The 64,317-nt window shown below is 43.8% G+C and overlaps 1 long non-coding RNA gene across 1 annotated transcript; it reads right to left on the bottom strand.

The window, feature by feature from the left end:
* Nucleotides 1-37,074: 37,074 nt before the first annotated feature.
* Nucleotides 37,075-48,352, bottom strand: LOC102415377. The gene is made up of 3 exons (XR_327974.3): nt 47,793-48,352; nt 39,645-39,835; nt 37,075-39,208 (listed from the first exon to the last, which is right to left on the bottom strand). It is a non-coding gene; the product is annotated as an uncharacterized LOC102415377 (long non-coding RNA).
* Between the last annotated feature and the right edge of the window lie 15,965 nt (nt 48,353-64,317).

The raw sequence follows: 64,317 nt of genomic DNA, 5'->3' as shown, positions 1-64,317 counted from the left end.
CCAGGCTCCTCTGTCCATGGGATTCTCCAGGCAAGAATACTGGAGTGGGTTGCCATTTCCTTCTCCAGGGGATCTTCCCAACCCAGGGATTGAACCAGGGTCTCCTGCTTTGCAGGCAGACGCTTTATCCTCTGAGCCACCAGGGAAGCAGGACTTTATAAACATAGACTCAAAAAAGGACTTAATGAGAAGAATGACTAGAGAATGAGGATTGTGTAGTTTACAGTTCAAGCATGCATAATTTCTTGCCACAAATTTTGCATACCATAGTTTAATGGGCTTGAATTTGTTCTTCTAAATGAGCTTTGAATATCTCTTTATTTAGAATTGTGGAGAGCTTTAGCCAGCTGGGTCAGTCTGTTGCAGGATTTCCTGGTCCTGTTCTGTGGGTCCAGTGGACCTGCTTCCTGGTTTTATTCCACACTTGCTGACCCTCCAGGGGTGACTTAAGCTGTTCTCAGGCGTTTGCACCTCCAGTCACTCCAGGTTTCAATTTCTATGAATAAATTCCTTTAACCTCTAAGAATGTCTTGCAGGGGGGTGCAAAATACCTGATTCAGGTTTTACATAATCCAGAAAGTCTTTTACTAATTATGTGTATCTGCTCCCCCGAATCTTAATAATCATAATTATTGTGGACACACAGAGCATAGCACATTCTGTGCAGCTTACAGTTTACTGTCTCATTTGCCATCTCATTTCTCATCCAAATGTCCACTTCTCAGGGCTGGGTTCCCTCAAGGCCTGTGCTCGTCACTTTCTACCCTATGACCCTGATTTACTCTCACTGTAGCTCTCATCCCCATGGGAAATTGAGCCATTTATGCATTTATGAAACTCACCCTTCTAGAAGGTGCGTGCATGCGTGCTAAGTCACTTAGTCATGGCCGACTCTTTTCAACCCTATTGACCACAGTCCACTGGGCTCCTCTCTTGGTGGGATTTTCCAGGCCTTAATACTGGGATAGGGATGTCTTGCCAGGGGGTCTTGGCAGGGGGGTTCTTTACCACTAGCACCTCGGGGAAATGGCTATGGAAGGTGAGCTCTGTGCACACGGGCACTTGTTTGGCCTTCTATCTTTCTGTGTCTGGAAGCCGGGCAGTGCCTGCAGCAGGCTGGCTCAGTGAGGGCGGCTGGTGTTCACCACCATCCACTCTCCTGCCTCCTGGTGCAAAACAAGTTATGTTTTCCAGCAGCACAAGCTGAAGCTTGGCAGGCTCCATCCCTGGGGATTCTGATTTAGAAGCTCTCAATGGGCCTCGTGGGTTTGCATGTCTAACAAGCTCACAGCATCATTCAGTGGAAACAGTGTTCCACGGCTGACCACATGCCTTTCTCTGTGCCAGTACATCTGTGGCTGCAAGAACTGAGAGATCCTGTTGTTTTGTTTTATTGTTTAACTACTTAACACTTTTCTGTAATTTCCTCCAAAGGAATGTAGCCCACAGCATCTCTTCTCCCGAAACACAGGAAACAACTGTACCAGGACTCGGTCAGAGGCTGTTTAAGCAATCAGTTCACCTCGAGCATCTCAAATCCACCTTCCCCTTTATCCCAGAATGGAGCCCCTGCACTTCACCTTCCTCCTGTCTGAGAACGAGGACTTGCCCACCTGGGGCCCATGGCAAGCTATTTGAGAGGGCCTGTGCCTGTCTTCTTGAGACGGCACTTGTACTGTCTTGGGGTCTTAATCCAAGTTCTAAGCAAGCCTGGTTTAAACGGAGCTTGGAGACCTGGCTTAGCACCCAGCCTGTGCCGGGACTGACACACGGCAGGCCTGCGCCCTCTGCTTCAGCCAGAGGGGCTTAAGGTGATGGTGTGAGAAAAACGGGCCACTAGAAAGTAAAATGTGTCTCAGGAAGAATGGTGATGAACCCAGAGTTTTGCATCTTCCCATCAGAGAAAAGAACTAAAATCATTAACTTAAGATACCTTTGTGACTGCCAGTAACCTTTTACTGCGATGTAGACTTGCCTGCATGTAATCCCCAGACGAAAGGATGAATAAACTTACCTCCCACTCCCACTCCCACTCTTTGGAACAACTTCTCAGAGCTCCTGAGAGGTTGCCTTCCAGGCTACATTTCTCAATGTGTGTGTGTGTGTGTGTGTGTGTGTGTGTGAGTTGCTCGATTGTGTCTGACTCTTTGTGACCTCATCAACTGTAGGCCACCAGGCTCCTCTGTCCATGGGATTCTCCAGGCAAGAACACTGGAATGGGTTGTCATTCCCTTCTCCAGGGGATCTTCCCAACCCAGGGGTCAGACCCAGGTCTCCTGCACTGCAGGCAGATTCTTTACCATCTGAACCACCAAGGAAGCCCACAGTTCTCAATAAGACCTTGAATAAAACATCTCACAGCTCTTATGTTGAGCATTTTTCTTTCAGTTGACACATGTGAGTTAATTCTGCAATCAAGGTTCATCAAAAGCCCTTTAGGATCTCATTCTGTACGGATCCCTGGGTGTCTACTCTGGTTCGAGAAAACACCTCTATAAATAGGAGTTGACTCTGGGACCCTAATTAAGTTGGGAAGAAATAAGTAGAGAAGAAGTATTTCACATTTTGCAGACAGAATTAGATGAATAAGATGAAATAATGTCTTTTTCACAGAACTTTCAATTTAACACTGAACCGCGGGTCTTGTAAGCCTTGCTAAGACACCATGATATTAAATCCATAAAACTTTCACTATTCTCTGGGCTTTGCAGAGAACTCAAAATAGTAAACTATAAAACACACATCAAGGACTGTCAGATCCTAAAAGCGGTGCTAGAACGTTTCCCCAAGGACTGACCAGATGCTGTGAAGTGAGTTCTCCCAACACTAACAAGTCACCCACCCCAGGCAGCGTGAAGGATGCCTGGGGTGGAATTCTGGGTGGGATTGAAGAGGCAAGAGGGAGAATTTGGGGGAAGAGCTGGTGTTTGCTGGGACTACTTCCCTCCCTTGCAGAAGGCCAAAGGAGGGGCTCTGAACAACACAGGGAGCTGTGCTCCTCTGGGACTCGGAGGGCTCACAGGACTGCTAGATTAGTCAGTTCAGCAAATGTACGCAGGCGTCACAGTGGCTGATGTGAGTGTTGGCTCTGCTTCCTGCAGCAACTTGAGCTTGGGTGTGGTCCTCAGTGTCTCCACGCCTTTGCTTCCTTATCTGTAGAGTGGGGTCACAGAGGCTCCATGTCCCAAAACAGTCATAAGGATTTAATGATGCTTGTGAAGAAACAGCGCCTGACACATGGTGGTGCTGTATGTGTTAGCAATTCACTAATTCATCCTTGAGTGCCAGGATTGTGTCTGTCGTTGGGGAAGCAGCAGGTAACTGAAGGACACAGCTCTTTGTGATTCTGATAGTTGTCAACTGTGATCTGAGCATCTCTGATGTCAAGATGCTTCATTTTTAAACATCTTTCCAACTCTAACATTCTATTGAAAAGGGAAATATTACTACATTGACAAAGCATGTGTCAATTCAATGTTATTTTCCCACAGTGTGATGGTTAATTGTAAATGTCAAGTGCCTGGATCATTGTTCCTACATATTTGGCCACCAGTCTAGATGTTGCTGTGAAGGTATTTTTAAGATGGGATGAACATTTAAGTCAGTAGGCTTTGAGGAAAGCAGAGTACCCTCCACAAGGTAGGTTGGCATTATCCAATCAGCTGAAGGCCTTAAGAGAAAAATACAACTCAGATAACTCTGATGCAGGTGGTTTGAGGATCAGAGTTTTGAGAAATAGGGTCTAGTCCCTTATTAAATTTCAAACTCAGAACTTTTAAAATATATCACAGTTTAATTGAATAAAGTACCTGAAGTTTTTCATTCTTTGCCATTTTAGATGAGATGAGAAAAAAGGACTTGGGAACAGTGATGCTAGGTTTTTATAAAACGCTCCTGTTCTTTGAATAGGAGCAGATTCCTTTATTTAGCATTTCTCACCTACTCCTTAATTTCATATTAGAGTCCTGAATTCTTCATCTGTTTTGTAATTGACTGAGAAGCTTCAAACAACTGAGGTGCATGCATTCCAATCATCAGTCATTTGGATCTATACAATGAGTACAATTTTGTACATTGGGATTTTGTTCATTGCTTTGCAATCAGCATGAAAGACAGTCCAACAATGTTTTAACTTGTATCAAAAATAAGAAAAAAAATTCATGATGGATCATGCTTTTAAGATAAATGTTTTTAGCCATAAGTTATATAATAGTACATGAAAGAGTGTTTTGCACTTTTTTTGAATCGATAAATGTGGGTGTGTTTGTGGGTAAATTTACCTGAGGTACAACCTCTAACTTTGTCCTTATGTAATTATTAGAAAATAGCTCATATGAAACACTTTTAAAAAGTACCATAAATAAATGTCACATCTCACAGAAATCATGACTTTCCCAAAGATGAAAATGACAGGAAATAGGACTGTTGAATTCTAGGAAGTAGTTGTCTATACCAAGGACAATGGCCTTTTAAATTTCAACATTCCTTCTAAGTCGTGCCTTTTCAGATAAGCCCGTGGGCCAGTAGGTGGTTACACACAAGGACTTCGGGTTCTGTTGATGGATTGTGAAAGCTCTGGCCTTTTCGAAATGCTCAAAGTCACCATGTGTCATAGCCCAGCACCCTCTTTGAAAACAAGAAGGAATGTACTAATGAAAAAGTCAATATTTCTTTCCTTGAAAAATTTTTTCCTAAAGTAAAGAAATGCCTTTTAGTGAAAAAGAAAAAATCATCTTTCTGTCTTCCACTATATCATAACAGAGCCTTTACAGTTTCTTTTGTTCTAGTACGGTGAGACCATCCTTCCCTTGTTAGAAGGATTAATTCAGGAAAAGAACAGATGGTAAGAAGTGTGTGTGAAAGGCAGGGGCTCACAGCAACCGCAGCATCACACTGTGTGGGAGAGAGAAGTTGTGACCCCTCCCTTCTTTAACACAGTCTGAGAGACTTCCCTGGCAGCTGAGTGATTAAGACTCTGAGCTTCCAATGCGAGGCGAGCTGGTTCGATCCCTGGTCAGCAAACTAAGATCCCACTTGTGGAGTGGCAATAAAGAAAAAAAGAAAGAAAGGTCATCATAGATCATTCATATTAAAATGTATAAGAATTAGATAAAAAATAAAATAATCTGAGGAGAGAGAGAAGATGCACAGAGGCGGTAGCTAGTGGGGGTAACAGAGGTGCTGTTAAATGAAACAGCAGGAGGGCCCAGACGCTGTGAGCGCCTGCAGGCTGTGGGTGATTTTACTCAGGAGTTCTGGCCTCTAAGTTCTGTGGTCACACGTGTTGCCTAATTAGTTCTGCCTTCTTAAGTCGCTTTTAATTAAGTTTTAAAAAGACGGGAAAAAGAATGATTTACACTAAGAGAAATGAATGCTGATAACCCACGAATTAGAACAGCCTCCTTGCTAGGAATACATTTGTGAAACATTTTATCTTCTCATACATGGATCAAAATATGAAGTTACCTTTAAAATGTACTGATTGCCTTCTGCTTTTTCTTTCTGTAAATTTTAGCAGCATGTCATTACTTGGGGGAATGAGGAAATAGATAAGAACAGAAAAAGCTTGACCTCCAGTTCTGTACTGAATATTTATTCCAGTTCCTGGATTATGCAAATATTTAACCAGGTAGAAACTATCCTAGAAATACAGATTTATTGGTGTAGTTTATTTTACTTGCAATGAGATTAATAGCTTCTATTGGATATACTTTGTGATTCCAAAGTATATCCAATAGACTATTGGATATACTCCAAGAATTCCAAAAGGAAAACTTATAAAAATATATATTTTTAAATTTCAAACCTCTATTGTGTGTGTGTGTGTGTGTGTGAGAGAGAGATGTGATAGAAGGAGTTAGATGAAGGAGCCATGAAATTCATTTTTTCCCCATTATCTAACATTCTTTATTTTTTAATTTATTTTATCCAAGTATAGTTGACTTACAATGCTGTTAATTTCTTCTATATAGCCAAGTGAGTCAATTACACACACATACATATATATATATATATATTTCATACTCTTTTTCCTCATGGTTTGTCATAAGATATTGAATATAGTTCCCTGTGCTATAGAGTAGGACCTTGTTGTTTATCCATTCTGTATATAAAAGCTTCTGTCTGCTCATCCTGAATGCCCGGTGCGTCCCTGCCCCACACCCCTTCCCCCTTGGCAACCACAAGTCTTTTCTCTGTGTCTATGAATCTGTTTCTGTTTCATAGAAACGTTCATTTGTGTCATATTTTAGGTTCCACATATAAGTGATATCATCATGATATTTGTGTTTCCCTGTCTGACTTCATTTAGTATGATTGGAGAAGGCAATGGCAACTCTTGCCTGGAAAATCCATGGACAGAGGAGCCTGGTAGGCTGCAGTCCATGGGGTTGCTAAGAGTCGGACACGACTGAACAACTTCACTTTCACTTTTTACTTTCATGCATTGGAGAAGGAAGTGGCAACCCAGTCCAGTGTTCTTGCCTGGAGAATCCCAGGAACGAGGGAGCCTGGTGGACTGCCATCTATGGGGTCGCACAGAGTCGGACACGACTGAAGCAACTTAGCAGCTGCAGCAGCAGGGACTGACCCAAACCACTGTGGCTGCCATGGACTGGAGCTCCTAAAGGAGGCTTCAGTCTCAGAGATCCAGCTTAGGCCTCCACAGCACTGTTTCTGTGAAGGAAATGAAAGGTTTTGAAAACCTAAGATGCAGGTTGCTTCCTGAAAGACAGCTTAATTGCCACATTGTTTAAAAGTCTGGAAATGAAATCCTTTTTAATAAATTAAATACAACAAATCCACTGGAGATTTTAAAAAGAAGAAATGAGACTAAATTGCAATGGGAGACATTTGATTTAAATAGAAGAAAAATTTTTTTAACAGAAAAAGTGTCTGGACACAGCAAACAGGTTCCTGAATAGGGCCTAAGAAATCTTTCTCCCACAGCATCTGTAATAATGTGGCAGAAAGCCATGTTTTGAAATGGCTAAAATATTTTAAAAGTTAAAGAAAGGAATTCTTTTCCAGGAAATGGACACTCTTCTGTTCAAATAATTGTGAGTGTCAAAAGTTTTTAGAACTCATTGTTATCTTCCATATTGCATGTGTGTGTGTGTGCTCAGTCGCTTCAGTCGTGTCAGACTTTTTGTGACCCCACGGGCTGTAGCCTGCCAGGCTCCTCTGTCCTTGGGATACTCCAGGCAAGAATACTGGAGTGGGTAGCCATGCCCTCCTCCAGGGGATCTTGGTGACCCAGGGATCAAACGGTGTCTCCTGAATTGCAGGCAGATTCTTTACCCACTGAGTCACCTGGGAAGCCCCTTTCATATTGCATAAGACCTCATTTTCATTCTTTTCTGGTCACTATTTGTTATTATAATATTCAAAAGAGAATTGTATTAGGTTTTTTCTTTTTACTTTGTATGATTTTTTTTAATTGTGGTAAAATACATAAACATAAAATTTACCGTTGTACCATGTTTAAATGTACAGTTCAGTAGCACTAAGTATATTTTACACTGTTTGGCAACTATTCCCGCCATCATCTCCAGAACGTTCTCATCTTCCCACACTGAACCTCTGTCCCCGTGAAATGCTAACTCCACCTCCCCAGTCCCTGGTCCCAACCATTTATTTTCTGTCTCTATGAATTTGACTACTCTTTGTATCTTACACAAGTGAGACACAGTATTTGTCTTTTTGTGACAGACGCTTCACTCAGCATGATACTCTCAAGGTTCAGCTATGTCGTTGCCTGTCTCAGAACCCCCTTCCTTTCTACGGCTGATGTTCCACTGCAAGTACATGCTGCCTTTCATGTGCCCATTTATCCACTGATGATCGTTAGGCTGCCTTCCATCTCTTGGCCACTGTGATTAATTCTATTGTGAACTCGGGTGTACTAACTAATGTCTGAGTTCCCGCTTTCAATTCTTTTAGGGTATTTTCTCAGAGGTGGAATTGCTGGATCATATAGTAATTCTATGTTTAATTTTGTCTAATGGGGGCTTCCCTGGTGGTACAGTGGGAATCTGCCTGCCAATGCAGGGGACACGGGCTCAATCCCCAATCAGGAGAGATCCCACATGCCATGGGGCAACTAGTGTCTGTACGCCACAGCGATTGAAGCCTGAGAGTCCTAGAGCCTGTGCTCCACAACAAGAGAAGCCACCTCAACGAGAAGCCCATGCTCCACAACATGGAGAGCAGCCCTCTGCTCACCGCAACCAGAGAAAGCCCTCTTGCGGCAACAAAGACTCAGCACAACCAAAATAAATTAACTAATAAAAAATTTTGTTGGAGGAATTGGCATACAGGTTTCTGCTTTTCTTCATCTTTTTGTAGTCCCACCACTGAGGCATAACCATTCCAGTTTCTCCACATTTTGGCCCACACTTGGAGCTTTCTGCTTTATTTTTTCATGAGAGCTGTCCTAATGAGAAGTGATTTCTCCTTGTGGCTTTGATTTTTGTTTACTTAGTAGATAGTGTTGTTGAGCATCTTTTTTTGTGCTTATTGGCCACCTGTGTGTCTTCTTGGGAGAAATGTCTACTCAAGAATTTTGCCCTTTAAAAATTAGGTTGATGGGTTTTTGTTGTTGCTGTCGTTGTTGAGTTTTAGTTCTTTATATTTTCTAGATATTAATCCCTCATCAGATATATGATTTGCAATTATCGGGTGTGGGACACGGTTGAAGTAAAAGTTTAAAAAATTCCAGTGAAAATATTCTAATGGGAGGCAGATCACAAACCCTCAGCTGGTGTCCCAGGAATCGGCCCCTGCTTCATCCTGTGTCGCTTGTTTGCTTTGGCTCCTCACTGAGAGTGAGGTTCCCCAGCTGTGTCTCCAAGTGGAATGATTTAATTCATCGCAGCCAGGCTGGCACCACCAAAGGTTCCCAGCACCTGCCTGAAGACTTGTTTTCAAGACCCTTGCATGAACTTGATCTAGTCATTCACACTCTTGGGGCCTTGTTTTTCCATCTCCAAACTCTCCTTCCATTCTCACCTCTTCAGTGAAGTTATGCAACCAGCACTCCTGGTTCTTGTTCTTGATATTGAAGAGGCTATTTCTAGAACTCACTAGGGCAGAAAATCCAGTTCATCATAGAGAATGTCCTCACAACGTGCAGTGGCTTGTAGACTGAGTTACATTCAGAATCGTTAACTGTATACTTTCTCCTTCTCTCTCCAACCTCACATTTTATTTTTTATGATCTTAAAATATTATGTAGCACCATTAATATATTTTGAAACCAAAATTTTTACATTCTTTCACGTACGGTCACTCAGGATACTAATTTTATTAGCAAATCAATTGCATTCAATGTTAATATTATACAAGTTACTAACATTTTATTGCCAATAATTTCCAAAGACCATTTAAATTAATAAGCACTTGGTATCCAACATTACAACACCCACATTTGGATGGTGATTTCTCCTTGCATAAATCACGTTTCAGTGCCCGCTAGGCCTGTCTGAAAGCACAAGAAGCTTCACGTTATGGTGCAGCTTCAGACACAGCACGTTCAGATGGGAGTCCATGGAGGTCACTGCACTAGGAGTGTGTGGACCAGTCTTAGCGATGATTATGGGGAGTGCATCACCACTGATATTCCTGTCTCGCTGCCTGGTAGCAACACTGGGGTTCATACATCCTTACCACACACAGCTTTGGGCTCTCCTGTTGCTAGCTCTCTTCCACTAAGGTCTCTGACAAGCTTTCCATCAATTTTTCTTGCTATTTAAAGCTAAAGGGCTTCCCAGGAGTTTCAGTGGTAAAGAATCCATCTGCCAGTGCAGGAGACCTGGGTTCGATTTCTGAGTTGGGAAAGATCCCCTGGAAAAGGAACTGGAAACCCACTCCCATATTCTTGCCTCGATAATCCCATGGACAGAGAAGCCTGGTGGGCTACAGCCCATGGGGTCACCATAGTTGGACATGACTGACCAACTGAGCACCCATTTAGAGCAAAGTGGATGTTGAAACACTCTGATGCCTCTTAAAGGGCTTCTTTAAGAAGCAAGAGGCAAGAGGGCTTTGGCCCAGGAGACTTGTTTGGTTAAAGGGCTAAAATGCTCCAAAGGCCCCGCAGCTGTTAGCACCTGCCTGCAAGTCACCCTGGATCTTTGGTCCCTCCTCCGGGTGAATGTTATACTGGTGGGAAAAACCACACTCCACATGGCTTCTGGCCCTTCAATGCTGCTGAAACAGCCCAAGTAGCAGCCTAACATTTCCTTTCATGTTCTACTTGAGTGGGCTGGCTAAGAGACAACTTCAAGGCTTCCTTCCAGACTTTGTGTCCAAGGTTACTTGTTTATGTACTGGTTTATTAGTTTCTTTCCTTAGTGTGTATCGACTGCAGGATGTATCAGAGATAAGACTTTAAAGTATTTCCATAGGGGGACAGTATTTTTGTACACTATATGGGTAATGTAAATTATATTCTTCCTGTTTTCACTTTCCCATTTCAATTAACTCATTGAAAAAGCCAAATCCCCTTTAAAGAACCCTAAAGCTAAATATTTACACTCTCAGCACATTGGGACACTGATGGCCTTGGGTCTGCCCGCCTCCAGAGGTAGGTTCCAGCTGAGACAGAAGAGATAGTTACCAGGTTTTGCCTCCTGGTGGGTCAGAAGACAGCCCTGCCCCACCCCTCATTTCCATGCAGACCTCAAGCAAAACGTTGACCTCCTGAGACACCAGCATCGTGGATCAGACGGCACACCCAGCCCTACCTCAATGTGAGTTTTGGCCAAGGCTCACATATGTTTGCACTAGGACAACCCAGAGGGATGGTACTGGGAGGGAGGAGGGAGGAGGGGTCAGGATGGGGAACACGTGCATACCCGTGGCGGATTCATGTTGATATACGGCAAAACCAATACAATATTGTAAAGTTAAAAAAAAAAAAAGAAAATAATTTTTAAAAAAAAGAAAAAAAAAGTGGACATTTAATTTCCAAATAAATGGGGTTTTTAAAGCAAAAAAATAAATAAATAAAGATCTTCCTTTATGTCAACTGTCAGATACATAAAGCCCACTTTTTAACCAGGGTAGGGTAAAGCCAGACTAGGTAAGAGGAGGTGACTGTTTAATAAAACAGGAAATTGACAGAGATAAGGTTAAACGGGGTGAATGGGACTTCAAGCAGGTCTGGGTTTCAGACCCCCTCTTTTCATTGTGATGTGTGCTCTGAGATCAGTTCTGGTTACCTTCCATCTTCTCCGCTCCTCTTCTCCCTCCTGCCCCCTCCTCCTCCCCCAATATGACACCAGGGTCTCAGAATCAAGCATTCTACCTTTCACAGGGTGGGAGGAGCAGTCACTAAAACCCTGCAGAATGTGTTCTTTGAGAAATTAACTTTTGTCCTCGTTTTGTGGGCCACTTCAAAACTTAAAGTGGTGGCTTCCCTGGTGGCTCAGACCGTAAAGAATCTGCCTGCAATGTGGGAGACCTGAGTTCGATCCCTGGATTGGGAAGATCCCCTGGAGGAGAGACTGGCAAGCCACTCCAGTATTCTTGCCTGGAGAATCCCCTGGATAGAGGAGCCTGGCGGGCTATAGTCCATAGGGTCGCAGAGTCAGACACAACTCCCCTTTTTGCCCTAAATGAGACTGGGAATGTCATTCTTACTAATAAACACATCTTTGAGTGGGAGGCTGAGTGGCAGGCCGCAGGGGGAGGCGGGGACCTGAGTTGTGCTGGAACACCCTGCACTTGGGCCAAAGGTCTGGCATGGGAGCCAAAGCCCTTCAGACACTGTGTGCTGGAGCCTCGGCCAGGAGGCACCAGAAGTTCATTCCTGCCCGGCTAGGCCAGCAGCCTGGACAGGGTCCCCCCGCCTCCCACCCTTGGGGTCTGAGTGCACAGTCCAGCCCCGGGGAGTGTGCTGTATGCTCAGTGGGGACTTTCTGAGTCTGCCATCCCTAAGAGCATTGTGACAGCGCATGCCTCCATATGGCCAGGTCTCCTGCGACAAATTCCCAACACGTTCTGCCCAGAAACCGAGCTCACACTGCTCTTGTTAACAGAGGCTTCCCCAGGCTTCCACCTTGAGTGACTTAATACCTGCACCCATCAGGGACTACATCAGTGAACACTGTGACATGCAGAATGCAGAACTTTTCAAATAAGAACTGCAGAATAGGAATAGTATCCTAACATTAATTTTCTGTTTCCATGGTTTGGCAGTTAGTTTTCACACAGTTCAGTTCAGTCGCTCAGTCGTGTCTGACTCTTTGTGACCCCATGGACTGCAGCACGCCTGGCCTCCCTGTCCATCGCCAACTCCTGGAGTTTACTCAAACTCATGTCCATTGAGTCGGTGATGTCATCCAACCATTTCACCCTCTTTCGTCCCTTTCTCCTCCTACCTTCAATCTTTCCCAGCATCAGGGTCTTTTCAAATGAGTCAGTTCTTTGCATCAGTTTTCACACAGTCCTTGAGCAATTAGAGTTTTCTGGAAACAGAATAGAAACTTTGTAAATGAATTCAATATAGTAACACTTGATAACTCTGCTAGAAGACAAGAAACACTTCTAAATGCTGAAAAGTAAGCTGGGAAGTACACCTGTGAATTCTGCATATCAGGTTCCATACTTGATGCTGTGGGGGAAGATTTTAGGGTTGAAGTTTGTGTATGTGTGTGTGTATATATGTGTGTATGTATATATGTGTGTATGTGTTTGTATTTGTATATAGGTGTGTGTTTGTGTGTGATGTGGGTATATGTGTTTATGTGTGTATATGTGTGTGTGTGTGTGTGTGTGTGTGTTATGTGGGTATATGTGTTTGTGTGTGTCTGTGTGTATGTGTATGCTACTTGGAGAAAGACCACATTAAGCTCGAAACCAAGAGGACTTTGTTCATCCCTTGCTTGCACTCCAGGGTGGAAATGGCAGGATGTGAGCCGAGGTGACCTCAGGGAACCTTGTGTAACCCAGGAGGCTTCCCAGGACAGTTGTGGAAACAGGGCCTTGGTGTCTCCACTTGGGGACTGAGGGCCAGTGGGCAGGATAGGTGACTGTCCAGCGCCTGGCTCAGTCCGAGCTCAGGCTCATGTCCAGTTCACCTCACAATGGCCATGGACACTCAGCCCTGCTGGCAGGTGTACGTAAGCATCATGCTCCTTCTCTGTGCCCTGGGGACTGCCCTCTGACCCCACAGGGCTGTGGGAGGGACACGTGACCAGTGTCTGGACTCGGAAAGAACAGCACGGGCGGCAGCAAGGCCACCTTGGCCATCAGGAGTCAGGTTTCAGCTCAAGGCAAGATGTCTAATGAAAAGAGGAGCTAATTCTGGAAGTGCTAAACTTCGGCCTGGACAAGCGCCTCATGAGGAGGCAGTATAGAAGGTCCAGGATGTTCTATTCAGGCACCCTGACTGCGCCTTCCTCCCGGTCAGCTGGGGTCCCTCCCAGGCTGAGTCCCCTCCACTCACAGACTCAGATAGAGCTCTGGGAGACATGGGAGCCACTTCGTGTGGCCAGACGTCTGAATGGGGAGTTAGGGCCTGGGATCGAGCCTTGAACAGGGAGGAACGAGACTGTGGGGGGAGCTGGACAAACACCACTCCTCATCCTGCCCACCCCCACCCCCTTGTGGCCGCTCCAGAGTCCCGCGTGGACTGGTGGGTGTGAAGCGCTGTCACACACACTGGCCTGTCCTCTCCCCTGCGTCTTACCTCACCCTTCTGGGCCTGCACCTTTTTAAGCAAGCTTAGCAACTTAATCCTTGCTCCAGTTTCTGGATGATCTGGGTAAGACAGGTGTTTCTTTTATGTCTGAGATTTGCTGTTATTGCAAAGCTAGGCTTTGCCTTTCACTTGATGAGAGAGGATGTCATACAAAGAACAACGTCCATGGATTTGTCCAGAATTTGTCTACCTATTCCCAACGAGGAATCACATTGTCTTGATACTAGGTATTCACATAATTATTTGGGGGCCCAGACACCGAAGTTGTCTTGTTTTTCATACAAATTGTGATGTTCCAGTGGTGGGGGGTGGGGGGTGGCTAATCTCTTACAGTCCAGGGCACGGATTATTCTTGAAGAAGGAGTTCTCAGAGGCTTTTTTCAGAGAAGGGGAAAGATTAATCCTGAAGATGCCAACAGAGAGGATTAAGGAGGATCCACGGAGGTGGGAGGGAAACTGGCAGAGGGTGGGGTCCTGGGAGCTCCGGGAAGAGTTGCTGGGAGAGGAGAGCCCGGCTGTGCCGATGCTACCGAGAGAGTGTAAGACAAGACTCCAGTTCCCACCGCAAAGAGTTACTGAGACACCCGTGACCTTGACAAGATGGGTGTTGGGTGAGGCCCAGCCTAGAGCGAGGGTAGATTTGATGCAGCAAAGATGAATAAAGAGGTGGTGTGTGTAGACTCGAAATCTGGACAGGCGGCTGCACACAGAAGCAGAGCTGGTGTCTACATGCATGGAGAGTAATCAGAAAGGGGAAAGAGATGAGAGTGATTCAAGAGGCAGTAGATGCCATAGAGAAAAGAAAGACAGGACGATAGCAGGTGGGGGGCCGGAGCCAGCAGATCCCGCTAGAGAGATGCCAGGCATTGAACCTGCACCTCCTGCATTGGAAGCACAGAATCTTGACCACTGGACCGCCAGGAAAGTCCCAGAAGAGGAGGTTTTTAATAGGAAATTTCAAGAAATTTTTATGTCAGGAAAAACATTTGCTTCCTGATTTGAAAAGCTTACTAAATACCCAGTGAAAGAAATGAAATGTAGATATTTTCCTCCTAGAACTTTGTCTTCCCTCAAATCCATTTTTAAAGAAGCACTTGGCACATCCAGAAAGTGAAAGTGAAAGTCACTTGTGTCCGACTCTTTGCAACACCATGGAATTCTCCACGCCAAAATACTGAAGTGGGTAGCTATTCCCTTCCCCAGGAGATCTTCTCAACCCAGGGATCGAACCCAGTCTGCCACATTGCAGGCAGATTCTTTACCAGCTGAGCCACCAGGGAAGCCCAAGAATACTGAAGTGGGTGATTGTGCTGTGTGCTCAGTCGTATCAGTTGTGTCTGATTCTTTGCAACCCCATGGACTGTAGCCCACCAGGCTCCTCTGTCCATGGGATTCTCCAGGCAAGAATACTGGAGTAGGTAGCTGTTCCCTTCTCCAGGGGATCTTCCCAACTCAGGGATTGAACCCCATCTCCTGTATTGCAGGCGAATTCTTTACCAGCTGAGCTACCAGAGAAGGCACATCCAGAGGATATCCCCATTTTAAAAACAGGCCCTGGAGTGCTGTCTAGCAGAGTCTACCTAGACCTGCAGGTGGGTGGAGGGGTGTGCCTAACAGGGGGCCTGGAGGAATCTGATCTAAGGGGTTCCCAGACGGGATCCTGGGACAGTGGAGATCCCTAGGGAAACAAGTGCATGGTGTTCCTGAAGGTTGGCTTTACTAAACACCTTGTCATCAAATTAGTTCAGAATTATTGGAGCTCTCAAACTTCCAGACTCAGAGAGTGAACACGTCAGGAAGATGTAGGAAGCCAAGGACTCCATTAACCCCCAAGGAGAGGAGAACGCAAAAAAAAAAAAAAAAAAATTGGCTTGGAGAGATGAAAAACCTGTGACTTTCTTTTTAAAAATATTTACTTACTTTTTTTTTTTAATTTGGCTGTGGCATCTAGTTCCCTGACCAGGGATGGAACCCGGGTTCCCTGCACTGGGGGCAGGGAGTCCTATAGCCACTGGACCACCAGGGAAGTCCCCAAAAACCTGTGACTTTCTTATTCCTTATCTGGGGAGGAAAATGCCCTAATGGAAAATTTAATCCATTTCATGTAACAGAAATGAGAAATAATCGCAGCTTCACCAGAACTTTTGACCTCGAATTTGAAATACGAAACAGCAAGAGTCTACAGAGTATTAACTGGTCTAGACACTGTTGGGGCTGTAATCAAATACAGGTATTGTCTCCACGGGGCTAAAACTTACACACCTGAGAAAACATCAAGAGACTCGATGTCTTCAGCAACATTCGTTCCTCACTCTGCTGCTGCTGCTGCTGCTAAGTCGCTTCAGTCGTGTCTGACTCTGTGTGACCCCATAGACGGCAGCCCACCAGGCTCCCCCATCCCTGGAATTCTCCAGGCAAGAACACTGGAGTGGGTTGCCATTTCTTTTTCCAATGCATGAAAGTGAAAAGTGAAAGTGAAGCCGCTCAGTCATGTCCGACTCTTAGCGACCCCATGGACTGCAGCCCACCAGGCTCCTCCATCCATGGGATTTTCCAGGCAAGAGTACTGGAGTGGGGTGCCATTGCCTTCTCCACCTCACTCTTCTGGAGGCTGGCAAGTACAAGCTGATCAAGACTCGGGCAGATCTGGTGTCTAATGAGACCTCTTCCTTTGTTCATGGAGTAAGGGGGCTCCCTGGGGTTTCTTCTCAAAAACACTCCTTTCATTCCTGTGGACTCTGCTCTCATGACTGTCTGGGGACCTGAGCAGTTTGCCTTCAAATGTGTACAATGGCATATTGGTTATCTGAGAATTAAAGTTAGTCAAGAAACAGCCAACGCAAGAGGGACATTTGCTTCCCTGAAGCAGAAAACAAATCTCCCCTGTGAAAGGGGCCCCCATGCAAGTGGAAGTGGAGGGAAACATTTATCACTAGGGATGGGGAATCCGGCCAACAAGCCTGGGAGAAGAAGCCTTGTGACTTCTTTAATCGACTACCCTAAGTCCAAAGTCTGTTTACATTCTTCACTACTTGGGCACCAGACCCAAGTTTCTTTGTCCGGTCAATTCCTCACCAGCGTTCTGTTTCTTTGTCCAGAAAGTATAAAAGATGCCTGCCGTGGCCACTTCTGAGGTTTCCTTTCTATGGAACCTGCATGCACACAGTTTCTTTTTCTCCTGCTCAGCTGTCCTGTGTCAACTTTATTATTTGTCCAGGCTCCAGAACTCAAGGGCCTGGAGGGCGAATATTACCCCCCAACCCTGCCCCCGACAGGACTTGATCACTTCCCAAAGGCCCCACCTCCAAACCCCATCACAGTGGGTGTTAGGTTTTGACATGACCTGGGGGAGCTCGGGGAGACACAAAGAGTCAGCCTATAGGAGTCACATTGTCACCTGCTGGGCTCAGGGCTGCAACATATGAATTGTGGAGGTAGATTAACCCAGGCCATAACAAGGAAACACACTTTTTCTCCTGTCGTAGAAAGGGAAGGACAAAGAGACCCCAGCAGGTGTATGGACTTGGTAGCAGAAATAAGGGGGAGGCTGCCTAGTTTTTGGCGTCTGGAGTCTCAGGGAAACAAGTGTGTATACATTAGAAAAGAGGAAACTGTCTGAACCAGTTGCCTGTGGAAGACCCAGAGCAGGAGTCCTGGACTGCACTGAGGCTGGGTTCAGGCCTGTGGTTGTGAATCTAAAGTGAAACCAGGTTGCTGGGTTTGTAATTTCCTCTAGCAGCTACTCCGGAAGGCAGAAGAAAGCAGATGGGCCTTTACCAGCAAGTGTCACTTGCCACCAGCAATGAAAATTACATGCAAGCAGGAGAGGGGGTTAAAACAACATGAACATTTAAACAGAATCCATCATGCTTCTCATCGAATGTTAGCTGCTACCCCTCACACCTCTGTCTCTTTCTGGGGCTCTCTGAGTTTCTGTAAATGAACTTGCATCCAATATTGTCTTAGAACCAAGACTTTCCACTGACCGTGTCACACCTCTGGGCTTCAGAACAGTGAACCAGGCCAGTGAGATCCTCTAGAGGAGAATCAGGGGTGTCTGCCTGGAGACAGAAGACAAGCCAAACCCCAGGTCTGGAGAAGGCTTAGAATCCACAGACTTTGCTGTTCACCTCTAAATAGGAAGCCTGGAGAGGTTACGACACGCATGCACAGCCGACAGTCAGCTTATGTTTATTTGCTCAGCAGACACGTCCTGAGAGGTCTCTACATGCAGGCTCTGTTCTCAGGCTGCAGGAGGCAAACACATCTCTGAAGTTGAATAGAGAGAAGGAAAAGGACGTGTGTATAAGCAAAATGTTCATATGATCTGACACGGGGATAACACGATGGAGAAAATAAAGCCTGCTAAGGAGTGGCGCTCAGTGTGGGGAGGATCTAGAAGGGATCCAGTGAACTTGGAGGATTGCATTTGGGGAGCATGTGAAGGAAGGGAAGGATAGGCACCCCACAACCCCCAGAACTCTTCATGCTCAGTGTTTACTGAACTACAGATGGAAGATGGTAAAGCTGTCTCCTCTGATTTGGACTGCTTGACACACAGAATTTGGTTACAAAGTTGATTAAACATTGCTTTATTGGAAACACTGCACCAAGGTACAAAAAGAAAAAAAGTCTATTATCAAATTATTATTTGATATTATTTCCACTGCATCAGTTGCTTCCTTTATTATTTGAAATTTTAGGGACTTTTCAGTACTCATAAACAAAGTTAACAGAGACGTTGAAGGCACACAGATTGTCAGTTTCAGTGGATGGAGAGATACTAAAATAGTACCCCACCCCCCAATACAGCTGCTAAATGGGCTCTCGGACCAACAGACTCTTCTGATGACATAGAGGCTATTTCCATATCACAGGATTGTCACATGAGCTTTTTCCAAATATAAATTCACCTCTCTGCCAAGGCACCGTGACATGATAGCTGAACAAGTCTGGTATTAAAAGCAGTGGAGACCTTTAGAGAGGGAGGTAAGATCACAGTTTAGAAGGAAGCTTCCCATCTGTACAGAGTCTACATAGACGTGTGTGTCCACCCCTCAAAGTGCAACCTTTCTGTCTGTTTCAGGGAATCTAGAAATCCACAAACAATTAGTTTACATTAAGGTAAGCCAATTCCAAGTAGGCTACTTCATTTTTGTTGTTCATTCACCAAGTCCTGTCCAACTCTTTGTGACTCTATGGACTGCAGCATGCCAGGTTCCTCTGTCTCCTGGAGTTTGCTCAAATTCATGTCCATTGAGTCAGTGATGTTAACTAGCCATCTCATCTTCTGTCGCCCCCTTCTCCTTTTGACTTCGATCTTTCCCAGCATCAGGGTCTTTTCCAATGAGTCAGCTCTTCACATCAATGGCCAAAGTATTGAAGCTTCAGCTTCAGCATCGATCCTTCCAATGAATATCTAGGGTTGATTTCTTTAGGACTGACTGATTTGATCTCCTTGCTATTCAAAGGACTCTCAAGAGTCTTCTCCAGAACCACAGTTTGAAAACGTCAGTTCTTTGGCACTCAGCCTTCTTTATGGCCCAACTCTCACATGCATATATGACTACTGGAAAAATAACAGTTTTGACTATATGGACTTTTGTTGGCCAAGTGATGACTCTGCTTTTTAATATACTGTCTAGGTTTGTCATAACTTTCCTTTCAAGGAACAAATGTCTTTTAATTTCATGGCTGCAGTCACTGTCCACAATGATTTTGGAGCCCAAGAAAATAAAATCTGTCACTGATTCTGCTTTTTTCCCTCTGTTTGCCATGAAATGATAGGACTGGATGCCATGATCTTGGGTTTTTTGAAAGTCGAGTTTCAAATTAGCTTTTTCACTCCCCTCTTTTACCTTCATCAAGAGGCTCTTTAGTTCTCTGCTTTCTGCCATTAGACTGGTATCATCTGCATATCTGAATCAAGATTGCCAGGAGAAATGTCAACAACCTCCAGATATGCAGAAGATACAATTCTAACTGCAGAAAGTGAAGAGGGACTGCCACAGACTGGGTGGCTAAAACAACAGAAATGTATTTGCTCAAGTCTGGTAGGAGAAGTCCAAGGCCAAAGTTCGGGCCAATCTGCTTTCCAGTGAGGATTCCCTTCGTGGTGTGCAGAATGTTCCTTCTTGCTGTGTTCTCACATGGCCTTTCCTTGTGCAGGCATATGAGGTAGTGGTGGGGAATATGTGTGTGTGTTGGGGAGAACGCTCTCATGTCTCTTCTAATAGGGACACTAATCTTTCAAGTCAACACCCCCACCCCTCATGGCACCCCTCTCCAGTAGTTTTGCCTAGAAAATCCCATGGATGGAGGAGCCTGGTAGGCTGCAGTCCATGGGGTCACTAGAGTCGGACACGACTGAGTGACTTCACTTTCACTTTTCACTTTCCTGCACTGGAGAAGGAAATGACAACCCACTCCAGTGTTCTTGCCTAGAGAGTCCCAGGGATGGGGTAGCCTGGTGGGCTGCCGTCTATGGGGTCACGAAGAGTTGGACACGACTGAAGCGACTTAGCAGCAGCAGCAGCAACTCCCTTTGAAGCTCTGTTTACAAAAACAGCCACACTGGACATTAGGGCTTCAATATTTGAATTGGGAGCAGGGGAAGCACAATTTTATAACAGGCACCTATTGAACCCTGAAAAGAGATTTAAAAAATAAGGTGTCTAGTGAAAGAGGAGTTAGCGTGGACTTTCTTCCTGAAAGTTCTATGAAAGACATCTGGGGGTGTGTAACCTTCTTGAAATTATATGCAAGGTTGTCTTGGCATCTGTTCTCGGGGTGGAAATACTGCAGAACTTCCATCAGATGTTCAAGGCATATGTGACTTTGGGAAAGTTAGGAACCACTCAGAGAAAATTCAAGAATAAGAGCACAGCATATGCAACTGTAAATGTAAGAAGAAATAGTAATATTTCAATGGAGGAAACATGACTCTGAGCATTTCTCATACAGAGCAGAGACAACTTTGCAAGGACGTCAAAGGCATGGTTTTGGACCTAGTGGGTCTAGGTTCAAGTCTGTTCATCACTGAGCAGAAGCGGGACTTAAGTGAAGTTTATCAGCTTCCTGGGGTCTATCACAGCATCTGCAAGGCTGGCATGTCGGCTCAAGTTGGTTGAGTGCTGCCACCACCGTGCTAAGCAGTTCACAATGTGCATATACACCTCGTCCATCCGATGACCTCTGGGGGCAGGACACAGGAGCTGCAACCTGCCCAGCAGGGTAATGCGGAAGCTCCCAAGTAGCACGTAGTACATGGTCTGCAGTGGGGAGACAGCCTGGGGTGGCTGGCCTCCATCCCACTGAAATGGGACAATTACGTCATCACCACCACACGATCCTTCCTGTTCTGCTCCCCTCTCTGATGTCCTGGACATCAACAGACACATAAGAGGCTTTTTTTTTTTGGTCTATAATCCTGGGCTCTCTCTCCGTTTTTTTCCAAACTTTTTATTTGGTATTGGAGTATGGCCGATCAACAATGTTGTGATAGTTTTAGGTGAACAGTGAAGGGGCTCAGCCATACATACACATGTATCTGTTCTCCCCCAAATCCCGCTTCCATCCAGGCTGCCACATTATATTGAGCAGAATTCACTGTCCTGTACAGTAGGTCCTTGTTGGCTATCCATTTTAAACGTAGCAGTGTGTATCCCTTCTATGTGGAATCTAAAAAGAAATGATTCAGATGAATTTACAAACAGAAACTGACTCATGAACTTAGAGGAGGAAGTTATGGTTGCTGAGGGAAAGGATAGGGGAGAAGGATAATTAGGGAGTTTGGGATGGACACAAGTGAGTGTTTTACTGCAGCCCAAGTGACATCCTGGAGGGAATGACTGAACCAGACCTAGCAGGGCTCGGAGGTACAGGCCTGGCTGAAGGACCACGGGTGGGGCTGGTCCTTGCAGGAGTTTGACTGCAAGACAGAAAGCCAGTGCAAAAAACATAATGATTTGGTGCTGAAAATGATGAAGAGATGATTGCTGGGAAGAGACCAGAGGATACCCACTCTGAGAAACCTGCCCTCTCTTGCACTCTAGTGACTGTGTTCTCAGGGGCTGGCCACGGCTGCCAGTAGATGCACATCGATCCTCCTGGGCCGGTGCCCCTACGATGCCTTCGTGTGCCTTCACATATGTTGTCTTTAGCTGCTTTCACAGACTTAGATACTGGAGAGACACACAGAATCTGTACGTAATTTTCCGTTGAAGTCTGGATCTCAAGAAAGGATGAGATTAAATCACTCAAAGCAGGAGACACTGCCCCCCTGTGGCAAGACTGTGAATTTTAGGGATTGTACTTGACAGAAGAAGACCGTTTGAGTGTTAATTTATAAACCAGGATAGATGCCATATTATGAAATCAAGGTGAGTCAAAAGACTGTCTATTTTGTGGGGGAGGGGATGAATGACACTAAAAAATTAAATGAAAAGGAACTCGTACCTATCGTAAAATTCCAGTGCGTCCTAAGTCGCTTCAGTCGTGTCTGACTCTGCGACTCTATCAACTGTAGCCCACCAAGCTCCTCTGTCCGTGGGATTTTCCAGACAAGAATACTGAGATGGGTTGCCATGCCCTTCTCCGGGGGATCTTCCTGACCCAGGGATCAAAACTGCATCTTTTAGGTTTCCTGCATTGGCAGGCGGGTTCTTTAGCGCCATCTGGGAAGCCCATACAATTCCAGCACACAGTATTTTTGTAGTGGGTTTCAAAGTACACCCCAAGGAGCAGTCCTGAAACAAGTCAACAAACTGAAGCAAACTTAAAGCATGTGACAAGGCTCCCCACCCTGAAAATCCCAGAGGCCTTTGCTGTGAGAGGCCCCCTCCCCTGCAAGAAGCCCCTCCCGTCATCCAAGCAGAAGAGATGCTCCCTGCCTGTGCTTCCAGGACATCAAGTATTCTGAATAGCAACTATTGGTGAAGTGAAATTCGAGGCAAAAACAGCGATTTAAAATTGTTTCCGGTCATTTGTCATCTTCCAAACCAGCGATGGAAGGCATAGGATGAAGAGCTGGAGGCCAGAAGTGAAAACAAGTTTATGCCTGGGGAGACCAAGGGCATGTGAGAAATTTCAGGAAGGTCTTGTTTTTACTTAGAATGTTTGTGAACCTCCTGAAGTCCAGGGATCCCAGCCCTGTGACTCTGTCCAGCCGGTGCCCCTAGCCTGCCCCCTGCTCCAGCTCTGCACCTGGGAGCCCACAGGACTCAACTCCAAGAGCCTGGGGGAGATGCTCCGTTACAACACACCCGTTACTGGCTTCACTCCCTCCATGAGTGCTGGGCACATTTCCTGGGATCAACTCCCTTGTTTCAGGTCCTGGGCAAACCTAAGCTGATTTTGAACTCACTCTGGACTATGTCCTGGCTTTCATCACTCCCTCCAGGACAGGCCATGGAATCCTCCACGTGACTGTCTGCGAGGCCTTGTCTCACTTATCCAGCAGATCTTTGTGAAGCAGTAAACGCACCATTGAATGAAATCTACCCCACCCAGGAGCCGCACGGTAAAGTGGGAGATTCCTAAAATGCTGGGAGTAAGGGTCCCCATGGCTTTTCTGCTTAAGCAAACACACCCACTCTCCATGAACTGAGCCATATTAGGTAGTGAGTGAAGCTCAAAATATCTGAATCACGTTCATACTCTCCAAATGAGTCATTTTTTCCAAACCTATGTAGCGTTTTATTGGCTTTAAAGATGTTTTCACTAGTTAAAATGACAATAATACTGTTTCCAGTGGAAGAACTTTTTATTAAAGAGTTTAATGATCCCAGACACTCATTACTTTTCTTTCTTGAAACACAGAACCAAAACATTTCCATCTCGTCCTAAAACATTTTTATGAAGCTAGCTCTCTTTGAATGCCATCATTGACTCAGTGAAGATGAATCTGAGCAAACTCCGGGAAATAGTGAAGGACAGGAAAGCCTGGTGTGCTGCAGTCCATGGGGTCACAAAGAGACAGACACGACTGAGCGACTGAACAACAGCATCAATGTTCTCCACCACTGAATTTAGACAGAAACCTCGTAATTCAGAATCAGATATAACATACTTTGTGTTGACTTAAATATGTAAGGATATATTTAAAGTAGCTTATTTTCTGTACCACAGAGCTATACAACATTCAAGTTGACATTTTAAAGAATCAAAATACAGAAGCTAAAAGGTAAGAGGGTTAATTATTGTTAGTTGGTCAGGAATCAAGTTCAAGACGCACACACAAATATATTCAGCCAAAGATGGCTGATACTCTTCACATCTCAGGCACCATTGGAAAGCATTCTGATTTGACAGCATGCAAAGCGAACTTTCCTTGTCACTGGGTGTTGATGAGAAGTTGGGGATATACTATTTCATCTTAGTTTTTGACTCGTGTGCATGTGGTGCTGGCGTTCTGCTGTGGACTGAAAGCCTGTGTTCCCCAAGTCCATATGTTAATGCCCCAACCCCCAGTGCAACTTGGGGCCTTCAGAGGGAATTAGCTCTGAAGGAATTAACTCACAGGAGGGCGGGGCCCCTGTGAGTGGGGTTCGTGCCTTTAAAAGAAGAGACATCAGGAAGTAACCTCGGTCTGCTTCTGCCACGTGAGCACACAGCGGGGAGACGGAGGTCTGCAAGCCTCAAGGACAGCACCTTGACCTTGGGTTCCCAGCCTTCTTAAACATCTCTTCTGTGAGCCTCCCAGCCTGTGGCATTCTTGTTACAGCAGCTCGAGCTGAATGAGACAACAGAGAGCTAGGGGAGCCTCAGAGGAGACGCTCAGGAGAGGGTAGAGGACAGCTGCCCCTGGCTGCCCAGCACAGGTTGGACGCTACCGTCTTGTCACTGTATGAGCCGGAAAGTCTGCCACGGCCCCAGAGAAGGTGCAGGACAGCTGGGCCCTCCCCGAAGTGCTGGAGGGTAGCAGCTCTGCGAGTGCCCTGTGGTCAGCACAGGCTCGTATGGGTGGAGGGGCCTGTTTATTCCCATTTGTTCTGCCCTTTCCCCGCATAGAGGGAGATTAAGCAAGAAGAAGAGGACAGGAATACACATTTATGACATAGACAGGATCTGGAGCCACGGACACACTTCCGCATGAATCTGCTCCTCACCCCAGCAGCCCACGAGGTCTCAGTTTCTCCTTCCTCTGATAAAAGCTGGGGTGCTTTCTACAGTCCTTTCAGGCACTGTGAGGAAGGGTATCTGTAACATTTATGGACAACTGTCAGTGGGAATGTACTATGTATACTGCTATTCCTCTGGAAAAAAATGTGTCCTCAAAGTAATGTTTATTCGGAAGGAGAAACCCACTCAGGAATGCAGCTGGGAGGCCACCCAGCCCGAGCCTCCTTCACTGTCACCACCGGGCTTGTCTGTCCGGAGGAGCCTGGGCCATCAGGCCCACACACGGAGTCTGGGAGGTGACAAAGTTTCCCTCTATGACCAGACTCAAGTCCTCTGAGCCCCCTCTGGCCCCCACGGAGAAACCTGAGCAAACCCAGTCCGAGGCCAACACCCAGGTGGCAGCTCCAGCACTAAGTGAGTGCTTGCTGGGAAACCAGAGCTGGCCAGAGCGCCTCCTGTCTGTTCCAGAGCCCGGGGTCTGGGCTTCGCAGGAGGAGCCAGACTTTGGTAAGAAAAATACCCATTAGCAAAGCCCCACAGCCTGGCCTCAGGGACCGGCTGCCTCCCTCCTCTGTGAGGCTCTCCTCCCCTGCCTCCTGAGCCCCCCCTCGCCCCTCCCTGCCTCCCTTCCCTTCAGATACCTGGTCACCTCTGAGCAAATCCACGTGGAGTTCAGGTCACGCTGGACTCTCTCTTTTGTCTGTTTCTATGAATTTTGACTAAAGGTAGCCATCACCACTCCAGTGTTCTTGCCTGGAGAATCCCAGGGACGGAGGAGCCTGATGGGCTGCCGTCTATGGGGTCGCACAGAGTCGGACACGACTGAAGTGACGCAGCAGCAGCAGCAGCAGCCATCATCACAGTTAAATTGTGGAACAAACGCAGCATTTTAAATCACCTATACTCCAATAAGAGGCCCATGTGGCTCTGATGGTAAAGAATCTGCCTGTAATACAGGATACCAGGGATTCAATCCCTGAGTGGGGAAGATCCCCTGGAAAAGGGAATGGCAACCCACTCCAGTATTATTGCCTGGAGAATCCCATGGACAGAGGTATAGTCCATGGGGTCGCAAAAAGCTGGACGCGACTGAGCAACTAACACTTTCACTTTCACACTCTGAAAAAAAAAAAAGAAAAGAAACCACAGTGGGACAAAAAAAGAAAATCCTGACTTCTTCACTGATGAGCTCTGTGACTTGGACAAAGTTTGGTTTTATGGATTAAACCTTTCATTTTATTTACTTAGTGAGAAAAAAAATTGCTTGTATAAACCTGCCAGAATCCTCTGTCCATGGAATTTTCCAGGCAAGAATACTGGAGTGGGTTGCCATGCCCTCCTCCAGGGGATCTTCCCGACCCAGGAATCAAACCCATATCTTTTGCATCGCCTGCATTGGCAGGTGGATTCTTTACCACTAGAACCACCTGGAGGGTCCCAGAAAAGATTATATTTTATCTTTTTTTTTTTTTTTTTTGGTATTAACTTGGTAGTTGTTATTTTAAAGGAGAGGTCACAGAAATGAGACAGTGCAATTCCTATAACATACAGGTTAGTTTGAGGATGCCTCCCAGCTCTTTAGGGCTGAAGACTGACGATGCTCATATTCAGACAGGCCAGAAATGAAGCCTTGACGGCCACAGTTGCCACTGGGACCCACCCTAGTCTAAGAAAACAATCCTGAGATCTCTTTTGCTGAAAAGAAAGAGTTCTTTGTGTTTCAACCATTCAAGGCGGCTCAACCCGCCCATATTACGACAGCATTGCTATAGTCATAGATTCCAGGAGAAGTTTCCAGGGAAGAACAAAGCTGGAAGCTGAGATTAGAGAACTCCAAAGAGCCTGAAGAAGACGCTTCATATTAAATATGCCTGACAGTGTTAACTTAAATAAAAATGAGGACGTAGCTGGTGAAAATATTTTAAGTTTCCTTTCAGAAGCATGTGCTGGAAGAAGATGAGAGAGATATTTTTGTGTTTCTTTCTTTCTCCTCTGATTCAGGATCAGAAATCCAGCAAGGTATTTTCAAACCATGGTCAAAACAAAGATAGTTCAGATGTGGTTAACATGTATGGTTACCATGCTTTTTAAAAATGTATGTTTTGATGGCTATATTTTGGAGATATTTTTAATAATTTTAACATCTAATCATTATCTGCATTAAGATATTTTAAAAGTGTAATCATATCCAAGCTGGTGTGGAGCACCTTTATGTACTGCAGTCTTTTAAAAATTAATTTGTAAACTAATTTATCAGTCATGAAAACAGTGTTAAGCTGATCATTCATTAGCATGCAGCTTCATCTTTGTGTCATAAACAAGTGAAAAGGATGCTTATGCATATATATTTTTTCCTTTTAGCAGATCAAATTCTGTACAGTAATACTGCTAACCCCTGATTTGTACACCTTTAGGTGACTCAGTGGTAAAGAATCTGCCTGCTAGGCAGGAGACGTGGGTTCGATCCCTGGGTCAGGAAGATCTTATGGAGAAGAAAGTGGCAACCCACTTGCCTGGGAAATCCCATGAACAGAGGAGCCTGGTGGGCTAGTCCATGAAGTCACAAAGAGTCAGACACGACTAAGCAGACATGCACAAAAATTATATTTGGAAAGATAAACTATGTTCCTTAAAAATGTCTCTCTGATATTTTCTTTCAATTAACAGATATAAAGGGGAAAAAAAAGAAATGTGACAGCTGAGAAATATAAAAGAGTCTATTTATTAACAACTAGTTTATAGATCAAGTTGAAATAATGAGCTGAAGAAACTCCTGGCAGACGCATAGGACTTGTTTACGTTCTGATTGCAGTTTAATAATTTGCTGATTGCATTATAACCACAGCAATATTGCATTTTAATCACAGGCATACATTTAGTTAACAAAATTAATGCCTTTAAATCACAATTTGATTTTTGCTAATACATAACCAGTTCTTTCTCTGTCCCTGCTCCAATAAGGGTCGTAATCAGTAAGCATGGTTTGGAATCAATTCTTTTTGGTGAACTCCCTAGCCATCGCCTGACTGTAACCGACTAAAGGCATTATCTTTCACACAGATGTGGAAAAATGAATAACGCTTCATAGAATAATGTATAATAAATTGGGAGCATGCCTCATCTAGCACAAACCTGCAATGTTCCTTGTGTGACTAAAAGCCACAATTACTCTGGCTGGGCATTGTCGTCTCTTCAGACTCTGGACACCGTCTACCTGGTGCTGAAGCTGTGAAGCCTCCGAGGACCAGCGGCTGGACGAGCTGTTGCAGGAGGGGACCCAGGCCACTTCACCAGCCCCACTCAGCTCTGCAAGCACCGTGAGGAGTTTACCACATTCCCCTCCCCATGAGGCAAGCATTGACTCATTTTTGTTTCTTTTTTTCTTTTGTCTGTGCCATTCAGCTTGTGGGATCTTAGTTGCCTGACCAGGGATCGAACCCATGTCCCCTACAGTAGAAGCAAGAAGTCTTAACCACTGGACCTCCAGGAAAGTCCTGAGGTTTTACTCAGTTTTGGTGGAAAAGATACGAAAGCAAAAATGACTCATCATCCACTGCCCAGAAAATCTCTGTGCCATTTTATTTATTTCTGCAAACTTTAAACTTTTTATTTAGTATTGGAATATAGCCGATTAACAATGTTGTGGTAGTTTCAGGTGGACATCAAAGGGACTCAGCCATATATATACATGTATCCATTTTCTCCCAAACTCCCCTCCCATCCAGACTGCCACATAACACTGATCAGAGTTCCATATGAGATATAGTAGGTCCTTGTAAGTTACACATTTTAAATACAGCAGTGTGTACATGTCCATCCCAAACTCCCTAACTATCCCTTCCCCTACCACCTGCCGGCAACCATAAGTTCATTTTCTAAGGCTGTGAGTCTGTTTCTGTTTACTAAATAAGTTCATTTGTATCATTTCTTCTTAGATTCTGCATGTAAGGGGCGTCATATGATGTTTCTTCTCTGTCTGACTTATTTCACTCAGTATGACAAGATAAAATGAAAGTGATACACCTGTGGTAGAAAACTCAAACAATGCAGAGGGGTTTGTAGTGAAAAATCATTACTTTCTATTCATTTCCACCTCATTCTCTTCCTAGAAAGACCCTTCCAGCAGAGTTTTCTAAAAATAGAAAAATATTATGTTACTTCTTTAGACCTGAGATGTGTTTTTTATAATAGGCCTGTTCTACTTGAACTATATCACTAAACCATAACAGCGTCAGGCAGTATCATCTCATTTTTACAGATGAAGAAATGGATTGGATGGCTGAACTCACCCAAAGTTATATGGCTGGGAAGCGGTGACCAGGCTTTGTGCCCAAACCCCACAAGTCCAGTTATTTTGCACTGGATGGGTTAGGGGGCCATCAGAAACAGGAAACCACACCAGTTATTTTAATGGAAAGAATTTATGTAACAACATTCACTAGTATTTAAAACCAGAAACCTCAAAAAGGTAGACACTTCTTCCTGTCACCTGGACTATGAACGTGATGGTTGGAGCCCTGGGCACTATATTGGACCTTGAGGTAATCTTAAAGATAGAACCATGGGACCCAGAACTTTTTCACTTGAGAGTGAAAAAGCAGAAAATCTCAAGTGACTGTGGAGTTTATGTGTGATAGAAACAGATGTTTATCTTGTTTAAGTCACTGTCATTTGGAGTTTCCTTTATACGTAATTCAGCATAATCCTAACTATTTATGGATACAGGATTCCATGAATATTTAATACATTGCCTCAGATCATTCAGTTTGTTGGAGCATAGCTAGGACTCAAATCTAAGATGCACTCTTCTTCTGTAGCTCATAAAATGTGAATAATAACACATAATATATTTATATCATTCATGTCAGTTCATTAACTCAAGCTTTCTTTCAACAACTCCATTGGCATAATTTACGGTACTTAAATGAAGTAGCAGAAAAAGACTAAATATTAGGATCAAAGCAGGATAAGACAGTGTTTTCCTTTAAAGTTTAAACCATCTATTATCTAGATCACTGATTTCTTTCTTTCTTTTTTTTTTTTTACATTTTAAAACTAGGATGTGGTTTCATCTCCGCAGTCAACTTCATCCTTACCAAGCTTCCAGTGACTGAGTTTATGAAAGAACACAGCCAGGTGGCGCTAGTGGTAAAGAACTTGCCTGTCAAAGCAAGAGAAGTAAGAGACGCAGGTTCAATCCCTGGATCAGGAAGATCCCCTGGAGAGGACAATGGCAACCCACTCCAGTATTCCTGCCTGGAGAATCCCATGGACATAAGAGCATGGCAGGCTACAGTCCATGGGGTCACAAAGAGTTGGACACGACTAACTTAGCATGTAAGCACATGGAAAGGTGCAGTAATTCTGAGCATTATAGCTACTGTTGCAAGTCCTGTCTGGAGCTGCTGGGGGCGCTCTGTGACTTCTAGGTCAGGCACTGGTCTCCTGCAAGACAGGCTACTGCATGTGTGGTAATGAGGCTTCAGAGCTCAGAGAAGAAAACCCACTGAGAGGCAGAAAGCTCGTTCAGTCCTTTTCTCGGAACTCACCTGATTTCCATGTTCTTTAGAGTGCTAGGCAGGATAGATTTTTGCTGATTAGCCTTTATTAAGATGATGGCACCCCACTCCAGTACTCTTGCCTGGAAAATCCCATGGGCGGAGGAGCCTGGTAGGCTGCAGTCCATGGGGTCGCTGAGGGTCGGACACAACTGAGCAACTTCACTTTCACTTTTCACTTTCCTGCATTGGAGAAGGAAATGGCAACCCACTCCAATGTTCTTGCCTGGAGAATCCCAGGGACGGGGGAGCCTGGTGGGCTGCCGGCTATGGGGTTGCACAGAGTCGGACACAACTGAAGCGACTTAGCAGCAGCAGCAGCCTTTATTTTATATTTTAAGTTGAAGAGTCTAAATCAATCATCTGAAAAGACCACATGTTAGAAAATGTAAATCTAAGCCAAAATGACCAAAAAAAAAAAAAATTGATTTCAATCTTCCTAGGTACATTCTTACCTTTTTCATTTATATACTCACTTTTAAGCCATCTTAGGTATTTGAGGATGTCAATAAATTGATATAGTAAATTAGTATAATTAACATAATTATAACATAATATAAATTAAACTGTATTTTGTTTGACATTTAAACATATACTGGTGAGTTAGGCAATGATTAAAAATTATACCACTAGGGCTTTGATTTAATTAGTGTTCTTGAACTTGAAAGGTACAGTTGCTAGGTAATAAAAATGTTGAACTGAAATCATTTAGTCACTTCAAAGACAAGGACCCTTTCTTTAGTCCCATATGATATTTAAAAGTCTCTAAAAGGAGAGCTGTTCAGAAAGGGCAAATGGGGTGGGAAATCTGATTTTCTTTATGGCCATGCCACAATGCACGTGAGGTCTTAGTTCCCACACTAGGGACTGAACCCCTGACCCCTGCATTGGAAACTCAGACTCTTAACTACTGGACTGCCAGGGAAGTCCCTGGGTGGGAAATTTTAAATGCTAATGATTCAGTTCTTAGTTTCAAGCTACTTTAACCTGGTGAGAAGGTGCAGAAACACTGGGGCTGGCTATGGAGGTATCCGAAGATGATGCAAAAGGAGATGAGTGGAGAGGAGCATCATGGGAAGGCACGGGAGGATGGATGTGGCTGGAAGGATGTGCGAGTACCAGTCCAACAGCCCTGGGACTTACGTCAGCATCAAAGAACCTAACAGCCCGGGAGAGGGGTAGCAGCTTCCTTTGGGCTTGGTGACCAAAAAGGTAGACCATCCAGCCTGGGGCACTTCCGAAAATAAGGGGAGTCTCTAAGTTTAAAAAAATTGAACTCCCAATGGCTCTATTATGGTGGCAGACTTGTAAAATAATTGCATTAAAAATTATGTTAAAATGTACATTTTCTAAAAAATAAAAATAGCATATATTTGCATATATTAAAGAAAAAACTTAAGCTACTTTATACTGATTATCTGATCATTAAAATGACAAGAGCAGGATCATTATTCTTGGTATATATTCAAACACTTCAATTTTTTAGATGTATCTTTTTTTCTAAATACCATGGCACTGGTACTTCTCTGAAGCATGTTTTACAATTTTCTTATTTTATTAAGCTTTTAAAATGAAAATTGCCTGCAGATGTGGGCACAGGGGAAAGGATTCTGAGTCGCTTGTACCTGAAGGGAAGGGAGAGGATGGCAGAAGGGACAGGGGGCATTGCTCAGGGACCAGGTCAAAGGGTGGACTGAGTTTCATTTTCATCTCCTTCATAAATAACTTAACTTGGCCTCATTTAGAAACTCATGGGCTTCCCAGGTGGCTGAGTGGTAAATAACTTGCCTACTAATGCAAGAGATGTAAGAGATATGAGTTCGATCCCTGAGTCAGGAGGGCATGGCAACCCATTCCAGTACACTTGCCTGGAGAATCCCACGCAGGCTACAGTCCATACTGTAGCAAAGAGTCGGACACGGCCGAAGCAATGTAGCACGCACAGAAACTCTTCGTTTCTGTGAACAGTTCCAGGAATGACCTGAGATCGCTTTGACTCTACTTTTGTGGCTGCATCTGCCCTCTTCTCTCTGAGCATCAACCCTGCACTTGGGCAGCCCCTGGCCCGACCTACCTGCTTCACAGGAAGCAAGTCGATTTCCTGATCCCTCTGTGGGGTGTGGTCCCCTCTTTAGACTGTCCCCAGCCTGGGTGCCAGGGTTGGTCGGGATGCAGCTGTCCCTGGTTGTCCCCATGGATATGATCCTCATAGGGTCCGAGTGTCTGGTCACTTTTGGGGCCCAGGTGAGGTCTTCTAGAGGACGAGGGTGGCGCCCACAAGCCCCAGGGTCTCTCCATTGCTTTCAGCATCCGCCAAGTGTGACAGTCGGGCTGGGCCGTGTTCAGTGCAGATTATGGTGTCTGGTATTACTAACCCAACACCCCTGCAAAGACATCATGGTCCAAAGACAATGGCACCAAAATAAACATGAGCTTGAAGTAAGAAAAGGGTAGCGCTGTCCCTCTGATCCTAAAACAGGCAAAAAAAAAAGTCAGATCTGGCCATAAACCATACAAAATTGAGATTATCAATAAAAAAACTTTGATAAGTATATTTATAAATGTGACAATAATCCTCGGCCCAATATCTTGTGAGGCCCCAACAATAATGTAGAACCATCCCAGAGAGTGGAACATGTACCGGTCAGACACCCAGACCATGAAGACACATGTCTACATCTTTGTAGACAGTGTCTCTTGTTGGTTGTTAGAAAAAGAAAGTTCACATGGAAAACAAAAAAGAAAAGAGCAAATACAAATTCGAGCAAAATAAATGATAATCTTCAATGTTGGGTTTTCTAGACAAACACTGAGATTCCTTCTGAACAGAAGTTTGCCCATCATAATGACCAGGCCACCCCCTCCTCCTTCTGGAGGTTTGGGGGCCCTTTGCTCTTGCAGCCCTGGGAACGGTATAGCCTGTGAGAACCCCCACATCGTGGGCTTATGAAAAATGCAGCGTTAAGATTACCTAACTTCTTGCTGGGAAATAATCCCCTTCTTGCAAAGCAGTTCTGAACGGATGACTGTCGATTTTATATGTGATGCCTGAGGTGGCCTTCATCTTCATCAGTACTTAATTCAAACTTAAAAGAAATTATTGAGTTAGATGAACAAGTGATTAGAAGCTGTTTTGCGAGTTTTTGTTTTTAATAACAAAAGGCAAAAGTCTCATGATGTTTGAGAACCACTGAAACCCCTTGGAACACAACAGGGACACATAGGCTGAGGAGGCTGGGTGACTGCTGCTGGCAGCCAGGAAGGGAGCGTGCCTTGGGAACAGCGGACGTCTCAGTAGGGGTGCTGGAAGAAAGGATTGTGGGACTTGGGCTTGTCTTAGATAATGTGGGAGGAAGGTTTCTGCTAAGGCATGAGGCTGTCGGAAGGCAGGGACGACTCTCTGACTGCATATTCTGGGAAATGAGGTCTTGCTTCTAGGGCAAAGCTAGGGCCGGGGTCTGTGCAGAAGCTGCATTACCTATCCTAGCCAGCAGAGGGAGATGTTTGGTCATTTGTGCTTGAACGGCAGATGTTCCAAGTGGACAGTGATTTTGCTTTTGCCTTCTTGGGTCATGGCCTCAGAATGGCTTGTCCGATATTGGTGAATGTCCTGTGAATGGTGGGAGTTCCACAGGAGGACACCAGCCTCTCTGTGAGTGCCAAGCATTGGTTATCACTGTTGTGATAGTAATTGTGTCCTTACTATGAAGGATTTTGTACTTTTAAAAAGTTGTTTATTTATTTATGACTGTGCTGGGTTTTCATTGCTGCAAGGGCTTTTCTACAGCTGTGGTGCACACGCTTCTCATTGCAGTCGCTTCTCTTGTTGCAGAGCGTAAGCTCGAGAGAACAGGCTTAGTAGTTGTGGCAAACGGGCTTTGTTGCTGTGTCATGTAGGATCTCCCTGGACCAGGGATCAAATCCGTGTCTCCTGCTTTGACAGGCGGATTCTTTACACTGAGTCACCAGGGAAGCCCCAGGATGTTGTACTTGTTAATGGATATTTTTTACTGTCAGTATGGAAAATGTATTCTTATACTATGTAGATACATAGTTATATGTAGAAACGCAGACCTAGGGGCTTATGTATCTATATGTTGCACTTTGGCAACATGGACACCAGTCTGCTTCCTGCCAAATGGCTACATTCAGTCCCTGGTCCTCAGTTTTGAGATGATGAGTGTTGATACAGCAGATTAGAACTAGCACGCTTGTTTCCCTGGTCCCCATGTCCGCGATGGTCCAGGAGTGGATGGCTTTACCACCACCTGTTTCCTCAAGATCCCAAGACAGACTTCTCAGCGACCCTCTGTCCATGTTGGGTCCTGGCCTTGCAGTGTCTCCTCACTCTGTCTCTCTTCTCACTCGCCTCTCCCCTTCCACATGGCCGGGAATATCATTTTCATAAAGAACAGCTCTGATCATGATGCTGCTTGGAAAGCAAGGAAGCATGCGGGGGACACCACGTTAATCCTGATGCCCTCATGACCTTGAAGACTGTCCCTGGCTGGTTGACAACATCATCTCGTGTCTGGGCTAACTTTTTAGCCCAGTGTGAAATGTTTTTTCTTCCTGTCTCTGCTCGGCACAGTGTGACATTTCCTCCCAGTGGTCAGTGCTTGCCACCTCTCCAAGGGGAAGTGTGTCGCTGGCTCTTCTCGGACCCTCATCATGTGTGTGTGAAGCCTGTGCCCTGCTTGGGTGCCTGGCCCCTCTCAAGATCCTGGTGTGATCAACAAAGGACAGGCCGTGGGGCAGAGGGTTGATGCCAGCACCGCAGCTTGCAGACTCCTCGCACCCCCTCCTTCCACGCCTCCAATCACATCTCCCCAGGGGCTGCTGTAGTTATAAGAGCAGGTGCATCTCTCTCCACCCTCATGGCCAGACCACAACCTCTTAAAGAACACTTGTCCCAGCAGGCCCAGCACAGGCACTGGTGTATCATAAACTCAAATATTTATAGAATGTATGAAACAATGTGTAAGCAGAAATTAAATAGAGGCATCAACAGAGATTACAATGAAAATACTTATGATACATTCTATTAGTACCAAGTCTTAAAACTCTAGTGGGCTGTAAAGTACTGCTAAAGCAGTGGCCAAGCCTCGTCTTGCCACTTTCATAACAACATATTGTGGATTTGACTTCTGATTAGGGAGGCAAACCAAAAAAGCAAATTCTGTTTCCTTGATTAACTTGTACAGGATAATTTCCAGGATGCAACAACTGGCTTCCATCCTTGAAATTCAGAATTTATAACTCATAGGTCCTCAGTTGTTGGAGATTTGGTTAAATACAAAATCAAACCTAATTCAGACCATTAATTATGGAGCTCCTGATGTTCTATTCATCTCTGATAGCTGTATTCTCCTGAAGAAAACTGCATTTATAAAAGAGTTATTCGTATTGGCTTGGAAATTCCAAGTTCTTTGGGATTTTACCCAACTCCACAGTTATTAAACCCTATTTTTTCCCCATGTGTTAAGAATGAGGTCCGTTGGGTATTTGCATGGATTCGCTTGGATTACCTTGCATTCAGCATCGTCACAGATAGGCAGATCCATGAACCAGGAGGAGAGAACACACGTTGCTGTTTCTGCCCAGCGTCTGTTTCTTCTCAGGTCATGACCCCCCACCCTAATCCCCACTCGGCCTTGGTCTCGCCAGGACTGTACGTCAGTGTTTCCCCATCCTGTACCATCAGTGGTGACTTGCTGGGCCAACAAGATGCTCTCTCTGCATCGCAGACTCTGCTCCCAGCTGTCCAGGTATCTAAGCATCCCTGGCCCAGGTCTCCAGAGTTGTCTAAAGCCCAGGTCTTTATCATCTCTTCCATCCTGGGAACAAACTGAGGGCTTGGCAGGAAGTCCCTTTTTCCCTTGTTATGCAGAATGGGTTCCTGTTGCTCATAACAGAGAATCCTAGCTAACACATTTAAGGAAATTTGCATTTAAGGGAAACTATTTTAATCTCAGCATCATCTTAATCGATGTCAAGTGACCATCCTCCACCCACCATCTCATGGTGGATCTCTAACTATAGATGGGTCCTCTGTCACTGGGGGTGATCTGCCACCTCCCCCTCAACATCACCCAGCCTTGACTTTTGCATTTGTAAAATGATGATGGTTAAACATCTCATAAAATTAAAACTATTTCCATTTTCTAACCCAACAATGTCACTCTTGGGAATCCAGCCTTCAGAAAGAAAATCACCATGAATTAAGGAGATATATTAAAAGTATCTCCTGTAAGACTGTTTACAGGAAACAACTGGAAACAGAATGAATAACTTATTACAAGGACATGGCTGGACTGTGTATGAAATACTTACACCAAAGGAACACATGCAGCCATGGAAAAAAAGAATGAAAATGCTGTCAAGTGACTTGGAGGAATTTCTACAAGATGAAGAAAGTGTTTAATATGATCTTTTTTGTTAGAACAAATAAAAATAAACAAAAAACTCAAATTGATGAAGTATTTTTTTGAGCAAAGCAGAGCAAAACAACAAAAACAGGCAGTGAGATACCCGTTTTTCATAGACTTGCTGTAACAGCAAGGTGTTTTTTTTTTTTTAATACAAACTGTTTTTCAAACCACAAAGGACTAAGACTTTTATTTATCTTTTTCTTTTAACAAACATTTCTCAAAAAACAAACTGTTCCTACAGAAAAATCTGCCTTGGGGATAACTTAGTGTTCACAGTGCATGTTTCAAAGAAATAACCAACTGTTTCCTAAAGTGTGCATCTGGGTATCTGAGCACTGACTAGGGGCTAAGCTTGCAGACTTCGGTCTTTCTGGTCTTCTGGTATGGACGAAATTGGACTGCAAATCCACATGATCATGGCTGCCTGGCACTCATGTCACAAATGAGCTGTGTCCTTATTTCTGGGTGAAGGGAAGGAACTTATGAATTCTGGTCTTCAGTTCAAGTGAAATATTACAGTTTAACATGATTCAAATGGAGATGTTTGTTACATAGTCTCTTTTAAATCATTGTCAGGACTTGGGTAATTAATTATTTTTCCTTTTTTTGTTTTATAGAACATTTTGCATTGTTCTGTTCTTCAAGCTAATGGAGGAAAAACACCCTGCTGGACATGAGCCACGTTGGACCCACACTCACTGGACTTGGCAAAGGGTGAAGAAATCAGGAGAATGGAGAGAAATTCCACAGGTGGATGGCAATGTGCCACTTCAGCTCCGCCTGGTGCCTGGCATCCCCTCCAGCTGGGACATGGGGACCCTTCTCTAAAGAAACCCAACAGCTTCAGGGAAATATCAAGGCCAGGGAGGTACCAGAGGCCTCAGCTCCCTGCTGATTCCACTTTAAGTCCTGTCCATTGAGAAGGGGTTCCAAGAGACTTGTTAATGTCTCTTGTTTTGTTTTTCTTTTTAGTTGCTTTAATATGCGCATCAGCTACATATTAAAAATAAATATTTTTTTATTTTTTTGGCCACATCAAAGGCTATGTAAGATCTTATTTCCCTGATCAGGGGTTGAACCCACGCCCGCTACACTGTAAGCTTACAGTCCTAACCACTGGACCACCAGAGAAGTCGGAATGTTTCATTCTTAATTGTGAATTAACAACCAACAACCACCAGTAGGGTTTCCTGGATGGCTCAGCAGGTAAAGAATCTGTCTGCAACACAGGAGATGTGGGTTCAGTCCCTGGGTTGGGAATATCCCCTGGAGAAGAAAACGGAAACCCATTTCAATATTCTTGCTTGGAGAATCCCACGGACAGAGGAGCCTGGTGGGCTACAGTCCATGGAGTTGCAGAGATGGACTAAAGAGCAAATTGCCAGAAGTCAAGTCATACACTCAATGATTAAAAAAGTAAAAAGGAGCAAAATAAGAAAATAATAAAGAAATTTAGTAAGAAAATGATAATACACACGTTAGCCTAAAACAGTAAAACTATACTTAAAACCCTTAGAGAAATAAGAGATGATATTTTATTCAAGAAAATTATACCGTAAGGCACAAAGAGGAAACAAGAGCTTTGTACAACAGAATATGTGAGAAATGAAACTAAAAAACTCAGTTGGAAATTCGGAAGATAGAGTAGAGAAAACCTACCAGAAGAAATGAAAATATAACAGTAAAAACCAAAAAACGGGAGAGAAAAAATAAGAAAGTAAGAAAAATAGTGCTTGAGTTGCAATGTCTTCTAAAGAATTTCGTTAGAAGAGAAAGAGTGGGAGTGAGAAAAAGACTCTTTTAAAATGCAGTTTTTTTTGTTTTTTTCAAAGTTGAAGAACATTAGCTTCTGGTTTAAATGCCTCTCCTCCCACTAACCTGATTCCTCAAGACAATGAGCAATAAAGCGAAGAGTCTAAATATACTGCAAGATTAAAACAGGCGCTGACAGCAAGCATACAGGATCAGAATGCTCTAATACTGGAATTGAGAAAGACAGTGGAGACATACCTCCTCAACATCAAAGGAGATCAGTTTCTCTGCCCCAGCAAGGACAGAGAAAATGAACCGCTGAAATGGGTCTCCGGACTCCAGGGAGCTCCGGTTCTCTATGTTTCAGTGCTGGAAGAATCCAGCGAGAGGCAAAGTGAGAGAAAAGAAGTGACTTATTAGAATAGGACCCTTGTGAGGCCTACAGACAGATGGGTGGAGAGGGTGCTGCCCTGAGAACTTGGTGGGCTACAGTCTTATACTCAAAGGGAAGTGGGGAAGGGGAGAAGACCGCCTTTTTCCTCCTTCCTGAGTAGATGTCATGCTCCCCTCATCAGCTCCTCCTCCACGCTGGGTGGGGGTGTTTTCTTGTCCCGAAGTGGTCACGCCAGGACTGTCACGCCCTGGTGGAAATGAACAAAAAGGCAGTCACATATGCTAAAAGTGGTAAATCACTCAGAAAGGAAAAAAGCTCAATATTTTTTTTTTTTTTTTTGGTTGTGCTGCTTGGCATATGGGATCTTAATTCCCCAACAAGGGATAGAAACTGCGACCCCTCTGGTGGAAGCAGAGTCTTAATGCTGGACCACCAGGGAAGCCCCAAAAGCTCAAATCTTGGAGGTCCACTAGCATGTTTAGGGGGTCCACCTGGCAGGGGGTGCAGGTGTTATTTTCTGACTCAGAAATACCAACCGTCCAGTTGCAGATGTCCCCGGCACCCACCTGTCTGTCTTTTTCCCAAGCCCTCCTGTGTCCTGTTCTGGGCTTTGGACCTCAGGGTGGGGGCCCAGCTTGGGAACCTGCTCCAGCTGTTGGAGATAGGTGTCGCCAGAATCACACCTGGGGTCGTCATATCCAAGCTCCCTGACTTCTGGGACGATAGGCTGGCGTCTGTTTGGGGTCCGTGGATCTCTTAGGTCTTGTGAGCAATATGTATCCCTGGCGTGGTAACAAATCGTCTGTGATCATGCTGGTGGATTATGTTCCTGCAGGATACACTAGAGATGCAGGTTCAATCCTGGGAAGATCCCCTAAAGTGAGAAATGGCAACCCACTTCAGTATTCTTGTCTGGAGAATCCCATGGACAGAGGAGACTGGTGGGCTACAGTCCATGGGGTCGCAAAGAGTCAGACATGACTGAGCACCCATGCACACATATTTGGCCTCACGCATAATGATAGCTCAGTTGGTAAAGAATCTGCCTGCAATGCAGGAGACCCTGGTTCATTTCCTGGGTTGGGAAGATCTGCTGGAGGAAGTGGCTACCCACTCTAGTATTCTGGCCTGGAGAATTCTGTGGACTGTATAGTTCATAGAGTTGGAAACGACTAAGTGACTTTGACTTTCACTTCACTTTCATAATTATCAAGTTGGATTCAACACAAAGAGACGGTGAGATGCATAGAAATCATTCATGGCTCCTTCAATCATCCCAGGCTTTTCTTGTCTTTGAGTTCTCACACTTAAATTAGTGTTGGAAACTTTTCATCAAATCATTCCTCAAATATTTGAGGATTAACTATATGCCAGCTCCTACAGGCAGGGGAGTGGTGTTCCCGTCCCCCCAGGGCTTGCTGTGACAGGTACAAGAACAGCTGTGGGATTTTGCAGGACGACCACTGTGGAGCAAAAGGGGTGCAGTGTTTCACCTGCCAAGTCACTGATTAATTACCTGAAAAGTTTTCTCACCTCAGACTCAGAGTGTCTGTGTTTTTCCCTTGTTTATTTTGGCTCCTTTAAAGCTCTGTTGGGATGGTTACACAGTAATCCACATTAATTTTGTGAGGAACAGCTAAGAAAATTTTCCCTTAAAAGAGTTTATCACAAATGCTGGTGAGAAGATGATGACTCAAGTCCTGCACTGGGAAGTCAAGACATCTGACTTCCTGGGTTTTTCAGAAGCAGCTGCAGAGTCTCCTAAAATCAAATAGTTGCTTTTCATTAGATATTCTTTTTATATTATTTATGTACTGAAATGTGTCCCTTTTATTTTAAGCAGTAGAATAGATATCTCCACAGTCTTTAAGAAATAATGGTCAGGGCTGTGGGTTCTGGAAACACTGTGTTTTTCAGATTGTAACAGCTGTGGATGGCAAATTGTCCTTGCCTCTGAGGTGAGCAAACAGTATTCAACTACTTAATCCTATTATCAAAGTGAGTTAACAGGATTCAGTTTAAATAGCACCAGTTCATCATTGTTGGTACAGACCTGAATAATGAATGTGCAGGTCTTCTCATGTCTCTGGCTCTAAGACAAATTCTGCTGGTTTCACATTGTCTAGTGTGATTCTGGGAAACTGATAACCCACGTCCCTATGTTTTTACCTGTGAGTGTGCTTATGTGTGCATGTTGTGACTGGGTGGGACCGTGTGTGCATATGTATGCAAGCACGTATGTGTGCATGTGGGAGCATGTGTGTATGTGTGTGCATGCACATGTCTTGAATGTATGTGAGCATGTGCATGCATGCACATGCATGTGCACGGGGGACGTGTGTGTGTGTGTGTGTGTGTGTGCACATGTATGTGCATGTTGTGTGTTAGGGTAGTGTGTGTGCATGTGTATGCATGCATGTGTGGGATGTGTTTGTTTGTTCAGCATTAAATATACCCCTGACATTTGATTGGCTTTCCTTTTTTCATCTCTTTTAAGATAATGCAAGTCCTATTCCAATAGCCAGCTCTGCTTAGCTGACTAGTGTTTAAACTTATCATAGTTTTTAGGAAGCAAACTGAAATGCAGCTATCCACCAGTCGGTACTGATTCTATGCCAGTATCTTTTTTAGCAAACACTTACTTTATTGTTATTGAAAACCAGTATAATATATGAAGGCACGTTAGATATGCAATGTTTGACTATATAGAAAAAATGAGAGAGAATGAAAATTAAGTCAAGACAAAGTGGAATAATAATAGTTAAAATATAAAAAAGGGATGATCAGTACATTTTATAGGAATTCAGAAGTCACAATCGGAAGTACAACTTACAGAGAAGCAAACACGTGGCCTAGTAACAAATCTGAACTATATTTTTATGTTATCTTGAAATAGTTACAATTAACTTTGTTCCAAAATTATAAATGAGTCAACATGACTAAAAGGTGTTTTGACATTGAGAGTTCTTTTCTAGAGGAAATAAATTTGCCTAATTTTTGACATACTTAAAATAGAATCAGATTTTAAATGAAGTCAGCAATGACTTGGCAGCAGGTTTTGGAAAAGTTTGATCATGTTGTTGAACTAGCTGCAACAAATGAAATATTTTTTATTTTTAAATTAAAAATTAGAGAGTGTATATGAAAAAAATGGGAGACCTGTGTTCAATCCCTGGGTCAGAAAGGAAGGTCCATCCTTTCCTCATCCCTTCCATGAGGGTCCATCCCCATGGAGAGGGGAATGGCAACCCACTTGCCTAGAGAATTCCATGGACAGAGGAGCCTGGCAGGCTAGAGTCCATGAGTTCACTGTTCATCCTTCAAGCAAGTGGTACTATCCAAGGCTCCCTTGTCTTTGGATGCTCACAGCCTGTGTTGAGGTGGGAACCCAGACCCCTTCCCCGCCCTTGCTATCCCTGCTGCGGCTCATCCCCACTTGTCATCCTAACGTACCACCCTTCTCTTCCTGCTGCCACCGCCCTGCCTGACTCTCTGTCTCCCACCTGGCAAATCCCCACAGCCTCCAGGCTGGTTTCCATGCTCAGATCCACCCACCCCAGGACATTTGCTGCAATGCTAGCAGATGAACGAGCTTCTAAAACTCATCCCAAGCATGTTACTCTTCTGCTTAAAATTCTTCAATGGCTCTCGACTGGGCAAACTCTAAAACCCTTCACAGAAACCCTTGATAATCAATTTTCTTCCCCGTCTTGACCCCGCACTAGAGCCAGTGGTCCCCGGGGCCCTTCCTGCTGACCTCATGGGGGTCTCTCAGCTTGGGGACCTCAGCCTGTCACTGGGAGGCTTGCATGACACCCCTGCTCTGTCCCTCTACAGAACCTCACAGCAGGTTTTTTTTTTTTTTCATCTGGTACTGGAGTAGATTATTGTTTCAGTCAGTCAGTCTGAATTTCCTGTTAGAGACTAGACATGGAGCCCTGTGCAAATGGACCATCTCTCACTATGTTGCATTTGTTTTTGTGTAATAATAACACAGTAAATTCTCAAAATTTTTTGTAGATTAATAATATATTTGTGAAAATCTGAGGTCAAAATATTCCCAATATCCTTTCTTCGAGTCATCTGATTATCAATCATCATTTGAGTCACTGCGTTATTTACATGTCATATCTTTTAAAAAAATATGGAGTTTTCTAATAAGAAATCTACATCATGTCATTACAGTGAAGCTTACACAGTGGGAATTACACGGCCTGAGATGATGCCATCTCGACCGTTGGGGAAAAGCACGGATGAAAAGGCAAAAAATAAAAATACACAAAGAATTACCTATGGCGGAGTGTTATAGCTTAGGTTTAAAACCTTAAGTATCAAAGAGTTCTTTTGTAGCTACTGTGCTTTTTCTATCAACTGTATCTCCCCGTCTCCCATCAGACGAGGATGGTGTGAAGATCCTGGTGAGGTGTGTCTCGGCCCCCAGAGTCCATTGGGGTCATATTTAGAACTTGGCCACAGCAGAGACTTGGCGCTCACACCCCCCAGGCCGGCATTCTGCTTGATGGAGCCTGCCAGGTGCCTGATTGCGTGAGCTGGGATGGGATCGCTCAGTGTGACAGTCGGGGGAGATTTCACAGATCACAAGTGTTTGGAGAGCCTAGTCGCAATCCAGCCATGGACACGAGGCCTGCCATGTTCCCACTAAACGGCGGTGGCCTGCCAAGCGGGAGGCCAAGGTCACAGGGCGGCACCGCGCCTTTGGATGACCGCCTTAGAGGAAGAGATGCCTTGAGGCGAACTGCGGGTGGGTACCATTTTTGGAAAAAAAATTTCCAAACTCTTCTTTACCTGATCAGCCAGCAAGCAGAGGGAAATTGGAGTTCAGCATCACTCGGTGGATAATAAGCCTTTAAGTAATGACATTTTTACAGGCCGTCCTCAAAGGAGTCCAATGCCAACTTTGTTGTGAGGCAGATGGTGGGGAAAAAGGTGGATGTGAATCTGATCATTTAGCAGGCAAATTAATTTATGTGACAATAACCAGCCTCCAAATTGGGTTTATTGACTCATTACATTTTCTCCCTATGAAATTTAGTAAAATGCCAAACTCTACATTTTAAAGGAGCTGAAGGTTATTTTCTCATTTTAAAGGGGGCACATTCAACATTTGTTAGGATCTATATTAACAGTATTCCCAGAGCTTCAAGTGAGCTGGTGATTTTTCTGTAGTTTCTTGATAGTATGTGTGTAATAAAATTATGGTGCCTTCAGCAATCCTTAATTAATCTTAGAAATAATCAATTATTTAATTGCTGGATCACTTTATTTAGGAGACCAGGTTATTTTTTAAAACTTAATTCTCCTTTTTAAAAAGTTTGTATTTTACATTGGAGTATAGCCAATTAACAATGTTGTGATAGTTTCAGGTAGACAGCAAAGGGACTCAGCCATACATATGGATGTATCCATTCTCCCCCAAACTCCCCTCCCATTCAGGCTGACCCCTGACATTGAGCCAAGTTCTCTGTGCTATACAGTAGACCCTTGTTGGTTATCCCTTCAAAATAAAAGAAGCCCAAGGTAATTAAAAAAAAATACCAGTAAAAGCTCAAATTATTTTGATAAGTAAAAAAAAAAAAAAGGAGAAAAAATGAAAGGAAAGAAGAGTGAGATGAAATGTTAATATCATTTTTTTCTGCTCCTCGAGTTTGCAAGGTCTGCTTATAATAGAGAGGTTTTCTTATGTGATCTTCTAAAGCCTAAGTTTGAGCAAATTTTCCGGGAGATGGTGAAGGACAGGGAAGCCTGGCATGCTGCAGTCCATGGGGCCACAAAGAGTTGGACATGACTTAGCAACTGAACAACAACAAAAGTCTAAGTAATGAAAAAGAAGGATTTTCTTACTCTAGAAAATCTAGAAGAGAAGCAGTCTATGGTTTGGATGAAACCATGGACTGGGCACCGAGTTCTTCTAACCCAGACCTTGACTCATGGGCTGGCCCTGTAGGACCTCATCAGACGCACTTCTCCGAGGCATCTCTGAAGATGGTGTCTGGGGCCGGCGGCTTTGTGTTGGTCATAGCTGGGGGCTCCTTGGGCAAGTGCTTCAGCACCCCCACCCCAGCCCAGCTGCAGATTCTTGGACTTGCTCTTCTTGAGCTTTAAAAAGCCACATCTTTCCCAGACTTTCTCACTCTACCTTTTGCTTATCTCCTCAAGTCAAGGAATTTTGCTAGAGGTGTCCGTTTTGTTTGCGAGACAAAAGTAATTGGTATGGGAACCATGCTTTTAAATACATCTTTTTTAAAAAATCACATAAATACACTTTCATTGGCACCAACATGAGAAATGTGGATGGATCTAGGCTGCTGAGTGCGTGCTCCCGGTCCTCCAGGGCTGATTCTGGGTGGTGTCTTTGTACTTGTCCACGGGGGTCTGTGGGGCTGAGGCTGCCTGTCTGTTTTCTAAATGTGTAGCCAGTTGCTTCGACGCTGTCTGCTGCCTCGCATGATTCATGTATGCCTGCTCAGTCATGTCCTACTCTTTGTGACTCCATGGACTGTAGCCCGCCAGGCTCCTCTGTCCATGGGATTTTCCAGGCAGGAATACTAGAGTGGGTTGCCATTTCCTTCTCCAGGGAATCTTCCTGACCCAGGGGTAAAACCAGCATCTCCTGACTCTCTTGCATTGGCAGGTGGTTTCTTTACCACTGAGCCACCTGGATTTTGAGCTCTTGGAATGATGCTAAATCACACAACCTTTTCACAGCTGCATAATATTCCAGGTGTGACTGCATCTGTTTTGTGCATCTAGGCCTCTTGGTTTCCTCCCCTGAGAGGAAAGAGAGAGGACACAGTTTCTTTTGGACAGAAACTCTAGCTGCACCATTTTTCTTATGGCGTTAGGCAAGATCTGCCAGCAGACATGGGAAAATAAGCATAATAAAGCATGACTAGGATCAACAATTGCTAATTTGTTTAGAAAGCAGTGTATCCAGCAAACTACTTTTGTAAAATGCTCTGAAGCTGGTCCTCTCAATATGTCCCCTAAAACACACTCCACTGCTCCCTCTCCCCCCAACCCTGGGCCACCTCCTGGGCCAGGGTCTCCCTAGTGGTCCCCTCCCACTGGTCTTCTGCCACTCCCCAGCCTTGAGCAGGACCCCAGACCCTCCTTCCTGGGACATGGGTCTTGGAACCTTGTGGGCAGAGATCATTAATGGCTGTGTTAGCAGTAGGGTTAGGGTGGGCTCTGCACCCCTGCAGTGGTACCTACAGCCCCCACAACCCAGCCCCAACCAGAGCCGGGGCATGGATATCCTGACACGCCTCAACCACCGGCCAGCCATAGGCTCATCCATTGTGTCACTGGCCCTCCCCACATCAGCCCCTCGTGCACAGAAGGAAGTGTCCTGCTGTGTGATCCATGTGGTTCTTCTTGGTTGTGAGATTCAGCCCATCTCAGTATTGATCAAAGAGCAGGAGAGCTCTGTCTGCCATGCCAGCTCTCAGATCAGCTATGTATTTCATCCTCACTTCAACAGTTTAAGATCTTTTGAAGGATTTTGCTTCTGCTTTAAGCATGTGAGTAGGGATGGTTATTGAAATCCCCAAGCTGCCAGGACCTGGCTCGCTTACACCCTGGCACTCTTCACGATGACTGGCAGGAGGTGCTTTGGCCAACAAGGCCTGTTCTAATCAAATGCTTTCATCTGAGATGCAATTCACCATTTCTGAGTGGCAAAGACTCCTTGCCCACAGGATGGACGTACAAAGGAGCAAAGCTGAGCTCTTTTGATACTTCCATCAGGAGGGAAAGAGCCTTCTTCCAGAAAGCCTGCATCCAGTGCTCTTCGGAGCCACTGTCCTAAGACTCAGGGTGACTGGATGGTGCTCCCCCCATCGTGTGGCTTTGGGTCCAGTTGTGGATAAGCCAGCATCACTGCACTGTGATAGAAGATGGCGAGGTCACTCTAGAAGCAGAAAGACTCTAGAGTTCACAAAGGGCAAGAGTAGTGGTAACCAGGGTGAGGAGACCCTGGATGGAGGTTTCAGAACTCTGATGTTTCCTCCACTAGCCTTGCTCCAGCTTCCACGAGGTGGGTGCCCTGCCGCCAGGTGGGCCCAAATCGCCCAGGTAGATGCCAGTACTGGCACAGGTACTCAAGCACCTTCTTTGCTCCAGGACCGTGTGGTTCTGAGTGACAAGCCCCTTCCTACTGTGTCTGCAGCCCCCGTCCTGCCCAGCTGGGTGGTCGAGTGTAGACCTCCAGACATTGTATATAATGCAGGCAAAAGGCCAGCTGAACATGTTCCCAGCAGAGTAAAAATGCTCCACCTGTGATCACTGTGAATCCTGCACACGAACAGATCTCCAGGGAGAGAGGAGAAACCAAAAATACGCCTGCCGGGTTTTTATTCCTCTCGACGTCAGCCAGGAAGTCTCTGCCATGACCCCTGGTAGTGGTGCCTCCACCCCCCATGCTTTCTTCAGCACCTAAGAAGTCTAATCAATCGATTCAAGACAACACACATCTCTCATTGCTTCTCTTCCTGAAGAATCATCAAGAAAGCCTTAGGCCAGGCAGGTTCTATGGCAATAAATCCCCAAACCAGGGAGATTAGGTACCCAGGATACAACAGGATTTTCTGAAATACAGTATGCATAAAATTCCATTTTCCCCATTCATGGAAATAAAAATGGCAGAATTATATGTTTTATATGGGATTGTTCCACTTGGATTTGAGGCCTTCTGGAGAAAGTGGCCTCAGAGTGAAGGCAGGCGTTGCCCCTGGTCCCCTCCCCGAAGGGACATGGCCTGTGCCTGGAAGTGGCCGAGGCGGACAGCCCGGATGCAGGGCTCCAGTCCCTACCTTCCTTCTCAGGGTTGTGGGGATGCTCCGGGGTCATGGGGACGCTCCTGGCTCGCAGAGGCAGGTCCGTCCTTAGCTGAAGCCTTGGCTGCTTCAGAGACATACTGGGCGCATGCCAGGCAGCCTTAGGGAATGAAGGTGAATGTTTTCTTTTCAGCTGAATAGCCAGTAATTTGTTCGTCTTTCTGTCAATATTTAGCAAATTCTTTGGTTCTGCTGTGCTAGATAACACTGAACCAGAATGGAAAGTGGGGATAAAAATCACCCCCTTGAATTAAAACACAAGGGCTTCCTCCAGCAAGCAGCCCTTGAGCCCTGTCCTCCAGCCGCCCGTGAGCAACCAGCTTTGCAGACAGGCTGTGCAGCCGTTGGGGCCTGACTCATGTTCCCAGATTATACGTGATGAGGCTCTAACCGCAGTCCCTGAGAACAGAACTGTGGTTGCAGGTCTTTAAAGAGGCAATCAAGGTGAAATGAGGTCATTGGGTGGGTTCTCATCAACCTGACTGGTATCCTTATAAGAAGAGGAGATGAGGACACAGAAACTCAGACAGGAGCACCCAGAGGGGAGACCGAGTGAAGCCATGGGAGAAGAAGCCCCATGGCTGCCCGCCAGCCACAGACAGGCTTCCCGAGAAACCAGCCCAGCCTACACCCTCAACTCAGGCCTCCAGCCTCCAAAACTATGAGAAATGGATTTGTGTTTTTAAGTCGAACAGGCTGTGCTGTTTTGTTACTCCCACCCCAGGAAACTAACAGAGTGACTCACATGTTTGATTTTTCATTTTTGTTCTGCGTGAACAACAGGTAGTGAATCTGATTCAACCTTACAATCTCTCTTTGTCTAGGAAACTAAGGAGAAAATTTAGGTTTACCCCTGAGTCCTCTTCTCCTACCAAGTATTATATTTTGTGAGAAACCCAGTGAATCAGTCATAATTCTGGGTCCATTCCAAAGTATAAAAGAAAATATTATGATTCATCCACGGTTCTTTAGAAAATAGACATGATGTATACATTCCGGTAAATGAAAGAATGAAACAGTTTCTTAGTTCCAAAAACAACTTCTAACATACGGAAGCAAAACATACAGAGAAAGTGTTTTCCGAAGCAGTCAAATATTTTCCAAGATAAATCAACCCATGTTCATAAATTGGCGTGTAAATACGCTTTGCTCAAACTTCTGCAATTGTTTCTAATGAGGATGATTTCACAAGAGGTTGTAACAGACACTCGAGTGATTATTTCAGCTTTAGAACAGATTACAATCAGAACTTGTGCTTCAAGCTCAAACTTCCAGTCGGAATGTTGGGAGTGCTGGATCCTGAAATAACTCCCTCTCCACTAAGTGTCAATGGCCGGGTCCCGGGGTACCTCTTGATTCAGAAAGCCTAAAAATGACCCAAATGAAATGACTGTTTTCCACATTCCTCTTCTAATGTTATGTGAATTCATAAAAAGAACCAGATGTTGTAGTCATTCATTGTCTAAATAGCTAATGAATGACGAAAGAAGCCTAGGACATTTTTAAAGGTAATTAACAATACCCTAAAAGCTTCTCTTAATGTGTATTCACCTGTGAATGTCAGAGATCAAGGTTTGGGACAGATTAAAGGGATTGGGGTGGGGGGCAAGTTTTTGATTGCTTGCCTTTGAACAAGTAAAAATAAAAACACAGAGTAGCCGATAGCAATTATGACATAAAGTCTTCAGCTGGTCTGAGACACAGGCGAGGGAGGAAGGTCATCTGAGCCGAGGATGTGACCTGAACTTCGGATTCTAATTTTTGCCCAGGCAGTTTTATCAGACTTCTTGTCATGTAATTAAAATAAAGCCCAGGGAGCAAATGAAATGAATGTTCAAACATCCTAGAGCAGAATGTGTCTGTACTGTCTGATTTCTCAGGCTGAATTCAGGGTATATGAGTGTTTATAAAATTATTCTCAAAACTATCGCTGTATCTATCTGAAATATCGCATAACAAAAACAAAATGAGAAGAAATGTCTTCTCGGCACTTTAAAATTTCCTTGGGTTGTACGGATGACCAGTGGCCCATCCCTCCGAGTGTGGAGGGTCCCCGTGGCTGGGCAAGCAGGAGGCCTGATGGCCAGTCCCCAGGGCCTTAGAAGGGCTGAGAAGGGCTGCATCCTTTGGGACTGGCTAGACCCTGCGGTGCCCATGACTTCTCTTCTGTTTATGCCGTCATGTAGAAATGCACTTGGGCACTTTCAAGATAGGGAATCTAAAAAAATTTTTTGATAATTGGGAATCTCCAATGCTTCAGGAAGCTCTTGTGAGATTTCAGAGGTTCAAAAGAGGAGATCCTTTGATGCTGAGATGGGAAAAGCTGTCAGGAAGTGCCCATTGTCACTGTTAAGGCAGACCATTCTGTTTAGAATGTTGGAAACAAAAGCGTGTTAAGACTGGAAACCTTTACTCACAGACATAGAGAATAGACTGTGGTTGCCACAGAGGAGGGCTGGGGGGATGGAGTGAGAGGGTGGGTTAGCAGATGTAAATGTTTATATGTAGGAAGGATAAACAACAAGGTCCTACGGTAGAGCATAGGGAACTGTATTCAACATCCTGTGATAAACCATAACGGAAAAGCATATATTAAAAGAAAACACAAAACAACAAAAAAAAGATTGCAAAGTTTTACAGAGGTGATTAAATTAAAGTAAGTCATGTAGGTGATTAAAGTGAGTCAGTTCAGTTCAGTTCAGTTCAGTTGCTCCAACAAAAAAAGATTGCAAAGTTTTACAGAGGTGATTAAATTAAAGTAAGTCATAAGGTGATTAAAGTGAGTCAGTTCAGTTCAGTTCAGTTCAGTCACTCAGTGGTATCCGACTCTTTGCGACCCCATGAATTGCAGCATGCCAGGCCTCCCTGTCCAGCACCAACTCCTGGAGTTCACCCAGACTCACATCCATCGAGTCAGTGATGCCATCCAGCCATCTCATCCTCTGTCGTCCCCTTCTCCTCCTGCCCCCAATCCCTCCCAGCATCAAAGTCTTTTCCAATGAGTCAACTCTTCACATGAGGTGGCCATAGTACTGGAGTTTCAGCTTTAGCATTATTCCTTCCAAAGAAATCCCAGGGCTGATCTCCTTCAGAATGGACTGGTTGGATCTCCTTGCAGTCCAAGGGACTCTCAAGAGTCTTCTCCAACACCACAGTTCAAAAGCACCAATTCTTCGGCGCTCAGCTTTCCTCACAGTCCAACTCTCACATCCATACATGACCACTGGAAAAACCATAGCCTTGACTAGATGAACCTTTGTTGCCAAAGTAATGTCTCTGCTTTTTAATATGCTATCTAGGTTAAAGTAAGTCAAGAGGTGATTAAATCAAAGTAAGCTCTAATTCAACATAGTAAGAAGAAGAAGAGACACCAGGGGTGCACCTGCAAGAGACCTCACAAGGACACAGTGAACAGCAGAACGTCTGCAAGCCCAGAGGGGCCCCAGAGGAAACAAAGTATGTTAGCCGCTTCAGTCGTGTCTGACTCTTTGTGACCCCATGGACTGTTGCCCGCCAGGTTTCTCTGTCCATGGGAGTCTCCGAGCAAGAATACTGGAGTGGGTTGCCATGCCCTCCTCCAGGGCATCTTCCCAACCGACGGACCGAACCCAGATCTCCTGTGTTGCAGGCAGATTCTTTACCATCTGCAAGCCAAGGAGAGGGGTCTCAGTGGAACCAAACCTGCCCACATTTGAGCTTAGATTGCAACCCCCAAACTGTGAGAAAATGCATTTGTGTTGTTTTGGCTGCCCAATTTGTGGTATTTTGTTATAGCATCTCTAGCTGACTAATACAATAACTGTGGTAATTATCTTTTATCATCAATATCTTTCTCCAAAAAGTCTGAGCCAACACTATCCTAAAAAAAATTTGGTTCTTTTTTACCACTAAAAAAGAACCAAAACAAAATAAGAGAAATCCTGGCATTTTTCCCCCTAGGTGGAAGTTCTGAGAGGGACGGCTCCTCTTTCAGATTATTTTCTCTGTCCTTTTGGGTGAACCTCCAAAAGAACTAACACCTGCTAACTCACTTCTCTGCAAACTGGATGGTATTCCAGGCTTTTGGAGGGTTTACAAACCACCCTCTCGCCTGAGTGCAAACACAGATCCTGTAGGAGTGTGAGCTACTCGAAAAGCTTCAACCTCCTTCATCTTTCTTTTTAAAAAATATTAATATATTAATATTTGATATGTTTGTATTTACTTCAAACTTTTTATTTTGCATTGGGGTATACCTGATTGGCAATGTCATGGTGGTTTCAGGTGAACAGCAAAGGGACTCAGCCCTACATATACGTGTATCCATTGTTATGTACCAGCCTGGATGGGAGAGGGCTTTGGGGGAGAGTGGATACACGTTTATGTCTTTCTTTTTATTTTTATTTATTTATTTATTTTTCTCATTTGTAATTTTAATTGAAGCGTTGCTAATCATTTTTAAAGTCTTTCCTCATAAGCACCACATTTTAATATCTATATCAATTTGGGTGGGAAAGAAACTCCATGAAGAACTCCCCTCCAGAAGGAGACAATGATGTTCACTCCTCCAAACAACCAAATTCAAATTCAAAGTCTACCAAAATGGAAACAAAACAAAACAAACAAACAAAAAAGCCCACACAGAAAAACAGAAACAAAAATATGTCTTTCTTTTTAAATCATTCTCTTTTCAAAGACTCTATCTAGTATGAAGTGTGCCCTTTGCCCTGTGGGACAGCTCCTGAATCATTCAAACTGCTGATAAACATTGTTATTTTTTATTCTGTTCAGTTCTAGAAAATAAGGTGTTGCCTTCTGACTTCATTCTGCCAGATTTCGTCCTTCCATTTGCCCTCTGGTTTCAGAGGGGCCTCTTGAGTGAAAGAAAGATGGAGCAGGGGTGGGGTTCTGCCAGGAGGCTTTTTTTTTTTTTTAATTATGTATTTATTTACTTTTGGCTGTGCTGGGTCTTTGTTGCTACGCCGGCATTTCTCTAGTTGTGGCGAGCAGGAGCTACTCTTCATTGAGGTGTGAGGGTTTCTCATCATGGTGGCTCTCTTACTGTTCCTGGAGCATGGGCTCTAGGGCACTCAGGCTTCAGTAGCTGCTGCAAGAGGGCTCAAGTAGAGGTTCCTAAGCTCTATAGCACAGACTCAGTAGTTGTGGCACACGAGCTTAGTTGTTCCATGGCATGTGGGATCTTCCTGGATCAGGGATGGAACCTGTGTCTCCTGCACTGGCAGGCAGATTCTTTACCACTGAGCCACCAGGGAAGACCCAGCCAGAAGGCTTTAAAAAATTATTTTGGCTGTGCTGTGGGGCACATGAGATCTCAGTTCCCCAACCAGGGATGGAACCCATGCCTTCTGCATTGGAAGTGCAGAGTCTTAACCACTAGACCACTGGGAAAGTCCCTTGTTACAAGCCTTCATCCTGTCTGAGGCAGCCCTAGACAGTCCTCAGGCTGGGTCTCTGCATCCCTGGCAGTGATCTGGTGTGAGTGGTGTGAGCATCATCAGATCCCGCTCCTACTGTGGGACAGAAGGTCAGAAATGTGTGAACTGGAAAAAAAAAAAAGAAATGTGTGAACTGGAAACACGCTTCTGAGTGGCACTATCAATGCGATGGGCTTCTCAGTGACTTACATCTCATAAATGGAATTAACAGTCCAAGTTTGGTCTCAATGCTGAGCAGCACTATTGTGTCATGTGCTCCAACACCATAGTTTTGGGAATTTCTGTGTGGTGTGCTGAAAGATTGTTTTAAGGGGAACAGTTTATAGTGAAGTCTACTGAGAACGCCTCTGCACTAAAACAATTCGATATTTATAAATGCCTGGGAGGCGGATGGGCTCCTGAAATTGCTTCCCCACCTTCGGAAACATTTTTAAAGGGCTTGTTGAATATTAATGTGGTGTACAATGACTTTTGAGCTCTTGCCAAGAATGCCAGAGTAATATAGGATACACATGTCCCAGGGTGCCTGAAAATTATTTTAATTTACAAAACCCAACCCAAGCTGCTGTTGGTAGATTTGAACTTGAGGGCAGATTCTGCAGAAGGGGTAGAACATTTGCAAAAGTCTGTAAAGAGGCATTAGAATGCAGCCCGGGACTGAGAGCACGTCGAAGCACATGAGAGCATAAGAGCAGGGAGAGATAGCACGTGATATTCAGAAGCACAAGATGCTTCAGGACCTGCAGTTTTTGCAGGTGAGTTGCAGGTGGCTGCAAGGAAACGGGAGGCAGGGAGCCCAGATCACCCTGCTCAAGGAGTCCTCACATCCTCACCTTTACTCCTGGTCCTGTGTTACTCGACTTCTCTCTTCGGATTTTTCTATCATTTTATTTCATTTGTTTATTTATTTTTAGTTCCCATTGCTTCTTTTTCTACTATTTTGTTAAGCTGAACAATCAGCTTTCTTTGTCCACCTCCTTGGGGACCTTACCTTTCCCCTAAAACACATTTCCCCTAAACTGGTGGCTTAGCAGTAAAGAATCCATCCGCCAACTCAGGAGACTTGGGTTCAATCCTTGGGTCAGGAAGATCCCCCAGAGAAAGAAATAGCAACTCGCTCCGGTATTCTTGCCTAGAGAATCCCATGGACAGAGGATCATGGTGGGCTACAGTCCATGGGGAGGCAAAGAGTCAGACATCTTAGTGATTAAACAACAACAAGAGCCACCTTCTGTAAGATATATTAAGTACCTTTCCTCATGTTTTATCAAATAGCTTTTTTCCTTATCTCTACATCATGTCAACATCCTCTCGTGTAAAATAGGATGCTTTTGTATTAAGATCAAGTCCAAAAAATGCAGATTATTATTATATTGAAAGAAGATGATATAATGTTTAAAATATAAGTAAGCTAAGCTTGAATTGAAAACTCTGACCTGGAGCACAGGCATCTTTGTTAATTATCTGTTGGGTTATGCAGACAGTGTTTGCACGGGGACAACAGAATGTCAGTTTTCTCTGAAGTTCTGCCACGTATTGGCTAATTCATGCAATAAGAATTTATTCTGACATTAATTTAAAAGCAACCATCACAAAATGCCTTTCTATTCATGGAACGGAAAATAGTGCATTCTTTGTATAAATAGGCAAAATTTCAAAAGCTGTCCCTACAACAAATAGATGAATATAAATTTTAGTGCCAGTGCTCGTGGTTTAGTCCCTAAGTCATATCAGACTCTTGCAACCCCATGGATTGTAGCCCACCAGGCTCCTCTGTCTATGGGATTCTCCAGGCAAGAATACTGGAGTAGGTAGCCATTTCCTTCTCCAGGGGATCTTCCTGACTCAGGGATTGATCCTGGATCTCCTGTATTACAGATTCTCTATCGATTGAACCACTAGAAAAGCCCGTTAGTGCCAATACAAGAACAATTACTTTTAATTAGAAATATTTTGTTCTCATAGAAGTTCTGACAGAACTAAAGAAAAATTGAATAAGATTGTAATAAATATCAGAACATTGCATCTGATGAACCAAAAATGTTATCTATAATGATACAGAGATTATTATTATTTTACAGGAAAAGGAAGTAGACTGCAGGGAAGTTACCTCCAAAATCACACAGAGAGTCATCAATGAAACCAGGATTTCTCTCCACTCTTCTCAATTCCAAAGGTCGTGCTCATGCAAACAGGAAAAACTGTGTTTACAGGCCCTGCATTCTCAGCCGTAGTCAAAATAGTCACTTTAACATATAGATAGGTCTAAGAACCTCTTGATGAGGGTGAAAGAGTAGAGTGAAAAGCCTGGTTTGAAACTCAGCATTCAAAAAACTAAGATCATGGCATCTTATCCCATCACTTCATGGCAAATAGATGGGGAATAAGTGGACACAGTGACAGATTTTACTTTCTTCAGCTCCAAAGTCGCTGTGAATGGTGACTGCAGTCTTGAAATTAAAAGACACAGCAATCCAGGGCAGCGGTGTCAACAGCACCCTGGGCTCCCAACTAGAGCTGCAGGCTTTTGACAGTGCTCTCGGAAGTAGAGGCTGTGCATTGCCTTCTATATGTCCCTGTCCTGTGTGTAGCAGACACAAGATGTTGTTCAGCTGCTAAGTCAAGTCCGGGTCTTTGTGACCTCATGGGCTGCAGCACGTGAGCCTTCTCTGTCCTTCATTATCTCCCAGAGTTTGCTCGAATGAATGTCCATTGAGTCGGTGATGCCGCCAACCATAGCATCCTCTGTCGCCCCTACCCCTGCCGTCAATCCTTCCCAGAATCAGGTTCTTTTCTGATGAATCGGCCCTTCACATCAGGTGGCTCAAGTATTAGAGATTCAGCTTAAGCATCAGTCCTTTCAATGAATATTCACAGTTGATTTCCTTTAAGACTGATTGGTTTAATCTCCTTGCACAAGATATTATGCAGTTAACCCATGAAAAACAAGCATTAATAACTTAGTTGTGTTTTTTTTTTCCAGTTGCCATGGGAGAAGCCCATGAACAGTATGAAAAGGCCAAAAGATATTGCACTGAAAGATGAACTCCCTAGGTCAGTAGGTGCCCAATATGCTACTGGAGAAAAGTGGAGAAATAACTCCAGATAGAACGAAGGGATGGAGCCAAAGCAAGAACAATACCCAGTTGTGGATGTGACTGGTGATGGAAGTAAAGTACAATGCTGAACAATATTGCATAAGAACCTGGTATGTTGGGTCCATGAATCAAGGTAAATTGGAAGTAGTCAAACAGGAAATGGCAAGAGTAAACATCGACATTTTAGAAATCAGTGAACTGAAATGGAGCAGAATGGGTGAATTTAATTCAGATGACAATTATATCTACTACTGTGAGCAAGAATCCCTTAGAAAGAATGGAGCAGCCCTCACAGTCAACAAAAGAGTCCAAAATGCAGTACTTGGGTGCAGTTTCAAAAATGACAGAATGATCTCTGCTTGTTTCCAAGGCAAACCATTCAATACCAAAGTGATCCAAGTCTATGCCCCAACCACTGATGCCGAAGAAGCTGAAGTTGAACGGTTCTGTGATGACCTACAAGACCTTCTAGAACTAACACCAAAAAAAAAAAAATGCCCTTTTCATCATAGGGGACTGGAATGGAAAAGTAGGAAGTCAAAAGATACCTGGAGTAATAGGCAAGTTTGGCATTGGAGTATAAAATGAAGCAGTGCAAAAGCTAACAGAATTTTGCCAAGAGAATGCACTGGTCATAGCAAACACCCTCTTCTAACAACACAAGAGATGACTCTACACATGGACAAAAGTAGATGGTCAATTTTGAAATCAGATTGACCGTATTCTTTGCAGTCTAAGATGGAGAAGCTCTATGCTGCTGCTGCTGCTAAGTCCCTTCAGTCATATCCGACTCTTAGCAACCCCATGGACTGCAGCCTACCAGGCTCCTCCATCCATGGGATTTTCCAGGCAAGAGTACTGGAGTGGGGTGCCATAAGAAAGCTGAATATGGAATAATTGATGCTTTTGAACTGTTGCATTGGAGAAGACTCTTGAGAGTCCTTTGGACTGCAAGGAGATCCAACCAATCCATCCTAAAGGAAATCAGTCCTGAATATACATTGGAAGGACTGATGCTGAAGTTGAAACTCCAATACTTTAGCCTCCTAATGTGAAGAACTGACTCACTGGAAAAGACCCTGATGCTGGGCAAGATTGAAGGAAGGAGGAGAAGGGGACAACAGAGGATGCAATGGTTGGATGGCATCACTGACTCCATGGACTTGAGTTTGACCAAACTCCGAGAGATGGTCATGGACAGGGAAGCCTGATGTGCTGCAGTCCATGGGATCACAAAGAGTCCGACACGACTGAGTGACTGAACTGGACTGACATGGGAAGGTATTGAAGTGTTTCATGTTGGGGTTTGGGAGTAACATAATATGACATGTGTTCTATAAAGATCACTTTGGCTCCTGAGAACTGAATGAAATGAAGAGGTCTAAAATAGAAACTTGTTAGCAATCTAGGCAGGAGAAAAAGTAGTAAACTGGGGATTTGTCTGGGTTCGTGGAGGAGTTCCCGGTGCCCCTTGGTTTTTAGGTTTAGCAATCAGGACTGAACGACTTCACTTTCACTTTTCACTTTCATGCACTGGAGAAGGAAATGGCAACCCACTCCAGTGTTCTTGCCTGGAGAATCCCAGGGGGAGCCTTGTGGGCTGCCGGCTATGGGGTCGCACAGAGTCGGACACGACTGAAGCAACTTAGCAGCAGCAGAAGGTGCTGGCTGCAACTGAGGTTGTAAATTCTGTTTAAGGGCTTATATGCAAGAACTGTGCTTGCGATGTGTTGAGTTTGAAATGTCTGTTAGCTGGTTAACAATAGACATCAGGTATGCGATTGAATTTGATGCCGCAGCTTTGGATTACATCAGAGCTGGAAGCATAAATTTGGGAGTCATCAGCAAAAGGTGGTATTTAATGCCTTTGGATTCTGAATGAAACATAACAGGTGTTTGATAACTGTAATTATGTGGTGGGTGAGTGTGATGCCATAACAATATGAGGTGGGGGGTGGGGAGGAGAAGGAGGGCAGTGCTCACAATTATCAACGGTAGAAACAGTCACTTTATGAAATACACACTCTGCACAGCTGAGATGATTGGGCTAATATAAAAGCACAAAATGGAGTAAACAATGTTAGGGATGTTGTGTTTAACTAAAAGGGTGAACCACAATCTCTGATTCTAAAATGACTTATTTCACTCTCTTATGATTTATTGCTAGTGTATAATTTTTTGAATGTTATTCATAAAACAAAATTTCAGAAAACAGGCAAGATGCATTTATCAACATTCAAACCAGGAAAATTCATTTTGATGCTGCTTACCTAAGAAGAATGGTTCAAAATGTATTGAAGGAAAAAGCTCTAAAATATAAGGGAACCAAAGGATATATAAAATGCTATGGAAAATTAGGCTTTTTTTTTTTATCATTTCAGAAATATTTGCACTCACTTAGGAGAATGAAAAAAAAATTCCCAAAGTCTTTGCCATATGAAATTGAATTTTTTTAACTGTAAAAAATTAGCAGCTTGATAATAACATAAAGGGATGAAACATTTTTTTCTAATGATGCAAAGTGGACTGAAACCATCACAACCACTGCCAGGAAAATTTCTACAAACAGATTGTTCTCCTCTTATTAGATTGGTGTTAATAATTATCCAGGCACCAAATGGCAGTTTGGAGAATTGCTGGAAGAAGACTTTCAGACCAATTCTTCCAATTGAGACATTCAGAGACTAAAAAATGTGTAGAATTGAATTAAAACACTGGTAAAGCAATTTGTTTTCTCTTCTCTGTTACAAATAAGCTCATGGAGTCTGCGAGTGACTCTCATAGCTGGTTGAAGGGACTGGGCAGAGGAGGTGACATTCACCAAGACCAAGGTCACCTGGCCCAGGGCAGTCCGTGTGGGTGGCCCCTCTCAGCTTTCATCCTAGAGGGAAAAACTTTATTTTGAGGAGACTTCTTACCACAAACCCAGTGAACAAAGTAGCGTCTGCAAAGAGGTGATTACAGATTGTTGTTCACAGATTTGCTGGTGAGAAAACCCTGACCAAAAGCAAAGGTGTCCTCTTCCAGCTCCTTTATCCTTTAGTCCACCCATCACAGCAGCTGGTAAACTGTATATCATGAGTATCACAGAGACCCTTGAGAGGCAGACTCTCTTCCTTTCTCAGGGAAGCATTCCTACGTGATGGGAAACTGAGACTGTTATCTATTGTCCTGTAAATTAATAACATCAAGGTTTTTAACATCTTTCCCTGAATTGTTCATTGTGCATATTGCAAAAATGAAATTTGAATTTTCTGGATATTTCCTTTTAAATGTTATTAGAGAAGAGGGAGGAATTTGTCCATAAAACATCACCCAAATATGAATGATTAGTTGTACAATGGCTCTTCATTTCTGCCCCAGAGGAGGGAATATATAGGTTTCCCAGGTGACTCAGTGGTAAAAAATCCACTTGCCAATGAAGGAGACACAGGTTCTATCTCTGGGTCAGGAAGATCCCCTGGAGGAGGAAAAAGCAACCCACCCCAGTATGCTTGCCTGGGAAATCTCATGGACAGAGGAGCCTGGTGACAGGCCATCGGTCACAATGACTCAGACACGACTGAGCATGCACGCACTATATGGTTACATGTTTCACCCTCTGTATTTGCCCTCCAAATGAGGTGAGGCTCAGAACCAGTTTCAACTTTTGAGAAAAAAGAAAAGAAGAAATGTCTCTGGCATATGGCTTAAATGAAACCAACAGAAAGCTAGGCTAATGAAAATAATATCTATCAATAAATGTTGAATCACATTTTGGGTACAAGATACATGTGTAATAAAGTCCTGGACTTCTCTCAGTCTCTTGTTATCATAGAATGTCCATCTTCTTGTTTGTTTTCAGAGAATTAATATATTTAGCTTAGCTTAAAGAGTTGAGACACCATCAATTTGACCAACGCCAAACGTATATAGGTATAATATTAAAAAAAAAACCACTTATGGTAGTTGAGTTGAAATGTAAATACTACTTTTCTCTGTACAAATAATGTCACAAAACCAAGTTTCTTTCTCATGGTATAAATCAGAAGAAATTTACCATTTTAGTTTGTCCATGGGCTTCCCTGATAGCTCAGTTGTTAAAGAATCTGCCTGCAATGTGGGAGACCTGGGTTTGACCTCTGGGGTTGGGAAGATCCTTTGGAGAAGGGAAAAGCTACCTACTCCAGTATTCTGGCCTGAAGAATTCCATGGACAGTATAGTTTATCCATATTAGTTAGAAAATGCCCACTTTCTAGGCATTTCAACACATATTGCAATTCTTTTCTACTTTGAATTTGAAATTCTAATATAATCAGTTGTTACTAGAATGACTTCCCTCAGGTTATCTTACAAAAGAGGCTGAAAATCTAGAATGAAGATGTTTTTATCTGTTCTTGCATAAATAGCTCTCATGTGGCTCAGCTCCAGAGAGAAAATGCTATTAATGTGGAATTATTAGATTAAGTGAATTTACTGGTTCCAAAACAATATTCTTGATGGATGCAGAATTTCTTTTGTTTGTTCCAATATGTTATTTAAGGTAAACTCTAACCTTAATTTAATTTTTATATGCCTTCTTCAATATGAAATGTACCTGGACCTGATGACTTCTATTAAGAGAATTATCTTCTATTACTAGTACTAGTGTTAAAAAGAAAAGTGCTTTTGATTTGTGGTGTTGAATAAGACTCTTGAGAGTCCTTTGGACTGCAAGGAGATCAAACCAGTCAATCCTAATGGAAATCAGTCCTGAATATTCACTGGAAGGACTGATGCTGAAGCTGAAGCTCCAATACCTTGGCCACCTGATGTGAAGAGCTAACTCATTGGAAAAGCCCCTGATGCTGGGAAAGATTGAAGGCAGGAGGAGAAGGGGATGACAGAAGACAAGATGGTTAGACGGCATCTCCGACTCGATGGACATGAGTTTGAGCAAACTCCGGGAGATGGTGAAAGACAGGGAAACCTAGGATGCTACAGTCCATGGGGTAGTAAAGAGTCAGCGACTGAGCAACTGAACTGAACTGAACTGAGCAAGAGATACAAGAAAGGGATGGGGAACACATGTATACCTGTGGCAGATTCATTTTGATGTTTGGCAAAACTAATACAATTATGTAAGGTTTAAAAATAAAATAAAATTAAAAAAAATAAATAAAGTAGCAGTAAGATGACTGAAGTAGAAATTGTTTCACTGGGAGTATTTTAATAAAATGTCTTTAGAATAAGGTCCCCAAGAGATCATCTAATCCAACTTCTTATTTTTTTGTTGGAGGAAGACAAAAAAAGATAAAATCATTGGATAAGAAATATCTTGCAGATCAAAGGCTAGAATGTATGTCAAATGAGTTTAATTCAGTGTTTTTTCTACCTTGGCTCATATCAATTTTATTCTGTACTATGTCTGTATCTATCATGTATCTCTCTATCTATAGATCTGTCTATTGATTTATCTACGGATCTGTTTATCTATTGATCTACCTTCATCTACATCTATGCCTATGTAATCATGACTTTCTATGTACATATGCTTGTATAGTCTCGTTCTCTAAAAGTATTCAAATTTGGAAGAAAGTTCAAAACAGCTTTTCCCACACCATGTCACCTAGTGTCTTGAAATAAACTGAGAATTTTAAATAATATGTAAATGATGTCCTAAGGAATTAAATTGAATTATGCTTAATTGGGGATTTAAGTTATACATCACCCACATTAACTTATTTTATCACTTATATAAGTCATAATTAACTTTTTATAAATATTTTGTTGCAAATTAACCCAACCCATTAAAGAAATGAGGTTATAGTGGCAAGGCTGGCCAAATAAGCTTCAGTTCAGTTCAGTTGCTCAGTTGTGTCCGACTCTTTGAGACCCCATGGACTGCAGCACATCAGGCTTCCCTGCCCATGACCATCTCCTGGAATTTGCTCAAACTCATGTCCATCGAGTCAGTGATGCCATCCAACCATTACATCCTCTGTTGTCCCCTTCTCCTCCTTCCTTCAATCTTGCCCAGCATCAGGGTCTTCTCAAATGAGTCAGTTCTTCCCATCAGGTGGCCAAAGTATTGGAGTTTCAGCTTCAGCATCAGTCCTTCCAGTGAATATTCAGGACTGATTTCCATTAGGATTGACTGGTTTGATCTCCTTGCAGTCCAAAGGACTCTCAAGAGTCTTCTCCAACACCACAGTTCAAAAGCATCAATTCTTAAGTGATCAGCTCTCTTTATGGTCCAGCTCTCACATCCATACATGACTACTGGAAAAACCATAGCTTTGACTAGATGGAACTTTGTTGGCAAAGTAATGTCTCTGCTTTTTAATATGCTGTCTAGGTTGGTCATAGCTTTTCTTCCAAGGAGCAAGCATCTTTTAATTTCAAGGCTGCAGTCACCATCTTCAGTGATTGTGGAGCCCAAGAAAATAAAGTCTGTCACTGTTTCCATTGTTTCCCCGTATTTGCCATGAAGTGATGGGACCAGATGCCAGGATCTTCGTTTTGTGAATGTTGAGTTTTAAGACAGCTTTTTCACTTTCCTCTTTCATTTTCATCAAGAGGCTCTTTAGTTCCTCTTTGCTTTCTGCCATAAAGGTGGTGTCATCTGCATATCTGAGGTTATTGATTTTCTCCCGCCAATCTTGACTTCGGCTTGTACTTCATCCAACCTGGCATTTTGCATTATATACTCTGGGTGTAAGTTAAATAAGCAGGGTGACAAAATACCGCCTTGACGTCCTCTTTTCTGGATTTGGAACCAGTCCATTGTTCCATGTCCAGTTCTAACTGTTGTTTCTTGACCTGCATACAGATTTCTCAGGAGGCAGGTCAGGTGGTCTGGTATTCCCAACTCTTTAAGAATGTTCCACGCTTTTTTGTGATCCACATAGTCAAAGGCTTTGGCATAGTCAATAAAGCAGAAGTAGATTTTTTTTTTTTAACTCTCTTGCTTTTTCTATGATCCAACGGATGTTGGCAATTTGATCTCTGGTTCCTCTACCTTTTCTAAATCCAGCTTAAACATCTGTAAGTTCACGGTTCATGTACTGTTGAAGCCTGGCTTTAAGAATTTTGAGCATTACTTTGCTAGCGTGTGAGATGAGTGCAATTGTGTGATAGTTTGAATGTTCTTTGGCATTGCCTTTCTTTGGGATTGGAATGAAAACTGACCTTTTCCAGTCCTGTAGCCACTCCTGAGTTTTTCAAATTTGCTGGCATAGTGAGTGCAGCACTTTCACAGCATCATCTTTTAGGATTTTGAAATAGTTCGACTGGAATTCCATCACCTCCACTAGACTTGTTTGTAGTGGTGATTCCTAAGGCCCACTTGACTTCACATTCCAGGATATCTGTGGCTCAGATCATGAACTCCTTATTGCAAAATTCAGACTTAAATTGAAGAAAGTAGGGAAAACCACTAGACCATTCAGATATGACATAAGTCATATTCCTTATGATTATACACTGGAAGTGACAAATAGATTCTAGGGATTAGATCTGATAGACAAAGTACCTGAAGAACTATGGATGGAGGTTTGTGACAGGCACAGTGATCAAGACCATCCCCATGAAAAGGAAATGCAAAAAGCCCAAATAAGCTACCTGAGGGGAAATGCTTCAGAAGAAAATGCCAGAAAAACTTAAAGATTATAATAAGTTGGTGGTGGTTTAGTTGGTCAGTCGTATCTGACTGTTTGTGACCCCATGGACTATAGCCCACCAGCCTCCTCTGTCCATGGAATTCTGCAGGCAAAAATACTAGAGTGGTTTGCCATTTTCTTCTCCAGAGGATCTTCCCGACCCAGGGACTGCAGGCAGATTCTTTACCAACTGAACTACCAGGAAGCCTCTATAATAAGCTAGTGATAGATGAACAATCTCCATTTGATTCATACGTGCATTTCTCACTGGCTCAAGTTGAGTTTTATTAATATGCTTTTACTTTAGATGTTGTAAATGATGAACTTACTTCTCATTTCCTAACAACA

The sequence above is a fragment of the Bubalus bubalis genome, chromosome 15 (assembly GCF_019923935.1).
Source record: "Bubalus bubalis isolate 160015118507 breed Murrah chromosome 15, NDDB_SH_1, whole genome shotgun sequence".
NCBI classification, from domain to species: Eukaryota; Metazoa; Chordata; class Mammalia; order Artiodactyla; family Bovidae; genus Bubalus; species Bubalus bubalis.
Note: the sequence above shows the minus strand (reverse complement) of the source record. Positions and strands in the feature narration are given on the sequence as shown.